This window comes from Trichosurus vulpecula, chromosome 4, assembly GCF_011100635.1.
Source record: "Trichosurus vulpecula isolate mTriVul1 chromosome 4, mTriVul1.pri, whole genome shotgun sequence".
Classification (NCBI taxonomy): domain Eukaryota; kingdom Metazoa; phylum Chordata; class Mammalia; order Diprotodontia; family Phalangeridae; genus Trichosurus; species Trichosurus vulpecula.
Genome location: NC_050576.1, coordinates 406,244,815 through 406,316,903, shown reverse-complemented (window position 1 = coordinate 406,316,903; position 72,089 = coordinate 406,244,815). Strand labels below are relative to the sequence as shown.

The window sequence follows — 72,089 nt, the reverse complement described above, 5'->3', positions numbered from 1 at the left end:
GATATTATCCATTTTATCTTTTAAAAATGTTCTGCTCTTATTATCTTTTTCTAAGCTGTCATTACTTTTTAATTGGAAAGAAAATGTTACCTTTGCAAGGTTGTGCCAAGAAGAAACAGTGAAATGCCTCCTGAAATGTTTTCTTTTTTTCATTTTGTTTTGCTGTGGAAACTTTGTTTTTGAGTGAGTATGGGGAACATCGAGTCATAAATTGATTTGTTGGTTTGTAAGGGAACTAAATAACTTTAGCCAGAAATGCTAAAGAAAAACAGACTTAAGACTTCAAACCATTTTTGATTTTTTTGGTATGGCTACTTCCCTGATACTGTCCCTTTTGTAGATTTTGAAGGTATCTCAAAGGCCATCTAGTCCAATACTTTATTTTACAGATGAGGAAACTGAGGCCCAGAGAAGTAAAGGGACTTGTCTGACATTTTGGGTGAATTACTTTGAACAAGTATTAATTTTGATATGGTTTCATTTTGTAACGGCAGTAGCCGTGTATATGTATTTCTACTGACATTAGGACAATTCAGAAGTCTGACCTTGATTAGATAAAACCAGATCAAGTTGATTTTTCCACCTTTCTTTAAGTTTTTCCCACTTGAATGCTGGATTTCATATACATACGCATTTTATCATTCTCTTTTTTGTGTGTTTTTAGTCCTGTAGTTTTAAAGAATGGATATTGCTCCAAGGAAACATGCAAAAATTGTAGCTCAAAAACCCTTCAATGATTGTCAAAGATATTTTAAAAGCAGTAGCTGTCGAGTGCAGGGAAATCAAGTATTTCAACAATTTTTTAAGCCCACATCAAAACAAGACCTGCCACACCAAAGTCTCTCTGTCTCTGTCTATCTGTGCTGGCAATCATTTGATTGACTTCCCTTATCAACTCCTAGGAAGAAGTCTAATGGATAATTTTGAGCTCATGAAGAACTGTTGACAGTTGAAAACATAAATAGGGAATTTAGAAGAGATATTAGGAGTGGAGATATGAATTTGGAAGCCATCTCCCTAAAAGTGATAGGCACAGGAATGAATGAATTGCCAAGGGAGAGAGTACAGAGTGAGAGGATAAGGGAGCCAAGATCAGACCCATGGTGGGGCATCCACATTAAGCATTTCCTAATAAGAGGAGTCAGCCATGATTTAAATAGAGGAACAGTTCAGGACAAGAACCAAGAAAGAAAAGCTGCAAGAGGAGAGAACATGTTCAATAGTTTTGGTTTACATTGTCCAAAGATGCAGAGAGTTTAAGGAAGATGACTGGAAAGAAAAAAAAAGGTCATTAGATTTGGTGATTAGGAAGTCACTGATGATCTTAGAGTTGTAGAGGGTAGTGGTGATCAAGAAAATGGAAGCATTTAGGCACTGGTAAGAAATTAAGTGGAAGTTTTTAAATAAGTTGTACAGAGAGGAAATATGGTCACTCTCAAAATCACTCTGCCACCAAGGGTGCGACTCTTACTGTGAACAATGGGCTACTGCTGCTCTATGATGTCAGGGTGACCTTAGGTCATTTGTCTGGGATAGGGAACTGCAGTGCTCAGTCCTGGTATAGGTGTTTAAGGAAGCACATCGACTTTTTTCCTCATCCTCAGGGCACAGTCCTCTCAGGAAAGTCTATTCTTTTTCTGATACTTATTTTGCTCCAGTTGCTTTGCTTCTATTGGAAGCTCCTTAGCCCCTTTAGCTTTCCCCTATGAGGGAGACTTGCATCCATGAAAGTCATTTGGATTTGGATTTGCAGAAGTTACTGCTATTGGGAATGTTTGAAGTAACATGTTTCTTGCTCTTCTTGAAACTCCTACTGGTAAGGGATATTTCAGACTTAGGGCTGGGCAGGGAGGAATAAGGGAAAGGTGTCATTGATTGTTAGTAGCAAATGGGGGAAGAAAAGGGCTGAGACTTTTGAGATAAACAGTTTAAAAGACCAACCAGTCCTCAAAATCAGGCCAGAAGAAATCCTCAGGCTCTTTTTCCTTAGATCTAGAAAGCAGCTTCCTTCTAGCTGTCCCATAAGCCTGGCCAAGAGAACATCCGTACTGGAGAAAATGGGAAGCAGGAAGACTTTTTGTGGGAATATGTTCTAAAGAGTCCTAAATGACCAAGATCACTGAATTCTGTTCCTGGTTCTCTGACATGTCGTGGTATCTCTGATAGTCTCAAAATGGAAATCATTTATATTTTAGTTAAAAAATAAATTCAATAAATATTTACTAACTGCTCATGAAGCAAGGTCAGTTTCTAGGCACTGGGGTCCAAAGACAAAAGTGAAAGATTCTTTGTCTTCAAGGAGCTTAATATATTAAACACAACATGAAGACATTTATCTGTACCTTTAGTTTAAAAGATATGCCATGCTGGGGGGAGAAGGAATGGTGTCCCAAAATACTATATCACCCCATTGAATGGTATCAAAACTCAAAAATCATGGTGTTAGCAATCATTCTGTTTTAATTCAATACCAGATATCTAGGAGATAAAAACATTCACTTGTTAAGTAATTATTTGGCATTTCAAAACCAGAAAGGCTGTTAAATATCTTTGAGATACTAGATTTAACTAAATGTTCATCATAATCTGGATGTTTTTAGTTTTCCTGAAGGTTGTATAGTCTTTGTTTCTTCTAAAACCTTAGCTAGGCACATGAGCTCATGCTTTCAGTGACTCACAAATATATCTATATATGGCTGACTGAAATTAGGGTGCTTCAACCACAGGGTTCACACAAAAAAGATTTTACCTTCCGGTCCTCCTTAGTAATTCTTGCCTTCTATTTATCTGCTGGGTGAGATTTTCAGAAATTAGTAAACTAAGTTTTTTCTGAACAAGCATAGAAACAATAATTTTTGTCCAGGCTTTCAATTTACACCTCACAGAAAAATGGTTGTTACATTTCTATAGTACTTTGTAGTTTACAAAGCACTTGTACATACATCCATGACAGTTGGAAACATGAGTATGGAATTTAGAAGAGATATTAGGAGTGGTGATATAAATTTGGAAGTCATTTGCCTAAAGGTGATAATTGAAGTCATAGAAATGAATACATTGCCAAGGGAGAGAGTGTAGAGTAAGAGGATAAGGAGGCCAACATCAAAACTATGGTGGTAGGAGAGGGAGGGGATCCAAATAAAGCATTTCCTAAGAGGAGGAGTCAGCAGTGAACAAAGTAGAGGAGCAATTTGGAGGAAGAACCAAGAGACCGCAGCTGAAGGAGGAGAGTATGTTCAGTAGAACATACTATATCTATACATCTAGATCTACGTATGGATATAGATAAATCTAGATTGAGGTCTAGATGGATATTATCTTTCTTTTTAACTGAAACAGCTTACCTATCTTTCTATCAGAGGCAGTATTTTATCTATATCTATATATATATATATATATATACACATACACATATAAGTTATATAGAGGCAGTACAATATATGTGTCTGTGTAAATATGTAAGTGTGTAGTTGTTGAGTTGTTTCAGTTGTGTCCAACTCTTTGTGGCCCCATTTGGGATTTTCTTGGCAAAGATACTAAAATGATTTGCCATTTTCTTCTCCAGATCATTTTATAGATGGGAAAACTGAGACAAACAAGAATTGAGTGACTTACCGAGGGTCACACAACTATTAAGTGTCTGAGGTCAGATTTGAACGCAGGAAGACGAGTTTTCTCGACTTGACTCTTATCTTCACTATCTTTACTCAATCTGCTATATCATCTAGCTGATATTTATATACATATCCATATCTATATCTAGATATATATGCACACATAGGTAAATGGATTCAATTTTCTATGTAATAATGTTATTTTTTCCTTTTTTGCCATTCCTTTTTCATCTTAAATGTATACAAAAGTTATGCTGAAATGCCCGATTATGAATATATGTACATAAGGTGGACCAAAAGTACCTGGGCAGGAATAGGGCCTCTTACTGGTAAGGAAAAAAATGGGAATCCAGTATTAGAATACAGCTATGAGATACGACAGTTGGACTTTTGGTGGGCCAGCAGCATAAGGTCAGTTCCAAATAACTGGTACCTCAGAGATGAGGGAGATAACTCTGACTGCCAGTTGACAATGGGCAGCTCTATGATGTCAGGATGATCTTAGGTCCTGTGAATAAGATGGCATCACAGGCTCAGCCCCAGTTGGTACAGGTGTCTGAGGAAGAAGTGTGTGTCTAGTTTTCTCTATATCCTGGAACATAATCTTCTCTGGTGAGAATGCTCTATTTCTAAATGGAATGGGTTTTGTTTATCTCAGTTGGTTCATTTCTCTTAGGTATATATACATATACATATATATACATATACATATATATATGTATATATATACATTTACAATAATGGAAGAGGGAAGAAAATAACCAGTTAAAGAGAAACTAAAGAGGAGAGTCTGTAGATGATCAAATCTTACGTTTTATTTTATTTTTTTTAAGGCAACTGTGGCATTAGAGAGCCAGCTTCCAACTTAGGAAGACTTAGGTTCAAATCTCACCAATGAGATACTAGGTCATGTGATCCACTGGCAACCTAAAATTTAGTACATAAAGGAATTTCTCTTACTGGGAGTTTCTTAAACAAATACACATGGATGAAATGGATGCATGTCCAATCCAAAAAAGAAAATTACTTTAAAGTAGTGTTTGATGTATTTTTTAATATCACAGTAATTTCCTATACTACAATCTACCATGCCTGAATATCTCCTTGTGATGTTAAGAAAAGAGCAAGACTGAAAAACAAAATGATAATCTTAAGGGTTTTAAATGAAAAGTTTAGGAGTATGTATCATAGAGGCAGTAAGGAACCATAGAGGGTATTTAAGGGAAATAACATTGCTGGTAAAGTTTTGGGAAGATTCTTTTGTGGTTTTATGAAAGATCTGACTGCCTGACTGGAAATCAGAATTCTAATTAGGAGTCTGTTGCAATAGTACAAGTGAGAGAGATAATGAGAATCTGAACAAGAATGGCAGTCTGATTTTAGAAAAGAGAATAGATTTTGAGATAAAACTTTGCAGCTGACTCAGCAATGGTGGTGAAGATGAGTCAAGAACTGAAGATGACCCCCAATATTGAAAATCCAAATGGCTGGAAGGGTGGTGGCCCCTTCAACAGAAATGGAGAGTGGAGAAGAGGGAGGACTTGGTTAGGATTTGTCCATCCTTTCTCCAAACTGCTGTGCTTTCCATTAGACTGTGAGCTCCTTGGATAGGAACTGTTTTATTTTGGTTTGCCTTTCTTTTTATCCCCAGGGCTTAGGAGAGTGCCTGGCATGTAGTAGGTGCTTCATAAATACATGCTAGCTGACTAACTATCTTACTCTTCCCTAATAGTACATGTAAACAATAATAATTCCAAAGGAAATATTCAGTTCTTTTCTTAGCTCAAAAACTACCAAGGTATAGTTAGTTAGGTCATGCTTATATCTCTGAGATAACTCCAATAAAGGATGTTATTAATTCCATAGGCTTTTATTAGGCATTAAGGTGTGACTCCCAGCCAGGGCTATGCATGGCAGGTTTCAGGTGGATCTCATTTCCATTCTGGTCTGTTATCATGATTTTGTCTCAGTAATCCAACTTTTTGTGGACAAGAATAGTAGCAGAAAAAGGATAGAAGTTTGATTTCTACAGTGGAAGTAGCAGACAGTTCTCAATCCGATACAAAGGCAGCTCTTAGGTTCTAGGTCCTTAAGAGCTGCAGAGCAACTTCCTTCTGAATCCCTCACAAATCTCAATGGCAGCTTTGAATTAACTTCTGAAAAGGAAGGCCTCTGGAAAGCAGAAGGACTTTATGGTGAAGCCGAGGGAATCTGCATCATTATTGCATCATTCCTTTTCTTTCAAAAAGATACACTATTTTAGGTCATGTCAAGCCAATAAATATTTATCAAATGCTTAATTTGTGCCAAGAATAGCGTTGAGTGCTAGGCTTAATTGCTGTCATTAAGCAACATATTCTAATAGAGGGGACAATGTGCAAAAACTCTGTGTACATGCAAGATATAATATATACAGGGTAAATTAAATTAATGGTTATTTCAGAGGCAAGGCACTACTAGCCTTAAGGAGGACAAGGAAAGGTATCTTGCAGAAGGCGGGATTGTAGCTGGGTTTGAAGGAAGCCAGGGAAACCAAGAATCAGAGAAAGGAGAGGAAGCATAACATGCATGATAGACAGCCAGTGAAAATTCAGTCAGGAGATAGAGTATCTTTGTGGAAAGAACAGGAGGCTAGTGTCATTAGATCTTAGATTATGTGGAAGGGAGAGAAATCTCAGAGGACTTAAAAGGCAACAGGAGACCAGGCTATGAAGGGTTTTAAAAGCCAAATAACATTTTGTATTTGATCTTGGAGTTTATGTGTAGCCACTAGAATTTATTAAGAGAGTTAAAATGGTCAAAACTGCGTTTTAAGAAGATGATTTTGGTGTGACTGATTGGAGTAAGGAAAATGGAGGCAGGTATACCAACCAGAAGGTGGTAATTATAATAGCTTAGCGTTAAGGTGAAATGAGTGAGGGTCTGTGCAGGGTGGTGGCATTATCACAGGAAAGAATGGAGAATATGAGAGAGAGCTTGCAATTTATTTCAAATTAGCTAGAGCCAGGAATTCATAACTCTTTTTTTGTGTCATGGACCCCATTGGCAGTCTGGATACTATGGATGATTCCTAAGAATAGTGTTTTTGAATGCACAAAATAAAGTACATGGAATGACAAGGGAAACCAGTTACAGTATATTGAAATAGTTATTGAAAAAAAATATTTCATGGACCTCCCTGATAAAGTCCGCTGGGCTACAATATCACAAAATTTTCAAATAACCTTTACTTTACTTCACTTGTCTATAAAATGTGGGTAACATGGGTGCTTTTATGAGGTCTGAGTCAAGTCTGAATCTGAGCTGATTTTGAAAAATTAAACCATGTATCAAGTAGAGAAGGTCTTAGGCAACCAGAAAGACAGAATCTCAGTTAAAATAGGCCTTGAGAGCCAGAGGTAGTCCAGTCTGCTCATGACTAAGAATATTTTCCCCAATCCCACACTAGGATTTCACTAACAAGTCACCATCTAAAATTTGCTTCAATTGAAGACCTGTGGGGAGCTCACTATCTCCTGAGGCTAACCAGCATGCCTTTATTTAGTACTATTAGAAATTGTTAGCCTGAAATCTGCCTCACCAATTCTAGCCATTGCTTCTAGATCTGTCCTCAGGGCACAAGCAGAACATATCTAATCCCCATCTATGTGACTTTGCCTTGGTTTCCCAGGCTTTCTTCAGGTCTCAGCTTAAATCTTATTTTCTGCAAGAGGTCTTTTCCAGTCCCCATAGCTTCTAGTGTCTTTTCTGAGATTACTTCTCATCATACTTCATGCACATGGGTCTGTACCTAGTTATTTATATTGTGTACCTTGTTAGAATGGTTGAGCTCATTGAGAGCAAGGATTTATTTTACTTTTATTTGCATTTATGGTATTTAACACAGTTGCTGGCAAATAGTAAGGATTTAATAAATGTTTTTATTGATTGATTCTTGTGTGAGTCCAGCCATTTATCAAGTAACTTAAGTTCGTCCGTCTGCATTTGTGAGTATCTAAGAACACCAGGAGTCTCAGCTTTTAACTCATTTAAGGTAGCTAGGCATGTATGTTTACTGTGTCTAGGTCACTTAGGCTTCAATTCCCTCATTACTATGCCCCATCTACCTTTTCCAGTTTAAACAATATCTTCTTTAGTAAAGAAGCATGATTAATTCTGTAAAAGCAGAGGATGAATAATTCTACTTTCTTTCTATTGTCTTTTTAATCTATATATCGCTTCCTAAGCAATAGTCCTTTTAATTCCTTGTTTTCTTCTTGCTCTGAATAAGGAACAAATAAAGAAAATAAAATACACAAATAAAGAAAAGAAAGACAAAAGTTTTTCTATTGTCTTCAGTGGTCTATGGAATCATGGAATATTGAAGATAATCTAATCTAATCCTCTTGTTTTATAGATAAGGAAACTAGGGACCTGAGAAATGTGATAAGATTAGACTAGAGCAAGAAAGGGAACCTCTAAGGTCAACCTCTTCATTTTACAGATGAAACTGGTCCAGAAAAATTTAAGTGACTTGCCCCGTGAGGGACAAGAGTTAAAGATAGGATTTGAAGTCAGGCCTTGTGATTCTAAATTCAGTACTCACCCACCTCACATTTGACCAGTTTTAGTTAATTGTGGGCTTCAGCTAAATAAAATAATTATAAAACAACATTAATATATTAGGGATCTCACTGATGTGAAGCATAATAGGGACAGTTAAAAAATGCACTCCAAAGAGTTGAACCCAGATGTAGAGTACGAACTTGGAGTCTTTAAAAGTGGCCTCTGCCTCAATTGATAAATGGTTAAAGGATATGAACAGGCAGTTTTCAGAGGAAGAAATGAAAACTGTAGTCATAAGAAAAATGCTCTAAATCACTATTGATTAGAGAAATGCAAATCAAAACAGCTCTAATGTACTACTTCACACCTATCAGAGTGGCTAACATGACAAAATAGGAAAGTGATAAATAGAGAAAATGAGGGAAAATTGGAATACTAATTCATTGTTAGTGGAATTGTGAACTGATCCAGCCATTACGGATCAGCCATTTTGGAACTATGCCTGAAGGGCTATAAAAATGTGCATACCCTTTGACCCAGCAATACCACTTCTAGGGCTGTATCCCAAAGAGATCATAAAAATGGGAAAAGGACCCACATGTACAAAAATATTTATAGCAGCTCTTTTTGTGGTGGCCAAGAAGTGGAAATTGAGGAGATGCCTATTAATTGGGGAATGGCTGAACAAGTTGTGATATATGAATGTAATGGAATACTATTGTGCTATAAGAAATAAGAAATAAGAAAGCAGGCAGACTTCAGCAAAATCTGGAAAGACTTATGTGAATTGATGCTGAGTGAAGTGAGCAGAACCAGGAGGACATTGTACACAGTAACAGCCACACTGTGCAATGACTGACTTTGATAGACTTAGTTCTTCTCAGCAATGCAAGGGCCTAAAACAATTCCAAGACTCATGAAGGAAAATATCAAATCATCCACATCCAGAAAAAAGAAACATGGAGTCTACATGCAGATTGAAGCAGACTATTTTCTTCTGTTTTGTTTTGTCTTATGGTTTTCTTTCTCATGGTTACTCCCATGTGTTCTAATTATTCCTTTCAACATGACTAATGTGAAAATATGTTTAATAGGAAGGTATACGTATTGCATGTCGTCTTGGAGAGTGGGAGGGGGAAAGGAGGGGGAGAAAATGTAAAACTTATGGAAGTGAATGATGAAAACTAAAAATAAATAAACTTATTTTTTTTAAAAAAGTGGCCTCTGGACACTTTGTACTTTTATTTTAATAGGTCTTATTTCCTGAAGAAAACATCTGTAAGAGATTGAAGGAAAGAAGATGGAAGAAACTGCCTGATGGTGAGAACTCAGGTTTTCAGCCTCAAAAGCTTCTTTTCTCATCTTTTCTTATATTTCCTAGCTACTGAAAAATCCACTTAGACATTTTGCCCCCATGGTTAATTCAATTCAGCAAAAGTTTATTAAGTACCCCTTATATGCAGGTATCAGAGATGTAAAGACTAAATGAAAGTAATTCCTGCCCTCAAAGAACTTATATCACTTCTGGGTGTATGAGGTATTCAGGACTGGTGTGAGGTCTTGCCAAGCCCTTTTCTGGGTTTCTCTTCCACCTTTGGTGTCACTCACCTGTGGCTCCAAGAAGCTGTAGCATGCACACCCCAGTAAAATCATCTCTGCAGACAGGCTAAACCAGATTCCAGGTAACCAACAGGCCTCAAACCTGTTGGTGAACTAGGGGGATGTATACACCAAACACATGAAGAATTTCCCTGATGGGATGGGCAGATAAGAACAATTTGTTTCAAAGGCCTTATAAAAGTGGCAGAAGCAGATGCTGTGGAGGGCTTAGACTTGTTCAGATATCAATGATGCCAAGATCATCCACTGCATGCTGGACTACTGCCGATCATCTTGACTTCTGCACTTTGATGACTTTGGACAACTTTGCACAACTCTGCTTCACTTAAATCCAATTTATGCTCGAGTCAAGGGACATCACTCATACCATTTTACCATTTTTACCTACCTTGAAGTCCTATGTCAGCGGGCAAAGGATGAAGCTACAGACGCAAATACCCTGGGAGCTATAATCACAACCCTGCACACAGGCAGCCCAGGGCATAGGGTCATCTTCTTACTAGACTGAAGCAGCATCAGATGTGGCAGCCCCTTGGGTGCCTGAGCAGCCTTTTTTTTAAAATAGTGCTTGATTTTTTCCAGTTACATGGTTTTTAAAAATGTTGAGTTCCACATTTTCTCCCTTCGCTTTGGCAAGCAAATGAAGGCCAGTTCACCAAAGTTGGAGCTGGATACCTGTTTTTCTGGAGTGGCTGCAGTGATAGGGAGTGCCACGAAGCTGGCACAGGTTTCACAATCAAATCTACCCTAGTCAACAAGCTTGTATGCCTCCTAAAAAAGTGAATGACAAGCTCATGACAACGTGATTGCCCCTTGTAGGAAAGTGCCATTTGATATAGATTATTATATGTGCAGTTATGTAAACATATTTTCATAATTAGTCATTTTGTGAGAGAAGAAACAGACCAAAAGGGGGAAAATCAATCACACACATACACACACACACACACAAATATATAAAGTGAAAATAGCATGTTTCAATCTGCATTCAAACTACATCAGTTTTTTCTCTTGATATGGTAACATTTTCCATCATGAGTCCTTTGGAATTATCTTGGATCATTGTATTGCTAAGAAGAGCTAAGTTAATCATCATATAATGTTGCTGTTACTGTGTACAATGTTCTGGTTCTGTTCACTTCACTTTACATTGGTTCATGTAAGTCTTTCCACATTTTTTTGAAATCTGCTTTGAACAGTCTATTTTAAGGACCTTACTGTTTACTTCCTAACATGACAGAAGGGGCTAGAAAAGGTGCCCTAAAAATTGTCACCTAAACTTAACCCTGGCCTGCTTATTGCAGCAGATGGGTATCTTATCTTGTGGTCAAAACATAAAAAGATGTACAAAAACTTTTGTGAAGATGATTCCATTCACCAATGGTACGTGGAACATGCAGATGCTTATGGACCTCATGAAATCCAGTGGACCTGAAAGGCAAACAGCTCTTGTTGCAAGAGAACTCAGCAGCTATCTCATCCAAGTAGCAGCCCTGAGCAAAACATGGCAGGCAAATGAAGGCCAGTTTACCAAAGGTAGAGCTGGATACCTGTTTTTCTGGAGTGGCTGCAGTGATACGGAGTGCCATGAAGCTGGCACAAGTTTCACAATCAAATCTACTCTAGTCAACAAGCTTGTATGCCTCCTAAAAAAGTGAATGATAGGATCATGACAATGTGATTGCCACTTGTAGGAAAGTGCCATGCCACCATTTTCTGTGTGTACACTCCCACCATGATGAACCCTGATGGGGTCAAAGAAAAGATTTATGAATACTGGGAAACCCTCATCAACAACGTGCTGAGAAGAAGATAAACTTGTAATTCTGGGTGACTAATCCCTGAGCAAACATAGACTATCCAACACGGCAAAGAGTCCTTGGGAGGAATGGAATCAGAAACAACAGCAATGGTCCCTTTCTATTGAAGACTTGTGCCTCTCATGACCTTCTCAGCACCAACACTATCCTCTATTTACCTAAACACAATAAAACTTCTTGGATGCCCCTTTGCAGCAAATGTTGGCATTCAATAGACTATGTCAGGGCTGTCCAAAGTGTGGCCCATGCCAGTGAGATATATGCAGCGCCTACAAGTATAGAAATTTACATAAATGCCTCAGTAAACAAAGCCAAGCTACCACAGAGCTCTCACTAAAATGGCAAATCAAAATATATTGTCTATTGTTTCAATAAAAACCTAAGGTTGGACAGCCCTGGACTATGTCATTGTAAGGAGAAGAGACAGACAGGATGTGAGAGGGACAGAGGCAATGTATGGTGCAGAATGACCAATCATAGACATCCTCTCCAAGCTAAACATTTGCATTCAACAAAGGTGGCAGCCTGAAGGCAAGATGATTACCAGAAGACTTAATGTCAACAAATTATAGTGCTTCTCCTAACATGAACAATTTGTTGCTAACTTGGAGAGAAAGCTGACCCATCACACAATGGGCAGAAGTGGAGTAGAAAAGGACTGGGCAGCTTTCAGAGATCTGCTGTACATTTTACTCATTTGGGTCAGAATACTCACAAACTTCAATGTTGGTCTGATGAAAACAATGGAGAAATTCAGAAGCTGTTAAACAAAAAATGAGAACTCCACAGAGTTTACCAGCAGGATAGTTTGTCTCTAAGAAGGCAACATTCAATTCCATTAAGGTAAAGTGCAAACAAAGCTTAGAGAGATATGCAGGATTTGGGGCTCAGTAGGAAGGCAGATGAAATTCAGTTTTATGCTGATAGTAACAATCCAAAGTGCTTTTATAATGCCCTAAAAGCTATTTATGGGCCAAAGACCTATGGTGCATCTCAACTACTCAGTGATGATGGAGCCACATTGATTAGTGATAAGGACATGATCCTGGAGAGATGGCTGAACACCTCCATAGTGTTCTTGCCAGACCTCATGAACCAATGCTGAAGCCAATGACTGTATTTATCCAGATTGAAGTCTCCCTCTATAGCCAAATTTCCAACTGAAGAAGAGATTTTTAATACCATTAGGGTCCTCTCATGTGGCAAAGCACCTGGTATGTATTCTATTCCAGCTGAGATTTACTAGGGTGGGGATCCACTGCTCACACAAAAGCTGACTGAAATCTTGTAGGTTACATGGCAAGAGGAAGTTATCCTACAGGAGTTCAAGGATGTCTTCATCATTTATCTCTACAGAGGAAAAGGAAATAGGTTATTCTGTGATAAGCACAAGGGGGTCTCTTACAAGAGTCCTCCTTAATGAGCTGATCCTTCATCTGGAAGATGGTCATCTACCTGAGAGCCAGTGTGGCTTTATAAAGGGCTAAGAAATAGTACACATGGTGTTCCCTGAAAACTCCAGAAGAAATGCTAGGAGCCGAACAGAGGTCTATACGTAATGTTTGTAGCCCAAGGCCTTTGATACTGTCAGTCATGAGGCCTTGTGGAAAATTATGGCAAAATTTGGTTGCCCGGAAAAGTTCATCAGTATTGTAAGCCAGTTTCATGGTGGCATGCTTTCATAAGTTCCGGATAATGAATGATACTCTCACACTTTCCAGTCACCAATGGAGTGAAGAAGGACTGTGGGCTTGTTCCCATGCTTTATATTATGATATTTTCCATAATGTTGTCAGACACCTTCACTGAGGATAAAAACAGCATCAAGGTCAGCTACTGCACTAACAGTAAATTATTTAACTTGAAAAGGTTACAAAATTAAAATAGAAAAGAGTTAATGTGCAGATGATCGTGCATTCAATGGAGCCTCTAAGGCTTAGATGCAACAGAGTACAGAATCATTATCTGCCACTTGTGCTAATTTTGGCCTGACAATCAACCCCAAGGAAACAGAAGTTCTCCTGCCAGCCAGCACTGCACCATCCATACATGGATCCTTTGGTTACAGCAAATGGAGACATTTTGAATGCTGTGTATAAGCTCACTTACCTTGGCAGCATACTTTTCAGGGATTTCCAGATAGATGATGAGGTTGATGCATGCATTGCCAGAGGTAGGTCAGTATTTAGGAGGCTATGAAGGAAAGTGCAGGAGAGAAAAGATGTATTAGGCTACCTACCAAATTGAAGGTCTACAGAGCTATTGTGCCAACCTCATTGTCTGCCTGTGAAACCTGGACAACATACCAGAGCTATGCCAGGAAACTGGATTGCTTCCATTAGAATTGTCTTGGGAAAATTCCACAGGTCACCTGCCAGGATAAGGTATTGGACACTGAAGTTCTTTCTCAAGCTAAACTGCCAAGCATTCAAATTCTACTGCAGAGAATGCAACTTTTATAAGCTGGCCACATTGCTTGAATGTGGAACATATATTTGCCTAAAAAACTATTTTATGGAGAACTCCCACAAAGGCCAGAAGAAGCAATACAAGGGCACTCTCAAGATCTCTCTGAAGAACTTTGGAATCATTTGTGAGACATGGGAACCACTGGCCTAGGACCTTCCAGCGTAGCTTACCCACATCAAAGAAGGTACTGTGCTTTATAAACAAAGCAGATTTGTAGTAGCCCCAAAGAATTGTGAGATGTGAAGATTTAGAAACATCTCCACTCCAAATATTCATATGAACTATCTGCGCCTGACCTGTGGTAGAACCTTCTGAGGTCATATTGCTTTGATCAGCCACAGTCAGACACACTGTACCTTGACCACAACATGTTGATGCCATTTTGGTCCTCTTAGAACATGAAGGACAATAACCATACTTCTGAGGAAAGCCACATACTCACAGAAAAAGACAAAGTGATTCCTGGAGGGTGGAAGAAAGTTACTAGAAGGGGATCAGGAAATATATTTTATAGGAGAGCAGTACCTTAGCTTAAACTTAAAGGGAAATAGAAATTGCAGGAAGAAGAGCTTATAATGATGAGGTGAAGTGTTCTAAGAAAAGGGGGGTACAACTTGTGCAAAGGCTGGGAGGTGGGAGATAGAATGATATGTACAAGGAACCACCAGCAAAGCTGACTGCTTGGGCTAGAATATAGAGTGTATGAAGGGGAGTAACAGAATGTTCAAAAGGTCTTGAAAGGTAGGCTGTTAAACTACAGCCATCTGAAGGGTTTTAAATTGTCAAGGAGTAGAATGTAGTTTAGAAATGTTATCCTAATGGCATTAAGAAACCACTAGAGCTTCTTTGATAAGGAAGTGCCCTGACCAGACCTTTACTTCAGGAATGTTTGGCAATCTTACGAAAGAGGGATTAAAAAAGCATAGACTGGAGGTGGGAGGGGACCCTTCAGAAGGCTATTATAGAAGCTGCAATAAGAGATGATGAAGGCCTGAACTAAGACAGTATAGAAGGAAGGATGCATGTCAAAGATGTTAGGTATTATTGCCAAGAGTTGCCAAATAAGGATATGGGAGATGAGTTGAGTTAAGGAGTCAAGCCATGACCTTGAGTTTAAGAATTTAGGTTACTGGTTGTGATATTCATGCGTATGGCAGAAATAGGAAAGTTAGGAAGAAAGGGGTAGGTTTTTGACCATGGTAAGCAATAATATTGTAAGGCCTTGTCCCATGAAGGCCAGGCACATGTTTCCTTATAATTTATTGAAACTGTTCTCAAACCATACTCAACCCAATACTTACTTGGCTCAGGGAGCTAATGGTTCAGGCCATTTTTATGTAACTTCATGGGTAGGCTAGGTACCAAAAGTCAAGGCACAAGGAATCGCCTGTTTCTTCCCTAAGACTTCCAGCCAGCAGCTGGTAGAGAGAAGCTATGCTTAACTGAATCAGTGCTGTATCTTCACTGAAGTGCTTTCTTTTCTCCCCTAAATATTCTTCACTTGCCTAGGGCTGAATAAATGTCCTTTTGTTAACTTTCAGAAACATTGTTCTGTGAGTGCTTCATTTCATTCCAATCTCAAAACTCAGCTATCATACTAGTTTGAGTCAGAATTAATCTTACTTCATATATAAGAAGAAAGAAAGTGAGTTTTGTTGTGGACTTGTAGAGTTTAACACAACTATAGGATATCAGGTGGCGATGTTCAGAAGGCACTTGATGATGGTGGGTCCCGTAATGGCTTATGGTCCATTGACCTTGTATGGCAAGTTTTCTGTTATAGTTCCCTTCAAATGCTTCCCATTCCATTTCTCACTTTTCTGAAGTTGCCTTCCCTATACATGTTACTTGTGTTTCTCTTATACCTTTGATCTTACACACACAGCCTCAGTAAAGGTCAATAAATTCTTTTCAGCTCACATCGTGTTGGTCTCTTTCAGGACCCTGTGTTGCTGAGAAAACCTGGAGGCTACAATCCTTAAATAAAAGGATAGAAAGGTAATGTAGAAATTCCCTTGCCTTACCACTATTCCAATGGGTCCCAGTTTTCGCAAGGACCAGTATAGTTAATGAACCATAGAAACCAGTATTGTTAATGGATGTTAAGAGTGTACATGACCTATGACCCCATAGGCTTTTATTTAAGGCCTGGGTGCTCATGAATGGTATCCTTCTTTCAAAATGAATGTTTTCTCATGACTTTCTAGATTCACATTTCCTCTCTTTGGGTTATTAATTAATGAAACATTTTCCATTTGAATTTTCAGGTTAGTTTCTGGAACACATCACTTTCTGGTTCAGCTGATATCCTGCTGAATTATGTGTTACCTCCTTTTGGTTCAGCTGTCAGTCTCTGACCTTTTAATGTTTTCCCTCTTTGCTACTTCAGGAAGAAGTTTATTGACAAGTCGATCAACAAAACCAGGGGAACAGAGCTAAGTTGCCATCCACCATCTTATTCCCGCTGTTATCCTGTGGTAGGAGGACAATTACTAGGTGGAAGTAAAAAAGGTTGGCAAAGGAGATATTTAAAGGGATCTTTGGACTTCCAGGTCTTGTTAAGAGGTCTAAGAGGTATTAAAGCATCATATCCCCAAGGTAAGCACTCTCAGAAAAGACTCCACCAAGTAACATCACCGAGTCATACCTGCCAGATTGCACATTTACCCTGCACTAAACACCCCAGGTTCATGTCTACCCCAACACTCTGCCTCTGTCATCAAGCTAGGTCAACATCATACCTTAAACATTGGGCCATGGCTCCACTGAAGTCCAAGCACCAGGTTAAGATTCTACAAAGCCCCAAACAGTCCAAGGTCATGCCTAATCGAGAGCCTTCGTGGAGTTTATTTTACCTGAAGCCATGTATAGTGGATGGTATGATTATCCCTAATGAAATTGTTAAGAACATAGTCAGTTCCATCCCCCAGAGCAGAATCCACAGAGACATCCGAAAACAGATCCTCCTGAGGTGGATGAGGGGGCGTCCTAATCCTCAGCCCGGCCCACGTCTGTCATCAACTTATACAGTCTGCTTAGTTTGTGCCTCCTGGATCCGATATGGCTGTTCTCACGTTAAGGGAAGAAAAGATCCTAATGGAGCAAAATTACTGGCTATACCCACACCTCTGCCTGGTTCTGAGGGGGAAATGGGTGTGAGGTTAGTTCTCCAAGTTCCACAACCAAAACCAAGCTCCATTCCTTGCCTTCCAAGTCCTAGTTATGAAGAGCAGCACTCTCAGGCCCCTGAAGAAGAATATGACATTTTGATCACACCTGAGGGAGAGAGGAGTCAGGAGGCTCAGGAGATTCAGGAGGCTCAGGAGACTCAGGAGGCTCAGGAGGCTCTTGTCCTCGCTGGGGCTACTACTACGTTCCAGGCTTCTACCTCTGCAATACAAACGGTGACTCCTGCTATTCAACCCCAGAGTATCAACCACCAGTTCCAGGGTGTTAAATGGCTGCTTTATATAAAAACAATGACTGGACCTCTACCTCAGTATCCACCTTCTTCACTTTCCTCTTCCTCATCTTCCCCCTTCTCTCCATCATCTTCTTTCTCAGACTGTGTGTCCTTTGAATCATTTATTTACCAGCGACTGCCTCCAGGAGTCTATTGGCTTGACTTTATCTACAGCAAAGATTACCAAGCAAGAGAAAGAAGAATCTCTGAAAGACACCAGCCCTCAGGAGGGAAAATGCTTGCAAATAACACCACCAAAAAACCACCTAGAGCAAAAGCACCAACAGGATCTGGGACCTTTCTCAAAGCAGTCCTGGAAAAATTTCAAAATAACATTTTCAAATTAAATTAACATCTTTTCTCCTTAAAAAAATATTTGTACCCCCTCATGAATCTCTGAAATGTGATGGGGTTTACGACACATTTCTTTTTTATTCATATTCTAGCGCTTTCCTTTGGGGGGTTAGAAGTGACTGAGTTATTAGTGACCTTCCTAATAATCAGGAAAAACAATGTCCATATTCTCCCTTCCATCCCCCCCACCCACCTTCTAGCTTCTAGTCAGACAAATTCAATTCGGAATGAATGAAACCAAATACTACATTCTTTGCCTCTTTTGTAATAATACAAAGAATATATTATTTCATATGTGAATGTATTTTTAAATTTTCTTGCTTCATGGGGCTTTATAAAGAATGCTTATTGAATCTGTAAGCTTACTGTTGATTATTATCTCTAGTGTCAGTTCTGGACAAATAAAGCCTATACCCACACATCTCAGTGCTTCCATATTCAGCATTCTCTTCCCAGTGTGCTTTTTTTTCTTACTCTTCCTGAGGACTGTTTAAGACTAATGTCTACTCCAGTGATATTGCCCAATCTGCATTTTCAGGATTTCACCAGGAGGAATAGACTGTTCCTCACACGGGGCAGAGGTTTGAATTGAAGTCCTGTTTGAATGAACAATGAATGAAGAAGATATTAAATGCTTTTAAAATATAGACTGCATTGAGTAATTTTTTTTCTAATCCAAATTCACCGCTTTCCCCATCCTTCAGAAAGTCATTCAGTTACATGGCCAACTCAAACAAGGCTTCCAAGTCTCTAGTTACAGCTTTCCTTTAAATCCTCAAATCTTTCCAAAGGAACTCTGAACACACTTGCCTTTTCTTAGCCCAAGATGACTTCTAGTTGGTGAAAGGAGCTAACAGTGAGGGTTGCTGTCCTAGTACTGGCTATCACTGTTATTCCTGTTGTGAAAGGGATACCTCAAAATGGCCAAGAACCCTGCCTTACTGAGGAGCTGAGAACTTTCCCAGGAGGGAACTACCTTTTTCCACCAAAGGGATACGCATTCTAAGGAAGCCCCTCATTTTCCCTATCACTGGTACTGTCCCTAAAAATCTCTCACAAGAGAATGAGATTGTGTTGTGGAACCTCAAAATATTGATGAAGGAAGACGATTCCCACAATACTTTAGAAAAGGGCTTCTTAACCTTTTCCACTCATGACCCCTTTTCGCCTAAGGAATTTTCATGCCACCCCTGGTATATAGGCATATAGAATATACATACAAATCAAACATTTACTGATAATCATAAAGAAATTTATTTTAAAACAATTCTTTGGCAAACATGTAATTTTACAATTTATTAAAAATGAAAGCAAATTTGCATACTAATGAGATAGATGTACTTGTTTATTTTTACATAAGGAATTAAATCTTGGCAGAATATTTGATTGTGCAATATATAGAGCACCTTCAACATTTTTCAGAGTTGATCAATGTTTTGATTTTATAATCACCAATGCTGAGAACTCTGTTTTGCATAAACACATAGTACAAAATGACAGAAATATGTTTAGGGACATTTTAGAAATTGTTGTCCTAATCTCATGCCAAAATTCATTTAGCAATTTTGTATGTACAGTAAAAGCACTGCAATTCATAATATACAATGGTTGTGAATCTGAGCTGAGGTGATTTTCTGTCAGCATTTGTTGGTGGTACGTGGTGTGAGGGCATGCACAGTGCAAAATGCTCATGTTTTGTGTTCAGAAAGAAGGATGCAGTGAAGTTGTGTGATGCAATACAATCAAATGCTGCCAGAAACACCTCAGATTCATTATGCATTTGATTTTGAATTAATTTTTGGTCATTGCACATTCAGAAAACTTTTACTGTTGCCAAATTTTTTGAGACCCCTACATTCAGTTATGAATATGGGGTCACGATCCACAGTTTAAGAACCACTGCTTTAGAGCGGGAGTTCTTAACCTGGGGTCCATGAGCTATTTCAATATACTGTAATTTTTCCTTTGTAATCTTTTTAATTTTATTTTTTGCATTCAAAATAATTATTCAAAGAAGGGGTCCATAGGCTTCACCAGACTGCCAAAGAATTCTATGACACAAAACTCTTGCTTTTAAAGAAAGGCCTTGATATTCCAGTGGGTCTACATGGAAGCAAGGACACCATAGCTTGGCTTACTGAGGCCGTTGTGAATCAATAAGCTGAGATACTACTTTGGTGGTAACAATATGTAGTTCCTAAATTTTCTACAGAGGAATAACCTACATTTCATGTTTACAGAAATTTTAGGCCAGAGACAAACATGGTTTTAAAGAGAGAGGGCAGAATATGAGAACAAAGGCTGTATTAGAAATAGAGCTGAGTCTGTCTCTAAATGGGTTCCTCATAGATTCAGATTTTCTAAGAACACTGACCTCTTGTCACAAGGGCCAAAAGATACCACACACACAAAGAAGTGGCCTGTAGGGAAACACACACTCCCCCAACATCCCTATAGAGAATAAAAAGATGCACCTACAAAAGTTGTTTCTTGTAGGGAAAATGCAGACAATGCAGGAGTACCCCTCCCATTGTTTTGGAGGATAACTTTTCTGTGGATACAAAATACCAAAAGACACAGAAATTGGTCAGCCCAATCAAACCTAACAGAAACAGTAACTGCCCTTCCTTTTCTTCAAATAACCCCCTGCAATTGTGGCACGATGTAGATCACTTGTTGCACTGGAATAGTAGATTAGTTTCTGAAGATAATCTACTTAAGATAGCCAACAACCTGCCTCTTACACATTTACCCTAGATAAAACCTAAAAATCGTACCATTGTACCGTAATGATCAGTTGTCCAAAGCCAAAGTATAGTAACTATCCATCACAGAGCTGCATAAAAATCAGCCAGAAATCCAAATGAAGGAATGAAATAAATATTCATTAAAGACCTACTAAATGCCAGGCACTGTCCTAAGTGCTTTAAAAATATTTTATCTGATCCTTGCAACAACCCTAGGTTGGTACTATTACCCCCATTTTACAGTTGAGGAAACTGAGGCATATAGGTTGAGTGACTTGCCGAGGGTCAGACAGCTAGAAGCTGAATCAGCACAGGTAAGAGCCTCCCAGTGTGGATCAATGACTTTTTAGGGACTCCTGAATCCTGCCACAATGTATCCAGAGGTCATGAGAATAGAGGGTTCTGATGAAGAAACCTCATGGTGGTTCAACACTCATAGTTCAGGGGCCTTAAAATGGCAAAGTCGTATCAAGATGCCACAGGTCCAGGGGCACCGTTCATCATACCCTGGCTTGAGATGACATTAGGTCCTGTGACCCACGACTCTGAAACTCTAGAAGATCTAGAGGAACCTAAAATTCCTACTGTTAATCTGAGTCCAGATATCCAGAGAATGGGAGGTCATTGCAGGTGACTCAGGTGGAGACCAATCAGGGCTGACTACCACACCAAGGGAAAAACCTAAATGGCATGAAGTCCCACTCAAAGAACTAAGGCTGGAGACAGGAGTAAACAGAAGAAGACTATAAGGAATTATTATAGATCCAGAAGCTTACAGAATTAATTAATAATTAATAAAACCAAACTGGGTGTTTATTTTAAAGTAACAAAATTTTGAAAGTATCATATGTATATGTGTGTGTGTGTGTGTGTGTGTGTGTGTGTGTATTGCAAACCAAATCAAAAATCTAAAAAGCTTAGGAATAGTGATTATAGGAAGAATGGTAAACTGATTGAAGGTTTGTGTGTCAGTTACAAAATAATTTTAGCTGAAAATATAATAATGTTTTTGACTTCATGCTTGGTCAATACAAGTTTAGTAACATGCCTAAAAATTACTTAAAATCAGTTACATTTAGAATCCTTTATGTAGTGTGCATTTAACATTGCATAATAAATTTTCAATGCATTTAGAGCTCATGTAGTTCTTTAAAACATTGTATATATGACTACTTATATTATAGCTCCTTAACAAACAAAGTGTAATAAAGGACAAATTGATAGTCTAGCTTGAAGGCCAAAAGTCCAAAAGAAGAAATTCACAACTAAAAAGAAAAACAATGAACTGGCTACGATGACCATAGGAATATTTGGAAAAAATTGAGCAAAAGGAAAAAAGAAAAGAAATAAAGAAAAATGAAATTAGTTTTGATGGAAAGAAGGAAAAAAAATCTTAAAACAAAAAGTGGTAAACCTTACACACATATTGAACTAAGTGAAAATTGAAATAGAGCAAATAGAAATCAATGACTTTGAAACAATAATATAGGACAAAATGAAAACATTAAAAATGAAACTGTATGGTATCTACACTCAGAAATGACTGACTTGGAAAAGAAGTAAAGAAGAAATAATTTATAAATTGTATCCTAAAGATAGTTTTTTTAAAAGCTTATGTTCCAAGGACTCAAAACCCCAAACTATTCAGATCTATTAAAATCAAAGGTCAGACTGAAGATGGAAAGAACCCACCAATGAACTAATCAAAACAAAAACAATAAAAGGAAAAGTCTGAAATCTAGAGTTTCTAGGTCAAGCAAAAAATAATGCAAGCAGACAAGAAAAAATTCATATCCAAAGGAATTACAGTCATAATCACACAAGACTTCAAAGTTTTATCATTACTGAAAGAAGGTCTTGAAATATAATGTTCCAAAGGCAAGAGATAAAGGCTTCCAACCATGAATAACCCTGAAAAGATGAGTATAATCCTAGGGGTAAAGGTGGGCTGTGGCAGAAATAAATCTTTAATGGAATAGATAACTTTTAATCATTTCCTATGAAAAGACCAAAATGCAAAAAACAACAACAAAAAAGGTCAAGAGAAATCTAGAATGGTAAATATATTTGTGGAATTTGAATGGGCTATACAAAGATTAAATGATACTATTCTAATAGAGAAAAAGAAACAGGTTTCCCTTTAGACTCAATGCATTCTAAATAATATTTTATTCCCCCCTCCAATTACCTGCTAAAACAATTTTAAGCATTTTTTAAAGTTTTGAGTTCCAAATTCTATCTCTCCCTTAATGCATTCTGAAGGCATAATGGGAAAATATAAATGGCGATCCTGGGAAGGGGATGGTTAATTTGTTATGTCCAAATTGATTTAAGAAGAGAAAGAAAAAGGAAGGTGAAGGAATAAACTAAGGTTAAAAGGAAGAACAAAGGAAAGAAACTTACTATTTCTTATATTTGGGATGTATGAGAAAAATACACAAATATCAAGAAAAGGTTCAGAGAAGTAGACATCAGATGAACCTTACTTAAGAAGCCCCAGACAAAGGAGAGTTGAACACAACAGACATATTCACATTGATTCAAGCAAAAATCAGTGTAGTGATACATAAAACTTAAAATAAACAAGAGGATTGGGGCAGAGGAGAACTAGGTGTGAGGACAATATGAGAGAAGGAATAATCAAAAGCAAAACCAATGTCATCTTTTGAGGGTAGATCCTAATGGAGAGAATTAAAATGAGAAGAGAAAAGGAGGAGATTCTGGGTGAGAGAAACATAGGAGTGACAATAAAACAAAAACATCGCTTCAACTATTGATCAGTGAAGAGACAGCAAAATTATAGTAGGTAGGAACTTCAATCCATCTCTTTCAAAACTAAACAAATGAAACAAAAAGATAAAGACAGAAGTTAAGCACCTAAACAGAATTTTATAAAATTATAGGTATGACAAATCTTTGATGACTACTGAATAGGAATTGAAAGTAGTATATATATTTACCAATTGTATAGCTTTACAAAAAATGACCATGTGCTAGAGCATAAAAACTTCATAAATATGCAGAAAAACAGAAATGTACTAAAAATAATTTTTTGACCACAATTATAATCAAAAAAGGTCATTTGCACAAAGGATTTTTGATTTAAATGGGAAGTAAATAATGTAACCCTAAATAATCAATGTGCCAAAGAACAATTAATAGAAACAAGATAATTTCAAATAATAAAATGACAACAATAACATGCCAAAACTTTAGGGATGTAATCAAGGCATTTTGTGAAGGAAAATTTATGCCTCTTCACACTTTATTCCACAAAAACAAGAGAACAAATCAATGAACTGGGCATGCAACTAAAAAAAATTAAAACCTCTCCAACTATAATAATTTGTGAAGTATAGTTACTAGTTGTTCTTTAAAATCTGATTCTTTTCATTTTTTTTCTGGTTCTGAGTTCACCTTTTATTTGCTATTTTGATTTGATTTTTAGCTAAAGATCTTAGTTTTAAAGAATCAGCTTTTAGTTTTATTTATAATTTCTGTAGTCTTTTTGGTTTTTGATTTATCCATTTCTCTAATTTCTGATATCTCTTCTTTTTTTTTTTTTTCTGGAGGGGGGAAGGCAGGGCAATTGGGATTAAGTGACTTGCCCAAGGTCACACAGCTTGTAAGTGTGTCAAGTGTCTGAGGTCGGATTTGAACTCAGGTCCTCCTGACTCCAGGGCCAGTGCTCTACTCATTGCACCACCTAGCTGCCCCTCTAATATCTATTCTTATGTCCTTATTTTAGGTTTGTATATTTGCTGACATTCTAATTATATAAATCATATATTCAGCTCATTAATTTTCTTTTTCTATTTTGTTATGTATATTGTTTGGGATATGATTTTTCCCTGAGGCTTCCCTTAGCTTCATCCCAGAAATTTTGTTATGATGTTTCATCATTATAATTTTCTTTACATACTGCTCTTTTCATGATTTATTCTTTCACTCATTCATATTTAGGATTTCATTGCTAAGTTTCCATTTAGGTTTCTTTTCCCATTTTTGTTGCCTCAAACGTGGTAGGTGTTACACAAATTCTTATTCCTTTACCCTTCTCTTTCCTCAATGACTATTTTAATCACTATGTATGCATTTAATGCATAAAACACATATTTACTATTTCTGTCTTTTAAAATACATTTGCAATATCCCTAATGCATGGTCAATTTTTTTAAGGATCCATGTGGTACTGAGAAATACATATTATTCTTTGTGCAGTCCCATTGAGAATATGTTATGTCTTTTAGGGCTAGTTTCTATAGCAGTTTATTTGGTTCTATATTTTCTCTTTTATTTTCTTTATGTTAGACTTAGTTAAAACTAAGAGAGACATTGAAATCTCCTGTGACTATTGTGTTATTGTCTATGTATTCTTCTAGCTCAGTTAACATTTCCTTTTTGAATTTGGATGCTAAGACATTTGGACCATATGCATTTAATTTTAATATTGATATTGATTTATTGCTTATGGTTCCTTTCAACAGTAGTCTCCTTATTTATCTCTTTTTAATTAAAAAAATTTCTTTGTTGCACGATTGCAACTTTTGCTTTTTCAGATTCACTTAATGCATAGCAATTCTCCCCCCCACCCTTCATTTATATTTTCTATATGTCTTTGTTTTTAAAAGGTATTTCTTGTAACATCTCTATTTCCCTTAAATCCTTTATAAAGGATTACATATCAAATAACATATCAAATAATCAGGAACATGTTCATACCAAGATAGCTAGTTAAGCAAGTATAGTTATCCAAAACTGCATCGTCCTAAGCCATCTCCTACTAGAACAAATTTATATCTTTGTGCAGTTATTAACTCCACCTCCTGCTGTACATACATTAACACATAAGGAAGGAAGATATTGATAAAAGTAAGTTCCCACATACATAAAAATGCATAAAGAAATTGTGGTACATGAATGTAATTGAATACTACTATGGCATACAAAATGATGGATGTGATGAATACAGAGAAGAATGGGAAGATCTATATGAACTGATGTAGAGTGAAGTAAGCTGAGCCAAGAAAGCAATGTTGTTGTTTGAAGAGGACCAATGACATGTCGGGATCAGGGTACAATGTGTTCTACTATTTCTGATCAGTCCAATATGAACTCAGAAGACGCTATCGCAGGTCAAGCATAAATAGTCTGAACATTTGGGATAGAAATGTCTCTAGATTTGGGCATCTCACATTTCCTTTATGCTATTGCAATTCTGTTTTTCTCATAGAGCACAGTGCTTTCTTTGATTGAGACATGCCATGCTGGGTGGTCATGTGCCAGTGTCTCCCACATCTCACAATGAATATTAAAGTTTTTCAGAGAGATCTTAAGGGTGTTCTTGTACTGCTTCTTCTGACCTCTGTGTGCTTCCTTATGTATTCTGAGAATAACCATGGTGGTAACTTCTCTGTCCTCTCTTTTGCACCCCATCCCCAACCCAGGAAGTTCCTATCTGTACCAATGCTTATCTCTCTTTCTTTAAAGGTGTTGTTGTTTTTATTGTTTACCTAGTCTCTATAAGCTGGTACTAAGACAAAACTATGGTTAGCTCAAAGAATTATTGGTCTATAAGTATTTTCTTTGCTCAAGACTAGAATGATGAACTGAATCTAATAAAATATTGCTTTAATAGAGATTAACATTGCATCCTATTCTTGGTTTAAAAACTCAATTTCATAAATACAAATGAAAAATGAGCTAAGTGTAGCTAGACAACAATTTATGTGGAAAAAAAATCTGGGAATTTTAGGGGAATACAAGCTCAATATCAGTCAATAGTTATGTATTCAAAAAAGCTAATAAAATCTTAGGCTACATGGAGAGAAGCTGTTTCAACAATCCGGCCAGCAGCTGCTGTGGGTGTGTAAAACCAACAACAACCAGCTCACAGAGCGCTGCAAGCCCAGTTTCTTTTGATCTGCTTTACTAAGGAAAGCAATGTTAAGGGGTTAACAAGTTTACTTTAATCCAGCATACAAATACCACTCACTTAGTTCAGGGGAAAAAGCCAGCACCCTGAACTTCAGAGCAAATACAAACAAATTACAAACATCGACAGACAGGCCAAACACAACTCACAGTTACCAACACCTAAGTGCAGCCAGGAGCTCGTAACAATGGCTGGGCCAGAGTCACTAGCCTGCTGCAACTCAGAGCCCCGAGAAAGGAAAGCCAACCCCTGGTTTTATGTCTTTTTCAGGGTCAAGGGTGAGTCACACATGCGACTCACCCACGTGACCTAAAATTGTCCCAAAGACACGACTTAAACCCATGTGGTCTAAAAGCCTCTGATGTCACAAACATGTCACTCAAACCCATGTAAACTAGGCTTTCCCTTGAGGCAAGGAGGTCATCAAGGACTCCTAATTTAATCAAGGAAATGAAGGCCAAACTCTTCAAGGGCATTTGGTTGAATTAAGTGCTAAGAGCCCATTTTGATTGCCAATACAGAAGCATAGTGGTAGAGGCAGAAAGGTGAATCCCTCTCTGTGTGTCATGATGCCACGTCTGGGGTGTTGTATTCAGATCTGGTCAACATATTTATTGGCTGAGATGGAGCCCATCCAGAGGAGGGCCAACAGGATGGTGAAAGAACTAAAATCTGTGCCATGGGAGGATTAGTTGAAGGAATGGGAAATGTTTAGATGGTAAGAGTCTGCAGGAAAATAACCCATGTTTTCCAGTAATTGAAAAGCTGTCAAAGGGAAGAGAGATTAAAGTTGTTTTCTTTGTCTCTAGAAAGCAGAACTGGGAAAATTGTAGAAAGGAAGATTTTGTTTCAATTTAAGAAGAAAACTACCTAACAAGTAGAGTTATGCAAAAATCAGATGATCTGCCTCGAGAAGTAGTGGCTTCTCCCTACTACTACTACTTTTAGAATTGCTGCCATTTATTTATATAAGGCTTTCAAATATGCATCATGGTCTACATACACTGTCTTCTTTGGTTCTCACGGTAACCCTGTGAAGTAAATACTGTGAAAATCCATAAATAAAAAAAAAAAGAGTACATTTAAGTTTAGAGAGATCAAATGACTTGCCCACAGTCACTCAGCAAGCAAATGTTAAAGGTGGGATAAGAATCCAGATCTTCCAGAGTCTAAGGCTAGCATGCCATCTACTATCTCATTCTGTAATATAGGCTGAAGACCACTTGTTGGAAATGTAATCCAGAGAGATTCTTTTCAGATGCAAATTTGAGTAGATAGAACCTCCCTCTAATTCTGAAGTTATGTGATTCTGGGCCATCGGTTATCCTTGGGCTATGGAGAATACATCTCAGGGTATCTAATTTCTCTATCATTTTCTAACTCACTTCAAAGACATTTTGAAAACAAAAACATCACAGCTATTTTAATATTTGTGCAAAATAATTGAAGGCCAAATGCTTATTTAATTGCTTGTATTTTCTTTTGGTTTGTTTGTTTTCCCTAGTAATGTAGGATAAATAAAAGTCTAATTTGCTTTGCAAATTATTTGCAGGTTAAATAGTTCTATTGACATGCATTCACTCTGATTACTTGTTTTGCTTTGGCTTCCTGAATCTTATTCATTAAAAGGTAGTACATATTTAATTATAATTCACAGTAATTTGTCCAAAATATTATCTTTTCTAATGTTCTAATTTATTTATTGTCTCCTGCACTCTAGAGCCAATATTATTATTATTATTTGTATATTTAAGTGTGTGTGTATGTGGGGGGGGGGTTTGGGGAGCTAATAGCAACTATTCACTGTTGACTAATATTTCCAGCTACTTTAAAGAGGAATTTTTGTTTGTTTGTTTTTTAAATAGGATAGGTATGAATTAGCTGAAAGATTTCCTGCATTTCCCATTTTATTGTGTTTGCATATCTACAGTATGTCTTATATATCATACAGACTTTTATCACTGAACTAAAGGAAATAGTTTAACAGTACTAAATGGATCATTACCTCTTGAGAATCAATATTGATATGTGATCCAGGAGGATTTCATGTTGTATATATGATTTTTAGTCTCTAAAGTAATATTACTGAAACTAGTAATGTTCACATCATATTCTAATATTATTCTTAGATTAGCAATATTCAACATAAATCTGGATACTTATTTTATACATTTGACTGAGATATTTTACAAAACTTTTCCCTCAGTCTGCTGCTTCCCTTCTAACCTTACATGCATTTCTTTTATTCTTGCAAGTTTTCCAACAGCAAGTAATTGAAATTATCAATTTTCTCTTTTATGATTTCCTGTAGCCCTTGCTTATGAGACAACTGATCCCCTTAGCAGACCCTGATAGGACACCTCTTTAGTGACTGAAGGAATAAGACAACAGATCTTGTGAGGATTCTTTGCAAATTCAGCAATTCTTGGCGCTCCACAATTTTTTTTTTTACTTTTTACAACAATCTTACAAGGTAGGTGCTGCTATTTTCATCATTTTACAGATAAAGAATCTGAGCCTAAGGGAAGTTAAGAAACTTGACTGGGGCAAGTGATTAAGGCATTAGTTAAACGAAGCTCTTCTTGGCTCCAAGACCACCATTATCTGCTAAACCATCTAGTTGCCTCACCAAAGGGATTTTGTTATTGGAATATGCTATAGACTGCCTGGACAGAATGAGGAAATACATGAGAATTTGGGGGTAAATGACCATCTTAACCAAGTTGTAATTATGAAGTCACCAAGTCTTCCTTGCTTAAGTGGAAAAGCAAGACAATAAGCTATGTATAGTTACTTTAAGACTTCCTCTTGGACTTAAGATTTCCTCAGCAATTTTATGGTTCAATTATTTCTGAAAAAGGAGGACTCCCATAGGCTATTTCCTGGGTGGGGAGGCACAACTAGCCATTTCCTTGTCACATCCTTTCTTGGCCTCCACTGACCACTAAGTGGAAAAAAAAGACAATCCTCTTCTTCTCTAGCTCATTGGAGCCCCACCTTGGTGCTCTGGGATGATTTTACTCATAGCTTAACCTTAAGCTCTCATGTAGAATTTCCACAAAAAGGAGAAGTAAAACAGTACTCAGTGTACAATATGAATCAGTTGTAGGAAAGGTAATTTATTCCTACACAAAAAATAAATGCTTTACATAAAAGACACAGCAGTACTTAAAAAGGACTCCATAACTTAACATAATCACTGTCACAAATGGCTGAAAGGGGGGTACTTAAAACCTCATCAGAACATAAATTACTGCTAATTAAGCAATTTTCATTTTACCTAGTCCTAACATCATCCAAATATCTCCTAATAGTTTTTTGCTGATAAAATCCCCAGGCTTAGGCCAATCCTCTGGTCGGTGGCTATTCTTTCTAAGAACAGTGAAGCAGTGATAGTGATACCTTCCTTGCTGCCTTTAAGTTCTGACTCAACAGGTCTTCTAGTTGTCTCAAACTTACAAGGTCACCTCCAAGCCTGGACACACTAATTTTGTGATGGTTCCTCCTTCAGCTAATGTCGGAAAAGAACTATCACAAAAGGAAACAGTCCAAACATTCTCTAAGCAGGATGTGTGCTTTATTTAGATTCCACACAGCTACACAAAGGCTAGGGGTGAAGAAGCCAGGGGTGCATGTGGCAATAGGACAAGCTGCTAAGCCTCCTTTCTGTAAGCAATCTGAAAAAGTCCTTATGTGATACTCAGCTAGATAGGAAGAGAGAGTTCGAGAAGATTATTACTCTCTTTTATACTTCCATTGAACAATTTATTCATTTGGTTCTACTGCCAAAAAGGAAATTCTCCATCATCTCAAAATGCAAGTCCTTTCACTTGAGTCAAGCAGACCCCAGAACACTGTTGTGGGCAACTGGAACCTGCAATGACACCTCTAAGCATGTTTCTCGTGACGGTCCCTAGAGAAGAATTCAAATTCATTTTACTATATTTTTTGAGTTGTGCATTAGACAATACTTTGATCTTTGGGCAAATCTTTTAACTTTCCTATAGCTGTGTTTCTCTCCATACGTAACCCTGCGACAATGTTATCTTTCCAAAAGAAATGAAAGATTTATAAGGAAAAAAGATACTGAATTAAAAAAAATACTCCTAGACACTTTTGAATAAAAATAAAATTTTCAAAGTTGAAAACATTATCATAGCCAAATTATATGTAACTTTAAAAAGTATGTTTAAATGTTTTGAGCGGTTAAATTTTGGTATATGTGGGCTCTCATACTCAGTGAAGGAAGAATTATTATCTAGAACAAATGAGATGAACTTTTTTTTTTCAACTGAGAGCTAAGAACAGATAAAAGAAACACTCTTCTGTTTGAAATGGCTGCACTATTAGACAATGAACGAAAATTGCAAGCTGCTAAGATGGGTGGCAGCTGGCTTCAAGTTAAGTCATTAATGGGAATGTTTAAATTTCCTAGCTGAAGAACTTGTTATGTACTATCCCTCTTAATGGCTTTCTTTCTATCACTAATAATATAGTATAACTCCAAGCTATTTAAAAAAGAATACCCTTTCTCACTCATCATTGAATGACTTAATTTTAAACTTTTTTTTAGTTGACTGGGGAGCTGTATGGTAATATTTCAGCTCATTTTCATATCCTAAAGTACTGCAATTAACACTTCTCCAAGGAGAGATTCTAACACTTCACTGTTACCTATGTGGGCATGTCTCACATTAGAGTGTAATGTCTAGTGAAAATTTTAGAATGTGATTTTGAAGCAAAGCTTTCCTCACTGTATTGATTAATACAAGATTGAGAGAAATAATTTACTTTGAGCACAGTATGTACTTCTCAAAACATTTTAATTTTGTGTGTACATGACAGCAAATGTTTTTGGAAGCTTCATTGATCCCTTCACTTTTTATACCATAGTTATTTCTTGATGTACTCTGTTCCTATGGACTTTCTCTTGTAACTAAGAAAGAATTAAACAAAATTCACTACTGTAATGACTAGGTTTCACAGTATATTCAACATCTCTCATTTGTAGTCCTCTACCTCTCTATTTAGAGGAGGGAAGTATGTTTCATGATGTACTCAGGTAACAAGACTTATCATTAACAACAAATGTTCTGAAAGAGAATTATTAGGCACATATAGCTATTGGTGTGTTGTAATAGAACCCCTTGCTCTTTTGCATTCTGGTACCTCCTATGAAACTGGGCATGTGATCTGGCATATGCTCTGGGCTTTTGTTGAAAGACTTGTGCTTTTACCTTGCAACTAACTACCTTTTGATTCCTATAACTGGGGGGTTATATTGAAGACTACTGGTGACAAGGTCAAGAGTAACCTCCCTACCTCTGGAGGCTAAAATCAGTTGTAAAGAATATAAAATGACAAGTATAATAGAACATGATCTTAGTTTCATTAACAAAAATTTCCAAGTTACAATAGTCATTGCCTCTTAGTGGTTCGATTCTCCAGAGTCTTCCTCCATGACGGACTGGCATAAAAATGCAGATTCAGCATTTGTAGCCTTCTCCATGTGCCAAATGGTGCACTCAATCTATTCTCTGGTTCTCATGTCCCCAGTAGGATCATATTATGTAACAATAATAATGCAATATCCAACTTGACAGACCTAATACTCAATGAGCAAAAAGAGTGTGATTAGAAACAGTTCAGCACTTAGAGGTTTATTGGACCTAGAACTCTGCTGCACTAGGTAAGTGTGTGGTTTTGTGCAACAGTGAAAGCAGGCTTTATCAAACTACTGTCAATTCACCCCTTTATGGGAATAGATGTTTGGAAAAGCAGCTAACAATTTTTTTTTCTAGCAAAGTGCTGTATACTGCTTTTTAGTTCATTTGAACAGTAGTGACCAGAACAGTGACTGCTGTGCCCTAGTTTGGTGGTGTTGCCACAGAGCCTGACCCAATCCCTCAGTAAATGTTGCAATACCTAATTAATATGGGAGACTAGGGTCTGCAACAGGTAGTGCACTAATTTGTGCTACAAGTACAAATGTAATGTTTTAATGAAGGCAGCTTGCTGTTCACATGCCCATTTCTACTGCGCTCTCTTTTTTATAATAACATACAATAGAAGAGGATGTAAGTATTGGACAAAATAGGGCATAAGATCCCTCCAATATCCCAGTAATCCCAAGAGGACTCACAATATATTTGTAGTAGCAGGAATAGAGACAGCTTGAATTTTGTTCATTGCATGAGCCTTGTTTTGCCTGACCACACCACTCTTAGTAACTTCACAGTATGTCCCAGTTCTTGCACCTTGCTGGGGTTTACGGGGAATATTTTGCAGCTTGCCAAAATGTTGCTGTAGCAAAGGCAAATTATCAGATTTTAGCATAATATCATCAATATAATATTCACAGCGGATGTCTATAGGGAACAGGATTGTATCCAGAAGGAGATCAACAGACCAAAGTGTATAGTTGGACTATATATTCCTGGGTAGGATCAGGAAAGTGCATTGCTGCCCAAGCAAACTGCCCTTGTTGTTCCTCTGCTAAAGAAACAACAAAAAAGGAATTAACTAGATCTAGTATGGTGTGCCACTGTCTACTTTTTGTGGTCAGTCTCTCCAAGACAGTAATTATGTCTGGGTTAGCATATAGCCATACTGAACTATTAAAAGGGCTCTGAGTTCAGCATGTGATGTTTACTTTAGCCAATTCCAGAATCACTTCTGATATATTTTAGTGCCCTCCCTATAGCCTATATTCTCTAATGTTCACCACCCTCTGTGGTGGTGGGAGAGAAATGGGTATATATTTGGCAAAACCCCAAAGGAGAGCTTTTACCAATAGTAACCATAACCTGAATTTCCCTATGGTAGTTTTCAAGACTGCCCCCAATAATAAATCTGTTCCAATTATATTTTCAGTGATTGGTGAAACCTACAGAATGTTCTTGGTGAGGCAGGGGGGAATGCCTGGTTTGTACCACAACTTGAGATCTTTTTCCTGGAATTACAACACCTTTATAACCATCCATGTAAACAAGGACACCAGGGTATCTATGTGGATTTCCATGAAGAGGTGCATTCAGCCCCAATGCCTGCTAGGGTGAGGAGTGTCTGTTTATTATGTCATAATCAATGCATGGTTACTCCTCCATGTGGCTCCAGTCTCCTTCAATACACCTTTAGCCTGACCCCAGTCTCTTACAGATTTAGGTGTCTTCTAGGTAGCAAGGGATAGATACAAGGTTTTTGTCCCATTTTTCATGTCTAGAACCTTACTTTCTTCACGAGGGTCTGATGGAGTTCTTTTTGTATATTGCTAATGGGGTTTCAGCATTCTCTACCTCTTTAGTAACATTGCATTAAATTATCTTTCTTTTCATAGCATCCCAGCTCAGTCAAGCCACATTTAATTCCTTATAACCTTCTTTGGACCATTTGTTTGCAGAAGACTTTTCTGACTTGCCTTACTGTGAGTATTAATACTCTGGTAGAACTTATATCCTGGATCTCAGATGACTTGGCCAGTGCTTCCCCAAAGTCGTAGGCCAGCACCCACATTCCTGCGGACAGCCATCCAGGAATCTCCCTGGAACATTCCTCCCTTCTCCAGTCCATTTCCTGGGAATTCTGCTGACTACATCAATTGATGTAGACACCTGACTGGGACTGGTACGCTGAAGTGTCCTATCGCATCTGCTGGTGATGCAGGAATTCTGAAGAAAGAGGCATACACAATCTGTCTAAACTTTATTAGGGGATTTACTTACAGGAGACTCCTTCAGTTAATACCTTGTGATGGACAGTAAATAAGAGCACCCGAATGGTATATAAGTCTTTGCAGAGCCTTTGTTCTTAAGCTATTTATATGTTTTAATGAAACTACTTAAGAAGCAAGTGTATTGATGTAGGAGAATGTGGTCAAAGTGAAGAGGATCTAAAAATGTCCTGCCAAGACAGAGCCACACATCATTCTTAACCCAGTGAGAATATTTATGAGTTTCTTGCTCCTAACTCCATCCATGATCCATGTAACCCACACTGACCAACTATCACTGAAAGCCACTAAGCTGGTCTAGCTAAAGCAGACAAATATTCTATGGGAGAGATAGGAGATGGCATGTGTTTGACAGTTCAAGCCACATTGATTACCACCTCCTCTCAGATGCTGGTAGAGATAGCCTGGTACCTGAAACACAAGAACTCTCAGTATTACAGTGGTCCCCACACCACCAGCCCTATCTCTAGCTCAGCCCTTGCAGATATCATAAAGGAGAGCAGCCCCTGTGGAGAAAGGATTGCCACTCATGGAATCAGCAACACCAACTATTGCTTAATTGGCACTGATGGGCAGACAAGTTCAAGAGCCCTGGGAACAGCAGCATCCCACAGACCATCATCTCAGGCTTCCAGCCTGCTCCTCATAGCCGCAGGCCAGGGAAGTAACTATTGTAGACTTGGCAACTTGCTCTGCAGGTGCTATAGCCCCTACTTCCTCAGCAACTACAGCTGCTGAAGACCTAGAAAAGATAGGTCTTGCTACCAAGTTCAATATCAGAAACTAATCTGGTGTCATTGATGGAAATCACATTAAAGAAGAATTAGCATCTATTGTATCCTAAAGACCATAGCACCTGTCCACCTAAAATGTTGCTGAAATTTTCCCACATTAGAATGTGAGCTCCTTGAGAACAGGGATTATCTTGCTATTCTCTTTGTATCCCTAACACTTAGCATAGTGCTTTGCACATAGCAAGCACTTAATAGATGCTTAATTATTCATTAATATGATTATTGATAGCTTTAATTTTTATTTTGCTACTTATGATTATTTATATATTGTAAGTACTATCTTGACTCATGAATGTTATTAGTCTCATTTAGACATTTAGTCACTGACATCTGTCATGTGATAATGTACATTGTGCTCTATCTACTACATGTAAAGTTAATGTAGATTTGATTTAAATACCACAGAATGACACCTTCGACGTTGGAATAACCATTCTTGATGAAATTCATTTTGATGCTTGTGGCATCTATTTGTATATATCAAGCATATCTTAAGCAATTTTGCAAGGGACTATGAAATGTTTCATCATGTGGAAGAATGCTACTCTTCTCTCTCTCCAGCCACCCCCCAAAGATGTTGTTACTAAGTTAAGGGAGGGCCAAAGAGGAGGGACAAGTTTGCTTCAAAACTGTAGGTGATTCTGAGTTTCAGTGGCTGTAAGAAAGCCTTTTGCAGAGAAGCCAAGGTGGCTAGGTGAAAAAATGGAATATAAAGCCACAAGATGGCCCTGGATTCCAATTCCATGTTGGCATACTGAGCAGGTTGTTGTGTAATTGTCTTACTGTGGGTGTCTCCAAGGTCCCAAGGCTCTAGCTTTCACTTTCTTCTTCCAGACTATCTCATTTACTGATTTCACCATCTCCCATCAATTCAATTATCCTCTCTATACTGATGATTACTGGATCAATACACCTCTTTGCAGATGATTTGCCAGCCCTTAGCTTTCTCCTGAGTTCCAGGCTCACATCACCAACTTAACTTTTGGCCATATCAAACACAACATGTCTAAAACACAGTTCATTGGTTTTCTCTTCAAACTCTTCCCTCTTCCCACCTTTCCTCCTGTTGAAACTACCAGTCCATTTTCCTAGTTCCCCTTAGTGTGTCAACTGCTCTTTTACATCCACTCCACATATTCAATCTATCAAGTCTTATTATTTTTACATTCAAAACCTCTCTAGTTGTGAATGCCTTTCTCTCCACTTATAGAGTTAGCATTCTGGTGTAGGCCTTCATGAACTCTCACCTTATAACGGGCCTGCCTGCCACATCTCTCAGCACTCTAACCTAACCTCCACTTAGCTGTGAAAATGCTTTCTTAAAATACAAGTCTGACCACGTCACCCGTTGCTCTCTATTACAGGACCAGATATAAAGTTCTCTGTTTGACATTTAAAGTGCTTCACAAACAGGACACTTCCTATCTTTCCAGTTGTCTTACACTTAAAATCTCATAGACTCTATGATCCTGATGCATTGGACTTCTTATGGTTCATTGTACACAACACTCTTCAGACCCTGTGCCTTTTACTTATTGTATCCCATACTGGAATACTCTGCCTTCCTCATCTCTACCTCTTGGCTTCCCTGGCTTCCTTCAAGACTGAGCTCAAGACTCATCTTCAAGAGGCCTTTCCGATCTACTCCATACCACTTTGTGCTTTCCTTCTGAGAATACCCCCATCTCATTGAATATTCGTTTTTTCCTTTCATGGATTATACTCAGTTTTGCTGAGGAGGCGATTCTTGGTTTTAATCCTAACTCCTCTGACTTCTGGAATGTCATATGCCAAGCCCTCTGATCCTTTAATGTAGAAGCTGCTAAATTTTGTGTTATCCTGTGGTTCCAAGTACTTGAATTATTTCTTTCCGACTGCTTGCAATATTTTCTTCTTGTCTTGGGAACTCTGGAATTTGGCTATAATATTTCTGGGAGTTTTCATTTTGAGATCTCATTTAGGTGGGATCAGTAGATTTTTTCAATTTCTATTTTACCTTCTTGTTCTAGAATATCAAGGCAGTTTCCCTTGATAGTTCCTTGAAAGATGATATCTAGGCTCTTTTTTGATAATGACTTTCAGATAGTCCAATAATTTTTAAATTATCTCTCTTGCATCTTATTATTCAGGTCAGTTGTTTTTCCAATGAAATATTTCACATTGTCTTCTATTTTTTCATTCTTTCAGTTTTGTTTTATTGTTTTTAAGTTTCTCAAAAGCCATTAGTTCCCATTGACTCCATTCTAATTTTTAAGGAATTATGTTCTTCAGTGAGCTTTCGGATCTCCTTTTCCATTTGGCTTGTTCTACAGAGTTCTTTTTTTCAGTGAATTTTTGTACCTCTTTTTTCATCTGGCAAATTCTGCTTTTTAAAAGAGTTCTTTACTTTAGTGGATTTTTTTGCCTCTTTTAACATTTGGCCTAGTTTGTTTTTTAAGGTAGTGATTAAATAAATAAATAGGGGAAAAATCTAGCCCCCAAACCCTAAGACACCTTGTGAAGTATATGATCAAAATTCATATTCCTTTGAATAGAACACCCAAAGGTAAGGTTGTGACTCCCCATGTGGACAGAGGGAGAAAAGGAGAAAGAGAAGAAGAAAGAGAAGGAGAAGTAGCAGTAGCAATGCCCAACCCAAACTTGCTGTATGATGCCCAGGGGGCAGCTACTACTCCTCACAGATTGCTGTTTGTCCTTTGTGGTGTCTTGGCTTGTTATTGAACTAGATTTAGGTGAAGCAGATCTGTGCAAGATCATCAGCTTCCCCTTTCTTCGAGAGTCGTTGGAGTCCAGTGGTAAGACATATATCAAGAAGATTCCCTCTGTTATTACTTTTAGAACTGTTTGTTCTTTTATGTTACTGCTTTTACTTTGTTTTATTTTTGTTAGAAGAGAGAGGAGCAAAAAGTTATTGAAACTGGTTTCTTGGCTTGTCATGTATCTGCTTTCATACCTGTGGCTCAAACCAGCTTTTTTCTGCCCAATATTCCCAAGCTACAGAAGTTTCTGTACCTCACACGTATATTGCCTATTTGTTTTGCCAGCTGTCTCACATTAGCCATTACCTAACATCTTGTAACTTTGTGACATGAGAGATTTAAAAGCAAAAACAGATCTACCTGATCTGATTTATTACCTGTCTCATCTATCTGATCTACTCACTCTCCTCCCTAAAAATCTCACACCATTCAGCTACCTCAAGGAACTATATGGTGCCTAGATAATTGATGCAAAAGCAGCCCTTGACATGCTGACTAGCAAGGTTGATGGTGAGAGCAAGCAGCGTCTCTGAATTGCCATTGTTCATCTCCTCTTTTCATGGTCTGAAGACCATGGCATCCAATGTTCTGTTAAACACTCTAGCAGTATCCTTTCCTTATTGCTTCTATTCCCCTATGCTCCTGTGCAGGCTTTTTTTTTTGCTTTAGGTTTCACTATAATAAAAGATTGATTTCTTCAATTTCTTTTTTGAATCCTCTAGATCTCTTAACTTCTTTTAAGGCTGGGAGAAGAGTCAGTCAACCTCCAATCAGGAATGTGCTGGTAAATAAAATTTTAACAACTGGTTATCCAAACCATATGGCACACACTTTTAAGTTTAATCTTCATTAGTAACATGTTTTCACATTGTTTTATTATGTCTAAACAATCAAGAAAACAACAAATCAAACCCTAATTTATAGTAGTTGTTGATTTCTGAGGTGTGAATGCTCACACTGGAAAATTTAGCAATTTTATCTGATCTGGCCCTAGCACACCCCTGCCTCTTATGAAAAACTGGGAAATACAGGCTAATACCATAGTCCAGGCAAGTGTTGATCAGGGCCTAAACTAAGATTGTGACTGTATGAGTGGTAAAAATGACTTAGACATGAGAAATGGAAGTAGAAATGACAAGATTTGGCAATGGAATAGAGATGTGAGTGAAAGTGAGGATGGCACTGAGGTTTGAAGAGTGATACTGTCAACAATAACAGTGAGATTTGGAAAAGAAGAAGATTTTGGGTGGAGAATAATTAGTTTTGTTTGAACCTGTTGAGTTTAAGATGCCCTTGGGACATCCAATTCAAGATTTCCAAAAGGTAGCTGGTTATGAAGGACATTTGGTTAGGTAGCTCAGGAGAGACTTTACAGCTAGATCAGGTTTCATCTGCATATAGATGATAATTGGAGGGGGATAATGTAAAGAAAAAGGGGAGGGTACCCAGGAGGGATACCCACTTATTGGTCATGGCATAGATAAAGAACCTCCAAAAGAATAAGAGTCATGGATTTTCTTAATTTTAAAATTTTCTTAATTTTCTTAATCTTCTTTAATTTAAAAAAAATTTAAAACATTCTGAGCTATATTTCAGGTCACTCACCTGACTTTTAGAACCCAGTCGGTGACACTAGCAGGAAGCCTCAGTGTAGGGAGGCAAGGTGGGAAAGTAGAATTAGGAATGTTAAAGGGTCCTCTCAGCTTGTCTTTTGAGTTGTCATATTTTCCAGAAACACTGGACCTAGAGTATGTAGGAGGCCTTGAAGGTGTCAAGGATGAACTTCCCCTCCACCCCTCCTGTCAGCTGACATAATTGCTTGTTTGAACCCCAAACTGTACTCCTTTGGGAGTCAAGACAGGTGCCGGTCAGTCTGCACTAGGCTGGGAAACTGTGCAACTGGACTCTTGTAGATAAACAGATCACCATATTTTCATGATCTAGCAGTTCTCAAGGAAAAGAGAATGCTGCTTTTGCCATCACCTTGCTCCTCCCCTTCAGGAAGGGTTTTGTTCTTTTCTTACCTTTACTGCACTCCGCTCCCATGCCATGACCCTTTTGGGAGAGATTTGCGTTTCTTCCTTTTTCCTTTGTTGTACTGTCATAAATATGCAAACTTCTGTATATGGATTGTGAACTCTTTGGGTTCAACATGCATGTTCACTTCTCTTGTAATAAATCTAGTCTTAAGTTTTGTGAAGTTGTGATTTTCTCTTGACAATACTATTGTTTTTTTAGGAAAGCTATTGCATGCAGGCATGAGAGCAATTCTGGTGGGACCTTTTTAGCATGAATATCATAACACTTGATGTACTCATATATTTCATACCCTTTGGGGTGATTAAGTGACACACTCTATTTTTAAGAAAGGCAGCACAAGAGTCCTTATACTACTACAGTTCTTCAAGCATCAGATATGGTTTATACCTGCTTCACATATAAAAAGGATAAACTGTTTCAGTGGTTAAATTTGGTTGTAGAATTTGATTGTGGCTAATAATCTCCTAATTTGGGGGAGAGTATGGGTCTGAAATTGTGGGGTCTTCGTGGTGTCTTGGAACTTCAGAAAAGTGAAGCATAGAAATGAAGCAGTGAGGACTTCCTTCCACATCAGGCATGAGGTTTGTGTAGCCTGATATAAAACCGATTCCCCCAGGTGTACCTCATGAATAAGAAACTCAGGATCTGACCTCATATTTCAATGACCTCTAGCTAAGATTATCATGTTGTTTGAATTATAGCTTTGGATTTGGTTGAAAAGACCCAGGTTTGAATCTGGGTCTTAGTTCTACCAGTTACAAGCTTCTTGAGCTCAACCATTTAACCACAATGACAGGCTTCTGTAAACTGACTTCAAACCAAATCTGAGGCATTTTGTATGTTGATGCAAATGCAAATATGACTTAATTGATAGAGAGAATGATATCGAGGATCTATATGAAGTTAGGAAATGGTGGCAGATACTGTTCGGGAGAGACATGGGGAAAGGGTGTAGAAATCAAAGACCTGTTGAGGAGCCAATTTCTCTTCTATGTCTAGCTTCCAAAATCTTTTCAAAGGCTAGCATAATGCTCCAGGTCAGTTGTATTCCTACTTCTGCTTCCAAAAATAAGGGGGAAATATATCTCACAGGAGTGAAATGAACTATATGGAAAGTGCTCTGTAACTAAAGAGCAATGCATGAATGTGAGCTACTAGGCAGCTAGATAGCAAGGTGGATAGAATGCTGGATTTGAAATTAGGAAGAGGAGTTTATATCCTGCCCTATCCATTTAGTAGCTATAAATAACTCTGGGCATGACTTGAACTGGTTGCCTCTCTATCTAATAGCTTGCATTGACTCCCGTGAAATATGTTTAAAGTAATACTGGAACGATTTAGAGAGGTCCAGACGAAATGGTATGTGATGTGAAAGAAGGTAAAAAGTTATTGTTGACATACATCAAAGATTGTGAAAGATGTTCCAGAGAGAAAAGGTCATTTTATTTTAACTTTAAAAGGGGAGGAATTTAAGGAAGGTGATGGTGCCAGTGGTGCTGGTGGTCCTAGCACTGGTAGTCTGGAACATTTCAGACACAGGCAATAGTATGAACAGAGATACAAAGGTAGTAAAGTACTGGATGAATACAAAGAATGTCAAGTGATACACTTTGGCTAAGGGTAGAATATTTGGAGAGAACAGTATGAAATCAGACTTGAAAGGTCAGGTAGTACTAGATTTTGAATGCCATGGTAAAGACTTTGAACTTTATTTAACAAGAAGTATGAGCCATTGAAATGGCTTTGGTAAACAGATTTGTAAAAAGCAATGAATGGCATCTAAAGATGACTCTTAAAATCTCAGATATATGTCCAAAGGACCTAAAAATGTGCTTATAACTTACCACAATTTATTGATGACCTGGATACCTCAGACATTTGGAGATTTCCAATAATTCTTATTTTGAAAGGGTCTATGAAGGATTCCAATTAGTAAGAACCATCAGGAAATTTAATTGGGTTTAGCTCCAAAATAAGATCGTTTGTATTCTGTGTAGAGAAGCAGGAATAATGCAGTGGAAAGGGGGCTTGATTTTGATTTAGAAGACATGGTTTCAAATCCTGACTCTAGAACTATCTGCTTATATGACCTTGGGTAACAATCTCTATAGGCTTCTTCTTCTTTATTAGTGTAATGGAAGCCACAGGGCATTCACAGAGCTGACCTGCCTCTTTGGGCTGACTACTTAAGTGCACTGGTTCAGTGCTGAGGAAGTTGGGTGCTTCCAAAGCCATTCCTTTAAAGAGGAACTGAATCATTGGTTCATCCTGTTCAATGACCAGTAAGAGAACCACTAAGTGCTTCTGAGTCAAATCCCTCAGCCCTGAGCTAATGTGTGAGGTCAGCCAGAAAGTGGCAGGGCAACTCTGCACAAGCTCCTAGGTATGCCTCCTATGAAACAAGGAGGTTGAGTTAGAAGATTCTAAAGTTCCTTCTAGACAAAGCTGGAATCTATAATCCCAACATATTCCCAAGGCCCCTTGTGCCAAGTGGCTGCCTAGAAATAAGGTGAGGCCACTGGGACTGCTGGTAGACAAAACAATTGATGCTCTATGATGTCAGAGTAATATTAGGGTGACTTATAGGGACAAGAGAGCAAAAGATCAGTCCTGATACACAAGGTAGGTGCCTAAAGAATTATGTCTGGGCTTATCTGCATACTATGAGGTAAACTTTTCCAAGCCAACTGATTATTTGTTTTTGGATTTTTATTCTTAGTTTTTGGATTTTTATCACGGACTCATTTCTTACAGGGGAAACTTATTGCCACAGAGGTTAGAATCGAATTGGACTTTCTGATCTTGGGGACTTCTGGAATACCCTATTTCCTGTTCTTCTTGAATTTCTTATCGGTAAGAGATCCCTTGGGGATCAGGGAAATGTAGGGGAGAAGAGAATAAGGCACTTGAGGCTCAGGGACAAATGTGATACACATTCTGTTGGGGCCAAGAATGGGAGAAGGAAAGGGCTGGAGGTATACCTCCAAAGTACTCAAGGTATCTCAGGAACGACTTCAGCTGGCAGCTCCTTGAGGCTAGCTTCCTTTTGGCTATTCTGCAAACTCGGTCCAAGAAAATCTCAAAATAGGATCAGATGTACAGCTGAAAGAGATCCAGACTTAGAACCAGAGATCAAATTCTGACTGTATCACTTACTGTCTGTGTGACTGCATAAGTCATTTAGCTTCTCTGGGCTTCATCATCCTCATTTGTAAACTGAGGGAGTTGCACTAGATGGTCTCTCAGGTCCCTTTCAACTCTCAACCTATTCTCTCATCATTCTAGTCACCGGCAAGAATGAGGGGGATTCTGTGTGGAGGGTTTCCAGGTAATCGAGAGCAGTAATTTCTGAATTTGGTTTTCTATTACTCCACCATAAATTGCTATAACCTAGGAAGGATCAAGGGAGACTAAATGTTTCACATACACACGCACACACACACACACACACACACACACACACATGCACAGGCATGCACACGAACACTTTTTTTTTTCGGTTAACAAGCACTTGTTACCTGCTTACCACATGCCTGGCACTGTACTAAGTACTAGGGATTTGAAGAAAGGCCAAAAAAAAACCAAAAAAAAACCAGTTCCTGTATTGAGCCCTCAAGGAATTTACATTCTAATGGGAGAGACAACATGCAAACAACTGACACACACATTTTTAAAGTAAGCTTAAGACATGAGAGATTAGCATGCTAGGTGAGTAAAAATGCATGGATGTGTGCAGGGAAAGAGTCAAATCAGTTAACTAGCATTAAGGGTAAAATAAGACATTTTAGAGAAAGGAAACAAAAAATGGTTAGCCCTCATGTTCTCAGTTACAGTTTATACTCAGATTATGGGGAAAGAGGTTCCCAAACTTTAGCAAATAATTATTTAAAGTTTACAAAGCAGAAATCACATGACAGTTTTCCTTGAGGGCTCATGCCTGCTTGTCACATTCTGGGTGATACTGGATTTCCCAGGGGCTCTCCTTTCATTTCTTGTGAGTAGGAAGCACATGAATCCACTGTTCATTTTGATGGCTTATTTTGAGGATAAATTACCTGTTGTGCTGAATTTTCCTTCAGGGTAGTCTTGCCTTTAAACCAGTTAGGGTTGAAGAATGACTTACTCTTCGAGCTTCTGACTCTTTTTCCAGGAGGCTCACAAATATAGTTGCGTGGGATATAAGGCTCTTTCAAGAGATTACTTCCTAATGTTCTTTTATGACTGGCTTCAGTGCTGCTACTGTATAAAGATGCAGATTTGATACTGTTGAAAGAGTATTGGATTATGGGAGTCAGAGGACCTAAGTCCCATCTCTGTCACTGTTTTCTGTGTGACTTTTGGGAAATAACTTACCCTCTCTAGGCCTTGGTGTTTGAGGTTAAAATAGGTTTTCAGACAAGATGACTCCTAAGACTCTTTCCTGATGTAAGTCTGTGATATTATGTGAGTGAGATCTTGTGAATTTTATACAGTGACAAACTGAAGGCAAGAGAGAAGGAGGAGAGATTGCTACTCAAGCTCTTGTAATTCTATTTAACCTAATTCCCCAAATCCAAGGATATATGAATTCAGTTTCCCAATAAGAAGGAAAGACTTCTGACATGTATGTTTCTCCTTTTACTTTACACATATACAATGTTCTACAGAACTACATAATACATTTAATTTCTCATCCAGTGAAGTAGATGAAAATTAATTCTGTTTATTCAGCAAATATTTACTGAATCTCTACTGTGTGCAAAAAAAAGGCAAAATGCTAGGTCACAGGATCAAACGGGTCAAAGATATAAAAGTATCCTTAGAGGCCACCTATCCCATTTCTCTTCCTTTTTCATTTTAAAAATGAAGGAAATGAGGCCCGGAGAGGTTAAATGACTTGGCCAAGGTTACACAGGCAGTAATTAGTGGCCAAGTTGGCAGCTAGGTGGTGCAGTGTATAGACTACCTCGGTTGGAGTCAGGAAGTCTTATCTTCTTGAGTTCAAATCTGCCCTCAGACACTTACTAGCCATGTAACCCTGTTTGCAAATCACTTAACCCTGTTTGACTCAGTTTTGTCATCTGTAAAAATGAAATGGAGAAGAAAATAGTAAACCATTCCAGTATCTTTGCCATTTCAGAAAATTCACAAAGAATCAGACATGACTGAAATGACTGAACAATTGAAATGGCATTTGAACCTGAGTCGTCTGACTGCAGATCCAGTGTTATATGTACAGAATATTGAATACATTGTTTGACTTGATCCCTCTGTTCATTAATTATGGAGAGTTTTATTGACAGGTGTACATGGGTGGTGGGGTGGGGATGCCAATAACAATGCAAATATCAAGAGGCATCTATTTAAAAAAAGAGAGAGAAAGCAGTCCTGAGGTTGTGAACACCGCCTAAATGAAAACAGGTACTCCTACAATTTTAAAATATTGCTATTAGACTATATAATGAGTGGACTAGGAAAATTTAGTTTTGGTTCTGCTATATCCCTTGTTCCAATCACTTTTCCCCCTTGAATCTCTGAAGTTCTCTTAAGTAAACCATTGTGTCATGGATAAATGATCTTTTTTGCCTATTTTCACCTATTGTTGCTCTTTTCTTTTTCCTGGTTTTATAATAGCATTTCTTGGATGGTAATAGAGGCAGTGAAGATAATTCCTTTACTTGTTGGTGTATGATCTTCACAAAATTGATAGAATGTTTCATATAGATCATGGAAATGTTTCATGTAAGACATATGTAAAGTTTGAGAATAGACAAATGTTATGGAAGATAAATATTATGGGAGTATTATGGGAGATGAGTGGATAATTTCTGCCCTTCAGGAGGTACAGAAATTGAGGTTCTTGCTAATGGTTTAAGGTTTTTGCACTTACCAAGAGATAAGGACTTAGTAATGTCATATCAAAAAGTTCTCTGGGGATGTGAGAAGAGATATCTAGCTGGGCCCACAGAAAATCTCGAGTTTTTCCCAGGAACATTGTATCATAAGAGTGTCAAAGAGTTCAAATATTCCTCGAAGGTGAATAGCCTCCATGGATTGCTAGGGAAACTGCCTACAGATAGATAATGGACAGCTGGTGTTCTGTGATGTAAGAGTTCATCATAGCTTCCTCTTCTGGGACTGAGAACTAGTGGATTCTGTCCTTCTATAGTTTTCTAAAGAGTGCATCTATTTTTCCCGGGATGTTGATCTCTTAGGAGAGAGTACTATTTTTTCTGGACAAAATACTTTTTTTTTTAAAAAATCAGTTTATTTTTATAGGATACTCCATTAATCCTTTATCTGTCTCCTACTGAGGAAATTTATAACCTGGAAGACAACTTGGACTAGCTCAGTGCCCTGCTCTTCTTGATACTGGTGAGAAGCACTTCAAGATAGGGACTGGGTAGTAGAGATTTAGTGTGGGTTACCTGGATATTTGTTTGTGGAAAGGTTTGGAAGATGTCTAGGTGAGAGGCAGCAATAGGCTATGTCACTGGACTTGGAATACAGAAAGAACTGAGTTCATATCCCACCTCAGACATCTTTACTATCTGTGAAATCTCATGCAGGTCACCCAACTTCTCTGTGCCTCAGTTTTCTCATTTGTAAAACAACAAGGGTGGGACTTGATGACCTCTAAGTTTCCTTCCAGCTCTAAATCTGTGATCCTATGAAAAATATGGGTAATTAGCCCTAGTTTTATGATACTGAATTTTCTTACCCAAATAGTTTCAAAATACTGTTGATTTTATTTCATTTACATTTACACCAGAATGTCTTTTGTAAGAGGGTTAGTTTTAAACAAGTTGATGTGGTTATGGAAGACTGGGAAAGAACATCCCTTTATTTCATTATTTTGGTTGAAGTACTTTATTCCTGTTAAAATGAGCTTTGAGTGAATAACACAAAACTCTTTTCAGGCATTTTTATATCAATTAATTTATAAATTAATGCAATATAAATAAGTTTTTGAGAGTTTATTTTTGTAAGAGTTTGAAGAAAATCTAGAGGCCCATGAGGTTACCCAAGGTCCATAACTTATTTCGCCTTTTCCCTATTTGTAGGAGGGTTGGTTTTGAGATGATGATAAAGCACAATTCTAACTGTATTAACAATCACATTGACAGAAACAAAAGGACCTGTATTAAAACAAAAACAAAAAAACATTCAGGCAGGGTCTGGGTCAAGTTCTAAAGATAATCGTTCATTTGCCTTTATGAGGTCATCTGGATTCTTCAATTCTTTTGTTAATACATTCTCAAAGGAAAATCTCCAACAGACCAATGGGGAGAAGGCAGAAGATACTGTCAAATGGTGAGCTTTGACTTTCAGCCCTCTCAAATGACCCCATCTTATTTTTCCTTGATTTCTGTCCCTATCTACTTGGGTAGGTCATTGACCCACCTTTTTGTGATTCCCTTCCCGTTGATATTGATCCTAGCTACCAGCCAAATCTCCAGAAATAGAAGTATTGAGTCTCAATTATCATATGACCCATAAATTACTTCATAGTTCTGAGCCTCAGTTTCCTCATCAGTAGAATGTGGATAAAAAACAATTTCCTATCTACCTTATCTGGTTATTGTGAAGATAAAATAAAGTAATATTATTAGGTAGTGCTCGCTCTCTCCCTTTTATTCCGTGATTATTTCCCATTTCTTTTTTCTTTCCATGTATGTTATAATGTGTTATCCTCATCTACACAGCTTCTTCATCAAAAGCACCAGTCCAGTTCTCTCAAAAGGGCTTTCATCGTCAGTCGAAGATGGTACTTTTACCATGTTACCCTCATCAGTCAGTGCCATCAATCAATGAAGACCCTCTGTCCAGGGCTAAGCTATACCAGACTCAAACCAAATTTTCAGTGAATCCTCGCTGCAAAAGTACAACTATATCTTCAGCATGCCGCAAAGAGGCTAGAACTGTGCTATTACCCCGTGTTGAACATGAAGTAATGTTACCACATCTGGAGACCCAAGCAACAATTATGCCTTCACCAGACTCGAAACATTGGGGCAAAGCCACAGTTATTACTTCACAGTGTCATGAATACTTGGCTACACCTCTTTTTGGTCTTAATCACTGGACTGAGGCTCCATTGATCCCTGGCTCCCTTTTCAAAACCTCACCTGGCCCTGACCACCTTCCTAAGATTCCCCAAGGCTGTCATAACCAATTTGAGGCTCAACCACTCAATAGTTGGCCCACAACTCCATCATTCCCTGACCCCAACACAAGGATTACAGCTCCACATTCACAGTATAATCACTACCAGTCCAAGGTAACAACTGAAACATTACCATGTCTCAGTCCCCAACCATCATTGAGCTCAAGACATTGGGACTGGGCCACAACCTCCCAAACTCAATGCCTCAACCGCCGGCAAAAGATTGAAGCTATGCCATTTTCATGCTCAGATAACTATCCCAAGGTCACAACTATGCTGTCATCACAATCCAGCCACCAGGTTAAACCCATAACTGTGCCATCAGAATGTCCTTCAATGCCCTTGGCTCCAATGGCTATGGCTGTGTTAACCCCGATCCCAAACCATCAGGCCATAGTGCCACCCGTACATGACTCAGGTTGGCTCAAGACTACCGCAATGCCCTTACAATGCCCTAATATGAATTTGGCTGATTCTCCACTGATACCCCATTACAACTGGGTCAAGGGAACATTTATGGCATCAAAACTCCCTAACAAACAACCTACATTTCTACCAGGACCCTACAATCTAGCTAAAGTTTTACTGGTTTCTGATCAACAGGTTAAAAGTTCATTGGGTCCTGACCACTCAACTGAGATTTTACATCTCAACTACTGGGTCACACCTCAACCAGACCCTGGTCAAAACACTGATATACCACCAAACCAAGAACATAAATCTAATTATATGGTGGACCTTAACCAACAATCTGAAACTCTATTAGATACCTGCTACCAACATGAGCCAGTACCAGGTCCAGATAATGAGAACAAGAAGCTACCTGACCCTGAACATTTTGAAACTCCTGAAATACACCTGGATCACCCTGATGAGGCTTCATTGGATATCAACTATGAGGAAACACCTTCATCAACTCCAATTTTCCAACCTGAAGCTGCATCAGGAACTAATGATAGGGATGGGGCTATATCAGACTGGGACCATCAGGATGAAGTTAAAGGAGATTTACACCACAGGACCAAAGGTAACTTGGATTCCAATCACCAAGTTAATGCTTCCCCAGATTCTGATGATTGGATGCAGACAACACAGGGATCAGAACACCAGGCCACACCTTCATTGAGCCTGGGCCAGACTGCCAAGGGTGAAGAGTTCCCTGACCATCAAGATCAGCCTTTACCAGTTTCCAACCAACTGGAACAGACTACACCAGTCTCTGACCATGGTACTATATCTTCAGATTCTGACCATCCACCAGAGGCTCACTTAGCTGCTGAGCATCCAGATATCCTTAGACTTAGTCCTGACCACCAGGCTAGTTATAAAGATAGCTCTCCAACAGATCTGGAAAAGAAGTCTGAGGATGTACCAAATGGTGACCACCAGCACACTCTTTCCTCAGGATCTGACCAACAGATATATCCATCAAACCTGAAGGACCAGGTCAAGGGTACATTAAGCCCTCACTACCCAGCTGAGGTTGTTTCACCTGGCCTTAATCACAAGGCCCAGGAAAGCCAGAGAGAGTCCTCAACGTCTTCCATACATACCCATTCAATACATGCTACTGAGGGTGGTGGGACTATCTCCAAAGAATTTTTCAACAGTATCATCAGTTCTGTTCCCCGGGAGAAAATTAAGAATGATATCCAAAAGCAGATTCTCCTGAGGCGGATGAGAGGATATCATAATACTCAACCTGGCTCACGTTTATCCACCAGTTATACCATTTGTTTAGCTTGTGCCTCCTGGATTCCATACGGCTGTCCCCATGTAAATGGAATGAGAGATCCTTATGCAGCACAACTGGTGGCCATGCCAAGTCCTATGCCAACTTCAAAGGATGAGATGGGTATTAAATATGTTCTCCAAGTTCCTCAGCCAAAGGCAGACATCATTTGGGACTCCCCACACTTGACAGCTCCAATTTCATCTTCCTATCCTCATACTATGCCCCTTAAATCACACACTGATCACCAGTTACCTAAACGGATGACCTGGCTTGACTTTATACTTGCTAAAGGTGATCAGCCATGTTGGAGAAAAACATCTGGAAATCAGCAACAGTTTAAAGGAAAAATGTCAATGAATTTCAGCACCCCCACAGAAGGAGCAAGTAGAAATGAGGATGCTGTAAGGTCTCTACTAGACAGATTTAAAAATAAGAGAACTGCAAATTAAAGAACCATTCTAAAGTAATTAGGTTTTCTGTGTATCTCTGAAACTTCCATCTTATTTTGTTTTTCCTTGAAATCAGATGGGAAATTAATGAGCCCTGCTTTTTCCTTTGGACTTAAAAAGTGGCTAGTAATGCATCTCCCTAAAGATAGAGAAGAGCCTCTATATTCTGCACTGCCTACACCATATTCTAGCAAAGTCACACTAAATACATTCCAAATTGCAAGAAAGCATCAAATTCTCCCTCCCTCAAAGACTTTTTATCAATAGATATATCAATGTATTAGTTAGTGTGTTCTTACCCCCTCCCTACCTCTCCTCAAAGACTTGGTAAGAATCTATGCTATTCATGCTACTTACACAGACATTCCCAATTCCAATCCCAATGTCCTCTAAAAAACAAAAACAAAACTTGATCATAACACTAAAGGAGATGAAAATTACCATATGATCCTTTTGGCAGTGGTATATAAAGTATATCTCTGCTAAAGCCTCAAATTATAGAAGCCTCTTCCCTCTCAGTCTTGGTACCATAGGTCTTAGAAAAAATTGGGAAAAAAGTCTGGTTTCTGAAGTCACTCAAATAGAGCAGTACTGGACATGCTAAAATGAGTTACTTTCCCCCGCCCCCACTTAATAGTATTTTATTTTTTACAAATACATGTAAAGATAGTTTTAAACATTCACTTTTATAAGATTTTGAGTTCTAAATTTTTTTTCTCTCTCCCTCTCTCTCCTCCCCACCTCCTCAAAATGGCAAGCAATCTGATATAGGCTATGTGAGTTACAGTCATTTAAAACATATTTCCACATTAGTCATGTTGTGAAAGAAGAATCAGAACAAAAGGGAAAAAACAAAAGAAAGAAAAAAGAGCAAATATTATGCTTTGATCTGCATTCAGACTCCACAGTTCTTTCTCTGGATGTGGATAGCGTTTTCCACCATGAGTCTTTTGGAATTGTCTTAGTTCCTTGCATTGCTGAGAAGAACTAAGTCTAACAAAGTAGGTCATCGTACAATGTTGCTGTTACTGTGTACTATAGTCTTCTGTTTCTGCTCACTTCACTCAGCATCAGTTCATGTAAGTCTTTCCAGGGTTTTCTGCAATCCACCTGCTCATCATTTCCTATACAGTAGTATTCTATTACGTTCATATACCACAACTTGTTCAGCCATCCCTCAATTCCTTGCCACCACAAAAAGAGCTGCTCTAAATATTTATGCACATGTGGGCCCTTTCCCCTTTTTATGATCTCTTTGGGATACAGATCCAGCCGTGGTATTGCTGGATCAAAGGGTACGCACAGTTTTATAGCTCTTTGGGCATAGTTCCAAATTACTCTAAAATGAGTTACTTGTGATGAAATCTGAAAAACTACTTCATTGTAATACTAAATGTGTTCAAACTGCCTCATTGACAGAATAGCTAGGTACTTTAAAGTTTTTCTGATTAATTTCAGAATCATTCCCATAATATACAAACTCAGCCAGCGGAGCTGCAACATGGGAGGTCAGAGGATTTCACAGATTAGTTTGGCCTCAAAGCACAGGAGTCTATAAATCCATCTGGGTCATGTGAAGAAGTGGAATTATTTGTATGGGCTTACTGATTCAATGACAGTTTCTCCTGTAGGCAAAACTAAAGGAAAGACCAAATCACTAGGCAAGCAAAGTTAAATGAGTACAACTAGGTAAGAGATTCAAGCAGATGGCAATCAGAGTTTTGTGCTACTTCTGCTCTTGTTCTCTCTTTGGACCTACCTGGTTGAAAAAGGGACAGAACAAAAATGATTCAGCTTATACTATCAACCATTCATTCAACCTCTAGCCTTATTCCCTTGGATCACAACCTTGGATCTCTTGGATCACAAAAGGGTATTTCTTGGTAGAGTGAATGCTAACCATGCTCTGAATGTCTTGGGCATGATTATTAAAAAAAGTTTTTTAAGCTATTAAAATTTTGACATGTTTTTCTTAGCATTGTCACCTGCTGTGGTGGTCTCAATACTCATTTTTATGCAAATGATAAGTATTATTTGGCGGTACTCTCACATCCTCAATTGCCCTTTGGATGTCATCATCTGTGTCTTATTGGAAACTCATTTTTAAAATAGATAAACCCAGTTTTTGTTGAAGATACTACCATCCTTCCTGTCATCCAGTTTTATAACCTTGAAATCATTCTTGACTCTTTCCTCTCCTTCAATCCCCCATTCAGTTGCCCAGTCTTACAGATTTTACCTCTTCCTATTTCATGTACATCCCCTCCTCTCCACTAAAATAACTACCACCCAATTTTAGCCCCTTATCACTTCTTGCCTGGAATATTATAATGGCTTCCTAAATTGGTATCCTTGCTTCCAATCTGTCCCCTCTCCAGTCTTTATACAACTGTCATAATACGCTTTCTGGAACAGCCCAGGTCTAAATACATCACACCCACACACTCAAACATCTGCAATTGTTCCTTATTGGCTTGGGGGTGGGAAACAAAAACAAAAATCAAAAAATACCCCAAAACATTTCTTAGCCTCATCTTAAGGCTTTACCTAATCTTTCCATTCTTAACTCATATTACCTAACATCCCCAGAGACCTAGACACATTTGACTGTACATTTGCATAGGCCATTGTAAATCCTGGAATATATTCCCTCTACATCTTAGTCTTTTGGAATCCTATCTTCAAAGCTGAGTTCAGATGCCACTTTTTCCGTGAAACCATCTCTGTTAGCACCAGTCACTGTGCATCTTGATTCCTTAAATTACCATGTATTTACTTTATCTGGGTACATATTATATCCACCAGTAGGATGTAAACTCTTGAAGTCAAATATTGTTTTTGGTTTCTTTTGCTTCCTACTATGTTGGGATAAATGTTGAATTAGATGAGAGAAATCTCCCACAGACTCAAGTGCCAGTGGGAAGGAGAAAAATCCCTTGAAAACTCAACTCCGTGGGTATAAAAGGTTTTGGCTTGAGAGTCATCTTCCCTAACCTCACATCTGATATGTCAGTGTTACCTGCCAGCATCTAGATATACCTCAATGATGCCACTGGTTCTGCCTCGGCAGTTCCTTGGTTGCTAATAGGACTCCCTTGTAGCTGCCATTGCATTTGGCCTCCAAGGCTACCATTTGATGCTTGTCTTTCGCATTGCTGCTTCTGTCTAGCTGCTTAATTGCCATCTGTTTAGGCTCCACCCTATTGCTACTGTTGTCTGCCTCCAAATTGTAATTTGTTGCTTCTTCCCCCACCCCTACTGCTGCCACCACAGCTGGCTAGCACAGAAAAGGGCCCTTCTGGCAGTTTTAGGACTTATTTCCTCACCCCTCTCCCCAACCCTTATGCCTAACTGAGTTAAGGAGAATGAATTCTTCTTACCTCTTCCTTGTGTCAGATCTCAGGTAGTGTGCCTTCAACATGAGTCAGTCAGTCAGTATTTATTAAGTGCCTACTATGTGCTGGCTATTTACTGCTGTCTTTCTGAGACTGAAGATAAATAAATACAATGTCCCTTTTCATTTTTTTTTCAATTTTTACCATGCCCTTGGTATCTAGCACAAGGCCATGCAATTTGCCTTGAAACTTCGATGTTTCCAGAAAGTTCTAAAAACACTGGGAAAATGACCATATACAACTTATAGTAATCACTTCTCCCTTTGCTTCCACCTCTACAGAAGCAAGCAAGGTAATAAATGGTACTTGGGGCAGAGAAGTTTTTATTTCATCCCACAGAAAATATGAAAGATGTAAAGAATATGACCTCAATAGCTAATAACACAATTCTCATCTCTTTCTGGTGACACCATTTTTCCAAAGTCTATATCATCAAGAATCAGTGGCACCTTGAGTTTGGACTCTTCATAGAAGAGAGCTTTTGGAGGTTGTCAGTGAAACACTACCTTAACATTTTGGTACATTCCTCTTTAACACAGGGTCCCACACAGACTTAGTGCCGCAGTCATCGTGTCATTCTATGATTTTGGAATTTCCCTGAAAGAAAAAAAAATATGCTTTTGAGTACCCTAATCAGATCTGCTCAGTCCACGTAACTGGTAATATGATAGGGAGCAAAGCCAAGGTCTTTTGTTTCCCATATGTGGCTTTAGTCCCTTGCTACTCTAATTGTGGTGGGCAGTTAGGTGGCACAGTAAACAGAGCGAAGGGCCTGGAATCAGGAAAAACTGAATTTAAATCCAGCCTCAGAAGATTACTAGCTGTGTGAGCCTGGGCAAATCACTTAACCCTATTTGCCTCAGTTTCCTCATCTGTAAAATGAACTGGAGAAGGAAATGGCCAACCACTCCAGTATCTTTGCCAAGAAAATCCCAAATGGGGTCATGAAGACATGACTTTACAACAGCAACAACTCCAGTTGTGAGAGACCCAATAAATGATCCTCTTCATGTTGCTCAAGAAGTTCCCCTTCTCTGGAAAGAAGGAAGGTTCACTAAAGCCTCAAACTTGGGGTAACTAATGAGGCAGCTCTCAAGGTTGATGCTGCTCTGCTCAAGAAATCTCCCTTCTCTGGGTAAAGGGAAAAATTCTAGGATCATGTTACCTAGGAAATCTCTTCCTTCTCAATAGGAAACCAGGAATGAAATTTGTGGTAGGACTGATCTTCACATGGGTTAGGCTAGTTTTTCACCAAAAAAAATCTTGATTATTTGTCCAAGAGACTAAATCTTGAGCTGTTCACATAGCTTCCTGGTCACTTACGGCATAAAAAGCCTAGCCTGTGAAGAACCAGCACACCTCAGATTTGGTGTTGCTGTTTGCATCAACAAACCCTTCTGACTAGGTGTTCAGGTGGAAAATATGTAAGCAAGGGGCACTACATTCAGCTGAATCATAGTGTATAAACTTTTTGTTTGTGTGTTTCTTATGTGGTATATGAATGTCTCATTTCATTCTAATCTCAACAGAAACTACTGGACTGGCCACGGTCAGGTCTTGCATGGAACAGTGTTCTTGAACTTCCTCTTGGGTTTTATGTATGAGCACATGTACCTCCTATGTGCTTCTTCAGGGTATTTTGCCAAACCATCTTGGATGCTACTATCTCTTAGACTACTGATGTGCTCAGAAGGGAAAAATTAAATGCAGAAACTAATAAGGAATTTTCCTTAAGTTGAATGGGCTAGAGTGTGCAAGTCTCACATGCTTTTGCTCTAAGACAGCCATTAATGGCTCCTGGATGGGTGAATAAAATTCTCCCACTGCATTGCTTTGCTTCTGCAATCTCTCCAGAAAAGAAAATAAGGAAAAGAGTTAAAAGAATATAAAAAGGACTGAGTAGACTTGCTGACTCATTTATAGGTCAACACAAAGGATGACTCCTTCCAACAGATTCTGCTCTCCCAAGTTCAAATGAACTCTTTCATCCAGAGAGCATCCTTAGTCACCGCAACCTTTTCTCTAGTGAGCATCAAGTGTTGGTTCCAACACAACCAGTTCGTATTGGGGGCAGTTCCAGAATCACTGAGACTTAATCTGAGTTGCATTTTTTTTTCTTTTTGCAAGGTGCCAGGGGGCTTGTAAACACTCTAAAAGAGGAAAGGTTTGGATAATCACCATTTCCAAAGGTATTGCACTTGCTGGATAAACTTGTCAAATTGGTCAGGGATCTCCCCTGTTAACTCCTTCTCCCTCCTCACCACCCTTTACAGGTAACATCTTCATAGTACCAGTAGCCCATCATTTGTTAGTTATCAATGACTTTTTCAATTACCGCATATTGTTAATCAGTGAAAATGATCTCTGTTTCAATGTAGGTAGAGGACAGAATTGTACTCAGTCTTTTAAGTACATTCAACCATATCAGTTTTGTTTTACATATATATATATATTCCATTATGCTAGCAAATTCTCATTAACATATGATCTAAGGATAAAATTTCATTAATACAATCATCATTGTACAACAGAGTAGTTGGAGCACTTTCAAAAGAGATTCCGTGTTTTCTCCAGGTGATTTTATATAAGCCTTTTCTGCCTCCCACTCTGTCTTCTATCAAATCCTGGTAAATGAATATAGACTACAAAAGTTTGTTTTCTGAAAGTCTAGATAATTCTGGCTTAACATAGAATTTTCCCATCACTTACTTCAGTGGGTCCAAAACTTAGTAATAGATGCAAATGAAATAGTCTCACAAAATCTCCAGAAGGACTTCAGGCAAGCAAACCAAGAGTTTGTATAGAAGCTCGGGTCCCTCTTATCACCTAATAACATTGGAAAGGCTAAATAGTTTTCAATTTTGGTTATGTCATTAGTTTTTGTCCTCTTTTTACGTTAAGAGGTTAGCTTTATATTTTCTCACTACTATTTTTCTACTTCTATGGATCTTCTCCTCCTCCTTCTCCTTTCTTTTCATTTACTATTTAGTCATCTGACCATTGAACTGATAAATAAAACTAAGAATTATTTTTTTAAAAAAGAATCAATAAAATGTATAACTAACCAAATTAAAAAGTGAAAAGGGAGAATTCATGATGGATGTAGAAGAAACAAACCATCTAAGAAAATATTGTATCCAATTATATTTTAAAATAACAAATAAAATGAATAGTTGTATTATACGTAATTATATTTCAAAATAACATAAATAAAATGAATATTATAAAAATTAAAAAAACCAACCTAGTGAATCTAAACTAGTGGCTTTTAACCTAAGGTCCATGAACTTGCTTTAAAAATATATTGATAAGTCACTTGACCCCAATTGCCTTGCCTTCTCCCCTCCAATATATAGATAGATAGATAAATGTATTCAAAAAAATTTGTTTCCTTTGTGGACCTGTGTAATCTATTTTATGCCTTTAAAAACATTATTCTGAGGAGGGATCCATAGCCTACATGAGACTGCTAAATGGGTCCATGTCACACACACACACACACACACACACACACACACACGTGTTAAGAAGCCCTGAATTTCAAATGAGCCAATCTTTGAAGGAGAAATCAAGTGTTAAGTTGAAACTCAAAGGAGAAAAAAAAATTCTATCAAATACTTAATAAACACACAAATCCTAAGTAATATAACTGCTTGAGAAAGAATATAACTTACCAAACCCCTTGTCTGAGATAAATACAGTTCTGATAACCAAACCAAGTAGAGATAAAACAGAGACTGAAAGCTGTGATGAAATATTACCAATAATTGAGACAACAATAATAATAATACTTTAATAATTGATATACAAGGTGTCCCTAAAGTCTGGACACATAGGACATCTCATTAACATCTCATTAACCATTTCACTGAAGGCTATGTTGTTCAGTAACTTCTTTTTCTGGGGTATGCTAAAGGAGAAGGTGCAGTTAATGAAAATCATAGGTGCAACATATTTGATTGAGCGCATAAAGAGTGAATGTGCTAAAATTGATGGCAATGTGTAGTTATTGCATCAAGTTCACGTGAATCTTGCGAAGCACATCAACCTTTGCGTCACAAATGATGAAATCATATTGAAGATGTTATTTGTTAATATTCCAATTAAATAAAATGTTGTTGAAAATTTAATTTATTTCATTTCTTGAAAATATGCATTTTTGCCCATGTGTCCAGACTTTAGGAACACCCTTGTATAACAATATATTCATGAAGTTATCCACTATGACCAGCTTGGATTTATGCCAGGAATTCAAGGATTGTTCAATATTAGGGAACATGTAAGCACAATAAATTATTTTAGAAACAATAAAAATCATATTTTTGTGCTCTTACATGAATAAAAAACCTTTAATAAGGGGCTTTGGCTAAATATATACTCGGTTGTGTTTTGTAAAACACTAGAAAAGAAGAGACATTAGAGGACATTTCCTTCAATAGTGTCAAAAGGAATTATCTAAAACCAAGATCTAGCACTATTTTTAATGGAGAAACACTTGGAAGCTTTACCAATTGGCTCAAGAATAAACAAATGATTTTCCCCCTATACTTTCTCAAATATAGTACGAGAAAGAATTTATAGGCAGCTGGGTGGCACAGTGGATAGAGTGCTGGGCCTGGAGTCAGGAAGATTCACCTCCTTGAGTATAAATGTGGCCTCAGACATTTACTAGCTCTGTGACCCTGAGCAAGTCACTTAACCCAGTTTGCCTCAGTTTCCCCATCTGTAAAATGAGCTGGAGAAAGAAATGGCAAACCACTCCAGTATCTTTGACAAAATAAACCCCATTTGGGGTCACGAAGAGTTGGACACAACCGAAATGATTGAACAACAACAATAAGAACAAGAAATATTTTAACTAACTTTGTCACCCAAGGGCAACATCCATTTAGATCATAGGATCATAAAGCTGGATGGGTCCTCAGTGGTGACATTTTTCACAATCCCCTCATTTTTCAGATGAGATACCTAAGACCCAAGGAACATATGTAACCTGTCCCTACTTTGCCTAAATTCTCTGACTCTACTCAGTGCCTATCCACAATTTTTTAAAGGTCTTACAGAGATGGATAACGTAACGTTATTAACAGAAGCTATAAAACAGAGAAGCAGTGGAATGTAAAAGCCCAAATAAAGAATTCTTGGCAAAAGACCTAACTAAGCAAAATTATCCTAAGGTATTCAATGATGTAAATGGAAAAATGATGATAAACAAAAATAATAGGAAAGATCTGCAATTTTTTTATTGTAGCACTAAAGAGGACAAAGACAGGGCAAAAAGCTAGACTAAATAAAATATCTATAGATAACATTCATGTTCTAGAGATAACATAATTGTGAGAGCATTGAGGACTTGATCCTCAAGGTGTCGGAAGGAGGGATTAAAAACTAAAGCATAGGGGGAAAATGACCTTATTAATACCCAGAGAAAGGCAAACAAGAACACCAACTATTACTAGTTTATATGCCAATTTTCATATCTATATAAAATATCAATCATTTATCATGAGTATAGAGGGTATCCTTTTTGAAGGCAATAGACGGAAATAGTCAGATTTCACAGACGAAACTCCACAGTAGACCACATCTTTTTTGTTGTTCAGTTGTTTCAGTCTTTGTGACTCTGTTTTGGGTTTTCTTGGCAAACATATTGGAGTACTTTGCCATTTCCTTCTCTAGTGAATTAAGGCAAAAAGAAGTTAAGTCACTTGCCCATGGTCACATAGCTAGTAAGTGTCTGAGGCTACATTTGAACTCAGGTCTACCTGACTGCAGACCCAGCGCTGTATAAACTGAACCACCTAGCTGCCTCCAGACTACATATTTAACATCATGCAAGTGACTGAAAGATGTGGAGATGCTCATTTTTAATTCTTCAGACTAGTGTTCCATCAATGATATTTCTTAAGCTCCTTTTCTAGTGCCAGGCATTGTGGTGGGATTTTCTGGGCACACATAAAGAAAAAACAACCCCATGCTTTTAAGGAATGATAATAATGTAGGTATGATATTGGTTATTAAACATATGAGCATCTCCTCTGGGAAAAGTTTGAGGTAACTAAAGGAACTTCAAGTTCCTTAAGGCAATCAAGTTTTCCTCCTTTTATTTAGTTCTGAATCCAAGTCCTTGTTCATTCACAGTCTCAGAAAGGCATTTACTACAATGGCATAGAAAGAACAGTAGCTATGAAATTTTCCCAATATACCTGAAGTGCTGTGTCCTGCACATATATATAGCATCCATCAGAAAAGTGGGCTTGAATTTAGTTCACTTGAATCAAATGTGCACTCACATTTCCTGAGATACTACAGGGTCTGGAAGTACTTTCTTTGTAGAGTGCTCACATAGTTCCCTTTGGGTATAGGGTCTCTGCTGTGTAGGTTTCCTCACTTGTTATGTTGAGTCTTCTCTCTTCTCTAATCTCAGGATTCTTTTCCTTCAAAGTTGCCTTTCTCTTGGGTGGCTGCATCTTAGTGTTTATGCCTCTTTGGAATGTGTTCTTCTTTTCCCTATTAGATGCAGTACCACTTACAAGTCAACTATTTCCAACCTTATCAAACCAGCTATATCACTACATTGCTATATCTCTAACGGAGTGGTTGGAGGAGAGGGAAGTTACCAAAAAAGATTTGAAAAAAAAAAGATGGCCTAAGTTTGAGAGTTAAGAGGTGATCACTCCATGTGCTCCATGATTTCACAGAAGTATCAAGAGTAATTGAGGAAGACGTCAGGACATTGGGTGGATCCACTGAGATGAATTCAGGAGAGGATATTCTACAGTCACATGGAATGGGCAAGTATGGATGGGTTGTGACCGGAATCACTGTAGGGAATATTCACATCGGTAAGATAACTGACCCATTATATTTGAGAGTTCTTATAAGATTTGATACATTGCTCCTGGTTCTCTCCTCTGGGTCCAAACAGAACAAATATAATCCTTCCTCCATATGACCTTCTGATACTTGAAGACAGCTGTTATCCCCAACCCACCTCCAACCATAGTCTCCTCTTTACCCGATTTTTGTTGTTGTTCAGTCATTTCAGTTGCGTCCAACTCTCTGGGACCCAATTTGTTTTTTGTTTTGGCAAAGACACCAGAGTGGTTTGCCATTTCCTTCTCCAGCTCATTTTCAATTGAGGGAACTGAAGCAAATGGGATTAAGTGACTTGCCCAGGGTCACAGAGCTAAGTGTGTGAGGCCAGATTTGAATTCCAGGCTGACTCCAGGCCAGGCCCTCTATACACTTCACCATCTAGCTGCGTGAGACTCTACCAGACTACAAAATACTAAATCCTTCAATGTATCCTCTTATAACATGGAACAACCAGTGGAGTAGTTCCCAGATACTTTCCACCTTATCAGTGTCCTTAAATTATCATGCCTAGAACTGATCATAACACTCCAAATGTGGTATGACCAGGAGTAAGTATGGGGATATGATAGCCCACTTATTCCTGACAACTATACCCTTATTAATGTTTCCCAACATTGCATTTGCCACATCAGACTTTTGCCACATCTTGAAATATTTTAAAATTATAATTATGCTATTCTCAATTATAATTCATAGCTTTGCATCACCCACAAAGTTGATAAGTTTGCCATCCATACCTTCATCCAAAGAACTGATAAAAATGTCAACATAAAAATGTCAAGTTTGGGACAAAGTTCCCACTTTCCTAGAGATCTCCTTCTAGGTTGACATGGATTCATTAATCAACTTCTTGGGACTCTTCCATTCAACTAGTTCCAAATCCAACTAATGAAACTTTAATATAGCCCACATTTTTCTTCATGACCACAAGGATTTTGTGACAAAAATTTTCAAATAGTTTACTAAAATGCATCCAGACATAAAATGCCTATAGCATTCCCCTAATTTAACTGTCTAGTAGTCTTATCAAAGAAGAAAAATGAGGTTAGTATGCCACAGTCTGATCCTGATTCACTTATGTTAGCTCTCAACAATTACTTTGGCTTTCCAAGTGCTCACAAACCATCCATTTAAAAATATGCTTTTAGAAGGTTAGCTTGTATTATTTTACCAATTTTGAAAATCAGTACAGTGTTGGTCCAATTTTATTCCTGTTGCACCTCATCCATTCCCCAATATGTTTTTAAATATAACTGATAACAATCATATCTGTAAGTTCTTTCAATACCCTGAGATACAAGTTTGTTAAAGTCAGGTGATTTGAACTTATTTTGGATAACTAGATACTCTTTTTATTTCTTCAGTCTTCTTAGGTTTAAATAATGTGCTAATTATTTTTGTCCTTTCCCCCATGGTCATTTTCCTTGGTAGAGAAAAAAAACAAAATAGGAGCTCTGACTTCTGACCATCATCTGTTATTATTTTCTCATCCACCCAAACAAGGAACCTTTCCATTTTTTGGACCTTTTACCTTCAACATAGCGGATTTTTTTTTGTTCCTTTTAAAGTCCATATCTTTTACCATTTATTACAAATCTCAATTCACATTGCACTTTTTAACCTTCCTACCATTTTAAGAAAATTATAATTATAATATGTTTGTATTTGTGCTCTCTTCTGATATCTGTGTACAATTTAGTTGCCATTAAGTCCTTAAACCCACCAGTTCTCCAGGTAACTCTTTTAAAAATTTATTTTTAGTTTTCAGCATTCATTTCCACAAGATTTTGAGTTAAAATTTTTCTCCCCATCTCTACCTTCCCCCCACCCTAAGATGTCATATATTCTGATTGCCCCTTTCCCCAGTCTGCCCCTCCCTTCTATCACCCCACTGCCTCCCTCCATCCCCTTTTCCTTTACTTTCTTGTAGGGCAAGATAGATTTCTATACCCCGCTGCCTATATATCTTATTTCCAAGTTGCATGTAAAAAACAATTTTTTTAACATTTGTTTTTAGAACTTCGAGTTCCAAATTCTCTGCTTTCTTCCCTCCCCACCCACCCTCCTTGAGAAAGCAGGTAATTAAAAAATCGCAAAACACTTCCATAATATTCATGTTGTGAAAGACTAACTATATTTCCTTCCATCCTATCCTGCCCCCTTTATTTAATTTTCTCCTTTGACCCTGTCCCTTTTCAAAAGTGTTTGCTTTTGACTACGCCCTCCCCAAATTTGCCCTCCCTTCTATCATCTCCCCCCCTTATCCCCTTCCCCCCCTACTTTCCTGTAGGATAGGATCCTAGTTAAGTGTGTATGTTATTCCCTCCTTAAGCCAAATCTGATGAGAACAAGATTCACCCATTCCCTTTCACCTATTCCCTCTTCTCTTCCATTATAACAGCTTTTTCTTGCCACTTTTATGTGAGATAATTTACCCTATTCTGTCTCTCCTTTTCTCCTCCCAATATATTCTTCTCTCATCCTTTAATTTTATTTTTTTAGATATCATCCCTTCATATTCAAGTCACTCTGTGCCTTCTGTCTATATATAAGTATATTCCCTTCAGCTACCCTAATACCGAGAAAGGTCTCACAAGTTACAAATATCATCTATGTAGGAATTTAAACTGTTCAACTTTAGTAAGTACCTTATGATTTATCTTTCCTGTTTACCTTTTCATGCTTCTCTTGATTCTTGTATTTGAAAGTCAAATTTTCTTTTCAGCTCTGGTCTTTTCATTGAGAATGCTTGAAAGTCCTCTATTTCATTGAAAATCTATAGTTTGCCCTGAAGTATTATACTCAGTTTTGCTGCGTAGGTGATTCTTGGTTTTAAGACCTTGGTTTTATCTCCTTTGACCTCTGGAATATCATACTCCAAGCCCTTCAATCCCTTAAAGTAGAAACTGCCAGATCTTGTGTTATCCTGTTTGTGTTTCCACAATACTTGAACTGTTTCTTTCTGGCTGCTTGCAGTATTTTCTCCTTGACCTAAGAACTGTGGAATTTGGCTATAATATTCCTGGGAGTTTTCTTTTTGGGATCTTTCTCAAGAGGCAATCAGTAGATTCTTTCAATTTCTATTTTACCCTCTGATTCTAGAATATCAGAGTAGTTTTCCTTGATAATATCTTGAAAGATGATATCTAGGCTCTTTTTTTGATAATGGCTTTCAGGTAGTCCAATAATTTTTAAATTATCTTTCCTGGATCTATTCTCCAGGTCAGTGGTTTTTCTAATGAGATATTTCACATTGTCTTCCATTTTTTCATTATTTTGGTTATGTTTTATAATTTATGGATTTCTCATAAAGTCACTAGCTTACACTTGCTCCATTCTAATTTTTAAGGCATTATTTTCTTCAGTGATGTTTTATACCTCCTTTTCCACTTGACTAATTCTGCCTCTTAAGGCATTCTTCTCCTCATTTGGCTCTTTGGAGTTCTTTTGCCATTTGGGTTAGTCTATTTTTTAAAGTGTTATTTTCTTCAGTATTTTTGGGTTCTCCTTTAGCAAGCTGATGAATCGTTTTTTCATGATTTTCTTGCATCATTCTCATTTCTTTTTCCAATTTTTCCTCTACTTCTCTTACTTGCTTTTCCAAGTCTTTTTTGAGCTCTTCCATCACCTGACACCAATTCAAATTTTTCTTGGAGGCTTTTGATGTGGGATCTTTGACTTTGCTGACTTCTTCTGGCTGTATGTTTTGATCTTCTTTGTCACCAAATTAAGATTCTATAATCTGATTCTTTTTATGCTGTCTGCTCATTTTCCCAGCCAATTACTTGACTTTTGAGCTCTTTGTCAGGGTATGACTGCTTCCAGAATGGAAAGCTCTCTGTCCCAAGCCTCAGGGGTTTTGCTCTATTATTTTCAGAGCTACTTCTATTCTGAGGTAGTATGATACTCCTCTCCTGGCCTGTGCTCTGATCTGTGAGTGCAAGCACTCCCTTTTGCTGGGTAACTACCAGGAGGACTCCTTCTCCACAACCACCACAAGCTCTGCCACCCCAGTGCTCCTCCTCCTCAAGGACTGCCAACCAGGACTGTGACCCAGATCCAAGCAAGGCAAAGCAAGAGAATCCTGCCTTGGCACAAGGAAAGAGATCCCTGCAATTCCCTTCTGATCAGCTGCCTGATTCCCCCCCATTGTCTATGGGCCTGGAGCTCTGGAAACAGCCACTGCTGCTGCTGCTCCAGGTAACTCTTTAAGAGTTTCTTTTGTGGAGGGAGTTTCCACATTTGGTATTACCTACATGTATGAAATTCCAAGTCAAGACCAAGGGACACTTATGCTTTTCTTCATTGTCTGGCATTTAGTAGGTGCTTAATAAATGCTACTTAACTGACTGCATCACTTCCATATTTGTAATATTCACATTTCATATTTTGTAATATAATCATTTTCCATTATATTCATATATCACACTTTACCTAGATATTCAGAATCATCACTAAACATATAGACTATTGTCGGTTTTGCACTATCATGAACAAAATTGCTATAAACATTTTTGCTATATGTTTCTCTTTTTTTTCCTTTAATGGCATAAAGGTATGATTCTAATTCTAGGGCCACTGGGCCAAAGTCAGTTTCATAACTTCAATTGTATAGTGTCTGATTGTTTTCTAAAAAGATTGCCATGAATTATGTCTACCAATATTGAAATATTTATTTTATTGACTTCAACTAAACAAGCATTTTTCAAGTGGCTACTATATGTACTGTTATTGCTTTCTCACAACCCTTCCCTGCCAGTATTGAATTTTTATAAATTTTAATTTTTCACCTTGAGTATAAAATGAATATTTCTTTTACTTTTCATTTCCTTACTTGCTAACAATGTAAGTAATTTCAAGTGATTATTAATATTTCTTTTCCATCTTCAAGATCTGTCTATTCTATCCTTTAGTGGAACCATATATTCATTGTAATATACTTCCTTCTATCATTTGAATGCCCTTGTGACCATTTTAATAATATCTCTTGATTTTTCTTCTTTGTTAGAATTGTTCGTTTATATCATTAAAATTGTTGTTACTTGTTATAATTAATTGTTGTAATACATGATTTGTAATTATAGTTTGTTGTAATTGTTACTGTGTTGTTGTTGAACTTTTCCCACTCTCCCTAGCTGACAAATCTTTAGATAAGGGGCTGTGCCTAACTTGTCTTTGAGTACTTTAAAAATACAGCATGATGGATCCCAGGGCACATGTCGGTCTATGCCTAAGGCATTGGCACTCCCTTCCAAAATTTCTATCATTTCTGTTACACCAATAATGTCCTCCTTATTGGTCAGAATAGCAACTTCCTTAGTGCAAGTTTAAGTTCTTGTGAGAAATCTTCTGTGATTCCTAGTTAGAAGTGATCCCTCCCTCCTTAAATCTTACAGGCTACTGTCTCTCTGTCTCTGTCTCTTTCTCTCTTACCTCTCCTATGTATTTAATCATGTTCTAAATTGCATTATAATAATAGCTAACATTTAAATAGTGCTTTAAGTTTTTTAAAATACTTTACAACAATGATTTTAATTAACCCTCACATAAATGTTGTGAGGTAAGTACTATTCTCAATTTACAGATGAGGAAACTGAGGCTCAAAGAAGTTAAATAACATCATCCTTGTTCACCCACCTAATAAATGTAGGAAGTGAACTTTGAACCCAGGCTTTTCTTGACTAAGATTAATTCTTTTTCCAGCTCTTGTAGTTCAGCTACTGGAATTATGATCCTCCAAAACCAAGACTATATTGTTTATCATCTGCATATCATAGCACTAAGCATAGTATTTCACATTTGATAAGTACTTAATAATTTTTTAAAATATAAATTCCACTTACAGGTGAATTAAGCTATAAAATGTTGGCTCAGTGTGACAACAGTAACTGAAACTGGGGTTATAAACTCATTTCAAAAGACACTGAAACTTGTGTTGAATGAAGAATATTCCAACAGATGAGACTAATAGGAAATGTTTGTTACCCAGCTGCAATGAAAGTTTGTCTTTTGTATACTAAGAGAATACATAGGACAGGGTTATTTCTGAGTCCCTCCATCATGGATTCGTCCCCTAAAGAGGGATAAGGTATTGCATGTTGACAATGAACAGCTGTGCTCTATGATGTCAAGGTGACCTCAGGACCCCATCTAGGATAAATGACCATAGTTCAGTGCTGGTGATAGATAGGTGTCTTCATGAACTCATCCAGGCTTCTCTTCATTCCAGGAAATAGTCCCCTCAGAAAAGAGTGCAATTTTTCTAAACTTATTGATTTTTTTCCTCAGTTATTTTATTGTTATTGAGGAATTGATCAGTAGTTTAGCTTTACCACTTAAAACTTGGCCTAGGTATTTGAACTTGACAACCTATGAGATATTTTGTATTTGAGTCTTCTTAACCATCTTATTGGTGAAGGGATCTTTGGGATTGAGGCTTAAAAGGACAAAGTGATTAGAGTCTCAGAAATTCCTACAGATGAGTGTGATAGACGTTCTTTTGAGGCCAGGAATAGGAGGAGGAACAGGTTGGGAGTCTCACCTCCACAGTGGGAGAAAAACATAGTACTCAAGGTATAATATTGAAAGCACCCAAGTTCCAGTTCTTTGAAGATGGAAAGCAACTTTCTTCTGTCTCTCTTGTGAAGCTAGATCAAGGTTTGTATGACTTAAATGACGACAAGAAACCTGTTTAAATTATACAAATTTATTAAATTTATCAAACATAACATTAAAGAAGAAACAAGGAAGCAAAAAAAGAAGAGAGAAAAAAGAGAAAGAAAGAAGGAAACCTAAAATGGAGGGAAAAATTACTTCAGAGGGAACCTTTAGGAGGTGAGGTGTTGGCATGCTTGGGGAAGCAGGGGCAGTGGGATAGAGGCAATGGTGTCAGAAAATGAAACAAATCTCAGAGAAATAACTTTTAAAAGCAAAGCTAGCAGTTTTCTCAGTTACAATTTACAATAAGATCGTGGGAAATGTATCTTTGCTTTGAGAAAATATGGAGTGCCACAAATGAAAAAGCAGGACAGTTTTCTTTGTGGGTAGGCCCTAGGTACTATTGGATTTATTCTAAAGGAATCTCCCATTGATTTCTTCTGTGCCCTGGGCACATGATCTACTATTTGTTTTGGAGGCTGGTTTGGAGAAAGAATCCCTGTCAGGCTGGGTTTCAGACAGGTTTTTACATTTAGGAATTAGAGAAGATCAGTCAAACATCTCTCAACACTAGGTCCCTTGCCTTTTGCTTTTGTTTGCAAAGGCTCACAAATGTTGATGGATGCATATAGGACTCATCCAAGCAATCTAATGTTTCCAAGGAATTTCTGTGACAAGTATCTATGCAGCTATTGGCTAAATCTCTTAAAGTGACAAACTTGGCATTTTCTAGGGTCTTTGGGGTAGGGACAGACAGAGAAGAGATGAGAGACTTTACTGCTGGGCTCTTCCCTCAAAATCCCATTTACTATTCCCAGAAACTAAAGAAGTATATGTGCACCTAGGTCTAGATGATCTAGACATTGCATTTCTCAGTTCTGTTTCTATCATATGATTTGTTTTCAATTGCCTAAGAACTGTGAAAATCCTCAGAACAATCTCAAATATATGTCTCTTATAAATATGTGTGTGTGTGGGGGGGGGGGTGGGTGTGTGGGTGTGTGGGTGTGTGTAATGCTGAGATAAGGTAGGGGAAAAGGGATTTGACTCATCCACAACATTAGAGCTGGTTTTAGGCAACTTGGTATGATTCTGTGAGCTGGGAGGGCCAACTCTATAAATTATATCCCTTGAAATTTCTTCCTTAGCATTTTTTTATTTAGGCATATGGTGTAGAATTATGATTAAAATGTCCCATGGACATTTCTCTTTTTGGTTATTTACACTTCAATGAAAATGACCTTGCATATGAAGACCAATGACCAGCTTCATCTATTTCTCAATTGTGGGAAGACTAGATATATTACAACCTCAAACTTTACAACCTCAAATAGATTGACAATTACATTGATGGGGTACAAAAGGAATTGGTTTGGGTATTTTTAAAAGGTAGGCACATTTTTAAAAGGTAGGAGTCATTTACTGGGTCACTTTTTGTCAACATTATTTTTGAAGGGAAAATCTCCATCTGACCAGTGGGAGGAGATTGAAGATACTGACAAATATTGAGAACTTTGCTTCCCATCATTTCATATATCCCTAGCATATTTTTCTTTGAAGTCAGTCACTATTTCGCTCTTAAATTCGTGAGGTACATATTTTGCGATTCCTAAATATTTGCTACTAATCCCAAGCATCTGATCTTCAGAACCAGTATGGTATTGTGGGAAAGAAAATTCATCTAGTAATTACAAGGCTTGAGTTCTAGTACTAGCTCTGACAGTTACTAGCCTCAAGACCTTGGGCAATTCATTTAACTTCTCAGAAACTTAATTTCCTTATTTTTCAAATGGGGATAATAATAATTTCCTACCTACTCCACTGGATTGTTCTAAGTATCACATGAAGTAATGTCCATAAAAGCGCTTTGAGAATTGTAAACTGCCATATAAATCTAAGCTCTTATTGCTGTTAGTAATTCTCCTCTCCCTTTTGTTGTTCCCTATTTCACAGTTGCCCTTCTTTATGTATGCTGAATATGTAGCATCATGTGTAGCATTTGCTTTCCCTTGCTCATACAGTCTCTTCAGCAGCAGCAGCCTTGGTCCAGTTACCTTAACATCAAGAGAAGATGGTGCCGTTACCACGTTCTAAATATCATTTTGCTCCATTACTAGTTGAAGGCCACAGGGCAGTGCCAATACCTTTTGCCAATCACCAATCCAAAATTAAATTATCCCATTCTGAACACTGGGCCACAGATGCAGTCCCATCATTACGTCCCAAGCCCCGGACTAAAAGTATACCGGTAGCTGAGGCTAACCACCAGGCAATTTCTGTGCCATTGCCCCATCTCGACCAACAAGCTACATCCATAGCATCACAATGCCCCAAGCCTGGGCCTAGAACCATAATTCTGCGTTTACCGTATCCTGCCCACAAAACTAGAAAAACTGTTGTACCTTTGTCATATCCTGAATACCAGTTAGATCCACTTAGTGTCAGTTCTCATATTGAAGAGCCATCAGTCCACAATTCCCTTCCTAAGGTTCAAACAGGTCTAACCTATCTTCCTGAGATTCCTCAGGGCTGTAGTCATGTATCTGAGGGTCCATCACGTCACAACGTCCAGTCAATATCTCCACGATGCCCTGACTTCCAAGTTGAAGTACCACAATGTCCAGACCACAAGACTGTGACCACTACTGAACCGTTACTATTTCCCAACTGCCAGGTGAAAGCCACAGGTGTACCATTATCATGTTTAAGTCACCAGTCTGAGATGTCACCAAGCCTTAAGCACAGGCAAAAAAAGGCAACTTCCCAGTTACTTTGTCCGAAACCTCAGCACAGGATCATATTCACAACATTGCCAGATCTGGATCGCTCTCACAGGGGCGAAGCCATTCTGTCATCATGTTCTAATCACCAGACCAGGACCATGATGCCATCACCATGCATTGAGAGGACTAGAGACACAACTGTGTTAACAAATGAAGGCCTAAATCATCTCCAGACCAGAGCCACAGGTGGGCCTTTAAGAGGTCTCAAGCAAAAGATCAGGAATAGAATTACAGTATCATCAGACCACGATCAACAGGCAAGGGTCGTATCTATGTTCTCCTCGCCATTAATGAAAGCTACTTCTACATGTCCTGATCAACTAGCTGAGATTTCAAAATGCCCCCTTTACAAGACTCAAGGCACACATGTTTTCCCACTACCCTCTGACCCCCAAGCTAAAACTCCAACAGTTTCTTATACCTCAGCTGAAGTTCTACCAGTTCCTAATCAGAGGGATACTATTCCACTGGGCTCTGATCATCAAACTGAGGTTTTACCAAAACTCAGTGGTTGCATCACAATCCAACAAAGTCCCAGTCAGCAGCAGTCTGAAATTTTACCAGATGTGAATGATCAGACCAAACCTTACTCAGGCTCTAAAAACCAGGTTATGATGCTTTCAGGTCCTTCACATCAATCTGCAACATCAGAACACTTGGCTGGTGTTTTACTTCATCCTAACAACCGGGCTCTATCTCAACTAGGTTTCCAGCATCAGGGTAAAGCTTTTCTGAATCCTGTCCAGGGAGAAAAGATTTTATCAAATCTCAACTATGAGTTAAAGGCATCACCAGTTCCCAAGCCCAGGACCACATTTTCTTTAAATTGTGAATATTTTGCTGAAGTGATGACAGACACTGACAGCCAGACTAGGAAAGAAATAAGTTCTCATCACCAAACTAAGATATCATCAAATACTAATCAAAGAACAGAGGTTGAATTGGGGCCCGACTATCATAGTGATAATACACAATGGCCAGACATTAGGGCCTGGGTTTCAACATGTCTTGACCGTTTTCCTGAGGGTTCACCAGAATCTAACAACCAACCCACACTTACATCAGGCCCTGATCATAATATCAAGGTTCCATTGAACCCTGACTGTCAAGTCTTACCTTCACCAGATCCTCACCACTGGGCTGAATCTGCAATAATTAATGACCACCAGACTAAAGTTCAACCTGATAGTGACCACCAGACCAAGGATGCCCTGGACTTTAACCATTGCTGTGAGGCTGAACTTGACCTACACAATTGGACCAAGTCTTCACTTGACCTTGACCACCAAGTCTTAGCTGCCTCAGCCCATGATAAGTCTATGCTAGATGTTCTTCAAAACACTAGAACTCAGCCAAAACTTTCCCATCAGGCTAAGGCTGCATCAGGCCTTGACTACTGCTGTGAACCTGACTTAGACTCAGATCATAAGGAAGAATCTTCATTGAACTCTAACTACCAGGTCAAGACTGCTCCAGAACATGATAAGCAAGCTAAGGCTATACTAGCTACTGTTAAAAAATCCGTAACTCAGCCAAGCCTTCCTAACCAGGTCAAGACTATATCAAGCCTTGGTCACTGTTGTGAGCTTGATTTTGACTTGGACCATAGGGGAAAATCTTTACTGAACTCCAACTACCAAGTAAAGGTTTCCCTAGAACATGATAAAAAGACCAAGCCTACAATGGATATTATTCAAGAGTCAACACCTGAGCCGATTCTTGAACACCAGGCTGACAGTAGACCAGATCCTGATCACAATAAAGAGGTTGCAATGCTTCCCAATGATCAGCATCCAACTGTATTGGTACCTGGTCACCAACTCAAGGCTCCATTAGGTCCTGATTATCTGCCAGAATTTTCTCCAAGATCCAAAGATCAAGTTCAAGACCCTATAGTCGTATCAAGCTCTCACCAAACATTTGAGTTTCCACAGGTCCTGGAAAAAAGCCCTAATGATACACTAGGCCCCGGCAAATGGGCTACCCTTAAAAGAGGGCCTAACAGCTTGACCAAACTTCCACTTGGCCAAGAGGCAAAGACTCCAACAAACCTCCATCAACAATCTCTACCTCAACTATTCCCTCACTCAGACTGCACTAAAACTCTCTGTCAGGATCAGAAAAAGAACAACAGAGCATCAACATGGTTTTTTAAG

General features: G+C 38.1%; 2 protein-coding genes across 7 annotated transcripts; both read left to right on the top strand.

The window, feature by feature from the left end:
- Positions 1–1,551: 1,551 nt before the first annotated feature.
- On the top strand, positions 1,552–18,304 carry LOC118845571 (casein kinase 2 subunit alpha' interacting protein). Its single transcript, XM_036753548.1, has 4 exons — positions 1,552–1,816; positions 9,413–9,479; positions 16,009–16,066; positions 16,458–18,304. Exons 1-4 carry the CDS (start codon positions 1,706–1,708, stop codon positions 17,881–17,883), a joined length of 1,662 nt encoding a protein of 553 aa, XP_036609443.1. The 5' UTR covers positions 1,552–1,705; the 3' UTR covers positions 17,884–18,304.
- Positions 18,305–33,692: 15,388 nt separating this feature from the next.
- Positions 33,693–50,235, top strand: LOC118845650. Of its 6 annotated transcripts, none has more exons than XM_036753646.1 (4): positions 33,693–35,194; positions 42,644–42,742; positions 47,090–47,182; positions 47,575–50,235. In XM_036753646.1, exons 3-4 carry the CDS (start codon positions 47,152–47,154, stop codon positions 50,217–50,219), a joined length of 2,676 nt encoding a protein of 891 aa, XP_036609541.1. In that variant the 5' UTR covers positions 33,693–35,194; positions 42,644–42,742; positions 47,090–47,151; the 3' UTR covers positions 50,220–50,235. The 6 variants fall into 6 exon arrangements, with proteins under 6 accessions (XP_036609541.1, XP_036609543.1, XP_036609544.1 ...); XM_036753648.1 differs by having other exon boundaries at positions 33,722–34,344; positions 46,933–47,182; XM_036753649.1 differs by lacking the exon at positions 33,693–35,194 and adding an exon at positions 42,484–42,511.
- The last annotated feature ends 21,854 nt before the right edge of the window (positions 50,236–72,089 follow it).

What these genes read in the sequence shown, in the direction of transcription:
- LOC118845571 (XM_036753548.1), top strand. Translation starts at nt 1,706, where the DNA reads ATGAGGGAGACTTGCATCCATGAAAGTCATTTGGATTTGGATTTGCAG. An exon ending in ATGGAAGAAACTGCCTGATG is followed by an intron (nt 9,480 to 16,008) that starts GTGAGAACTCAG and finishes GGTCTCTTTCAG; the next exon opens with GACCCTGTGTTGCTGAGAAA. An exon ending in TTAAATAAAAGGATAGAAAG is followed by an intron (nt 16,067 to 16,457) that starts GTAATGTAGAAA and finishes TTGCTACTTCAG; the next exon opens with GAAGAAGTTTATTGACAAGT.
- LOC118845650 (XM_036753646.1), top strand. Translation starts at nt 47,152, where the DNA reads ATGGGGAGAAGGCAGAAGATACTGTCAAATG. An exon ending in GCAGAAGATACTGTCAAATG is followed by an intron (nt 47,183 to 47,574) that starts GTGAGCTTTGAC and finishes TCATCTACACAG; the next exon opens with CTTCTTCATCAAAAGCACCA.